Here is a 70,226-nt window from a genome sequence, read left to right on the forward strand (position 1 = left end):
ATTTCCAAACAGACATATTTTAAGGTTAAATGATATTTTCACAGACACTGTTTATTTGCTTCCTGTGTTCCATTTCCCACTGGGATTCATTTCAGCAAAGACAACTGTTATAGAAGTATTTTTGGTCCAGAGCTATTCAAGGAAGTGTTCAGAATCTCTTGAGAGAGTTCGTTCTCAAGAAGCAGGCAGCACAAACTTTATGGGTCTTACAGACACAAAATGGAGTAATGCACCTTCATTTTTGGAATTTACTCACACCCCTCCGCATTGGCTGAGTTGAGCTACTTCACTAATTAATAAACAGATGATCTAGATAGCATTTCATATGTTATAAAGACTTTTACAAACTTTTTTTTTTCAATCTGAACTCTCCAAACACTACATAAAAGAGGTAATTGAGAAGACTAGAGAATTATGACTAATTGAACACTTTCTAGATTCTAGGCAATTTCTTAATATTTATTTTCTCAATTTGTAAACAACCTTTGCTAATAGCTTTCTCTTCATTTTACAGATTGGGAAAATTTAAATTCTAAGAGATAATGAGAATAGACCAAATCCTTGTGATAATTAAGTGCTCAACCTCAAAGGACATAATGTGATGCACAGATGCTGAGTTAAGTGCTTTATACGTTATGTAAATATGAATCAAGTGATATAGGGCTCAGTACTGTATCAAGATAGCAACATGTGGAATTTCAGGAGTGAACTTCATTTATAGTGAAACAAAGAAGCAAAATAAAGTACATGATCTTTTTAATAATCAGAAGTGAATTCACTTTCCACTGCCAGGTGGCTGTGCACCGTGAGCAAGTCATCTTTGTTAATACCTGATTTCCTTATTGTAAAATGTGCATAATTACATCTTCCAAGTATGACTAGATATACACTCTGCCCTTTGGCCTCTATACTTTGTGCTCCCTAACCTCTACTTTACTGACTTATTTCTCTTTGTAAACTGGGAGCTACGTGAGGGCAAGTGCTATATCATAACAAGTATTGGATTCTTGTTCCTTGTGCAGCTCAGACACATAGTAAGCAACTGTCCAAAAATATTTATATAATGTAAGAAAGAATATCTATCTAATTTGTCACAAATGAAAATCTCTCTTATCTTTAGATTTTTAAAAAAATAGAGATAACAGTAATCAAATGTATATAAAAATATGTTAACTACAAATAATAGCAATATTAGGTAATAATTACAAAATACTTTTTGTACATAAAGCTAGTTCTTGAAAGTGCAACCAGAAGACTCCAATAGCAGCAGGTCTTTTCTAGAATATTCCCTTAACATACCTGTAACATCCACTAGCTTCTATTCAATTCAACCCTGACTTACATGTTTAGTCTCTCAACATTATGCATGATGTTAGCTGTGTGTTTACTGTAGGTATTCTTTTTCAGATTGAGAAGAACTCTTCTATCTTTACTTTCAGGAGTTTTTATTGGGAATTGACATTAGATGGTATCCAATGTGTTTTCTACTTTCCTGAAATGATTACATGTTTTTTTGTTTTTTTTTTTTTAGTTTGCTAAGTGTCATATGTTCAATTCTAGTAACTAGATTTGGAATGTTTAATGTACCTAGCATACATGTTTGGGATCAAATGCACTTGGAGTTATGAGGCATTATATTGTCTATACATTGGTGAATTCTATTTCCTAAAATTTTTTTTAAACTTTCATCAATATCCATGAAAAATATTTGCGTATTCTCTTTTTATTCACTATATCTTTTTCTGCTTTTGTTTTAGAATAATTCTGATTTCATAGAGTGAGTTTGGAAATATTCCCTCCACTTCAATTTTCTGAAAGAGTTTGTGTAGAATTAGTATTATATTTGTTTTAATGTTTAGTAGGACACAAAAATAAAATCATGTGTGCTAGGAATTTTTTCTGAGGGAAGGATTGTGACTTTAGGGTCAGTGATATTATCATTTGTTCTTTAATGAGTTTTTATAGTTTGTGTGTCTCAAAAATATGTCTATATCCTCTAAAAATTTATTGACAGAAAATTGTTGGTGATATTATCATACCACTCTTATGATGTATGTAGACTATGTAGTTACATTACCTCTCTGGTCTCTAATATTGGTCATTTATGGTCTTCCTTTGTTTTTTCCTGATCATTGTAGTTAAAGTTATATCATTTATATTTATTTACTTATATACAAAAATCACCTTTTGGCTTGCTTTTATTTATTCACTTTGTATTTTATGTTTTATTGATTTCTGATCTGCTATTTAGTGTTCTTTTTCTTCTTTTAACTTTCATATTCGTTGATGCTTATTTTGTTAGTTTCTTTAGGAGGAAGCTGAGATCATTGACTAGGTATTTCTTCCTTTCTAACACAGTTATAAATCTTTCTCTAAATATTCTTTTAGCCACATCTCCCAAATTTTATTTTTTTAAATTTTTGATTCAGTTCAAAATACTTTCTATTTTTTCTTTTGATTTTCCATTGACCCATGGATATTTTTAAAAGTTTATTTAAATTTCAAATGTTTAGAATATTTACAGGAATACTTTCAGCTTGTTGATTTCCAATTTAGTTCTATTGTGGTCAGAAAACATATTTCATTTAATTTGAATCATTTTACACTTACAAAGACATTTTATAACTGATAAAATAGCATTTCTTGTGTTTCTATATATATAGAATTTCTAGATATACATTTCTATATATATAGAAATTCTACATACATATAGAAATTTCTTATGTGTATTTATATAGATATATACATATATACATATATAGTTTTGGGTTTTTTTTGATTTTTATTTTAGGTTCAGGGATACATGTACAGGTTTATTATATAGGTGAATTTCATGTCACAGGGGATTGGTGTACAGATTATTTCATCACCCACATAATAAGCCTAATACATGATAAGCAGCTTTTTGATCCTCACCCTCCTCCCACCTCCCACCCTTAAGTAGGCCCTTATGTGTGTTCCCTTCTTTGTTTCCATGTGTATTCAATGTTTAGCTCCCATTTATAAGTAAGAGCATGTGGTATTTGGTTTTCTGTTCCTGAGTTAGTTGGCTCAGGATAATGACCTCCAGCTCCATCCATGTTGCTGCAAATGACATGCTTTCATCATTTTTTATGGCTACATAGTATTCCATAGGTGTATATCACATTTTCTTTATCCAGCCTGCCGTTGATGGGCATTTAGGTTGATTCTATGTTTTTTCTTTTGTGAATAGTGCTGTGATGAACATAGATGTGCATGTGTCTTTATGGTAGAATGATTTATGTTCCTTTGGGTATATATCCAATAATCGGATTGCTGTGTCAAATGGTAGTTCTCTTTTAAGTTCTTTGAGAAATCACCAAATTCCTTTCCAAAAGACTGAAATAATTTACATTTCCACCAGCAGTGCACAAGCATTCCCTTTTCTCCGCAACCTCACCAGCGTCTGTTTTTTGTTTTTTTTTTGACTTTTGAATCATAGCTATTCTGACTGATGTGAGATGGTATCTCATTGTGGTTTTGGTTTGCATTTCTCTAATGATTAGTGACATTGAGCATTTTTTTATGTTTGTTGGCCACATGTATGTCCTCTTTTGAAAAATATCTCTTCATGTCCTTTGCTTACTTTTTGATGGGGTTGTTTGTTTTTTTGCTTTCAAACTTGTTTAAGCTCCTTATAGATTCTGGATATTAGACCTTTGTTAGCTGAAGAGTTTGCAAATATTTTCTCCCATTCTGTAGTTTGCCTGTTTACTCTGTTGATAGTTTATTTTGCTGTGCAGAAGCTCTTTGGTTTAATTAGGTCGCATATGTCAATTTTTGTTTTTATTGAAATCACTTTTCACATCTTTGTCAAAAAGTATTTCCTAAGTCTTACATCCAGAATGGTACTTCTTAGGTTATATTTCAGGGTTTGTATAGCTTTTGGTTTTAGATTTAAGTCATTAAAACATCTTGAATTGATTTTTACATATGGTGTAAGGAAGGGATCCAGTTTTAGTCTTCTGCATATGGCTAGACAACTATCTCAAGACCATTTATTGATAGGGAGTCCTTTCCCTATCACTTGTTGTTGTCGATTTTGTCTAAGATCAGATGGTTGTAGGTAGGCAGCATTATTCCTGGGATCTATATTCTGTTCCATTGGTCTGTGTGTCTGTTTTTATACCAATACCATGCTGTTTTGGTTACTGTAGACTTGTAGTATGATTTGAACTCAGGTAATGTGATGCCTCTATGTTTGTTCTTTTTGCTTAGGAATACCTTGGTTATTCAGGCTTCTTTTGTGGGGGAGGGGTTCACATGAATTTTAAAATAGTTTTTCTTCTAATTCTGTGAAGAATGGCATTGGTAGTTTGATAGGAATAGCATGAAACCTGTAAATTTCTTTGGGCAGTACAACCATTTTGGCAATATTGATTCTTCCCAATCATGAACATGAAATGCTTGTCCATTTGTTTATGTCATCTCTGTTCTCATTGAGCAGCGTTTTGTAATTTTCAGAGAGGTCTTTCACCTCCGTGGTTAGCTGTATTGCTAGGTATTTTTTGGTGTGGCTATTGTGAATGAGATTGTGTTCTTGATTTGGCTCTCAGCTTGAATAGTGTGGGTGTATAGAAATGCTACTGATTTTTGTAGATTGATTTTCTATCCTGAAATTTTGCTGAAGTGGTGTACAAGGAGCTTTTGGGCAGAGACTACGTGGTTTTGTAGTTAGAATTATATTATCTGTAAATAGACATAGTCTACTTTCTTTCTTCCTATTTGGATGCCTTTTATTTCTTTATCTTGCCTGATTGCTGTGGCTAGGACTTCCAGTACTGTTCAATAGGAGTGGTGAAAGAGGGCATCCTTATCTTGTTCTGGTGTTATACTTGGAAAGCATTTTTACTCTGCTATCTTTCTTTGGAGTGTCTTATAAAAATAAATTAGATCACACTGATATAGATAGTATTGTTCTAGTCTTCTATATCATTAGTAAGTTCCTCCCACTTACTATATCAATTATTGAGAAAGGAGCATTAAAATTTCTAACTGTAATTGTTGGTTGGTTTATATTTTCTTGCAGTTCTAACAGTTTTTGCTTTATATATTTTGTTTTGAGTAATACAAGCATTTAAATTTGTTGCAGTCACTGGATGTATTGACCCTTTTAATACCATAAAATTATTGCCTTTTTCTTTGGTAGTATTTACTTCTCTGCAAACTAGTTTTTATGATATTAACATCACCTCAACAATTTTCTTTTGATCATCTTATCTTTTTTATTTTTGCAGTTTTAACAGATTTATATATTTATACTGAAAATGTGTTTCTTATAGGCAGTGAATGGTTTGGCCTTGTTTTTAAAAATTCAATGTGACAATCTCTGCCTTTTCACTAGGTGCTTAGATAATTTACGTTTTCTATGATTATTGTTATGGACAAGTTTAAGTCAGTATTCTTGCTATTTGTTTTCCATTTTGTCCCATATATCCTTGTTAATCAAATGAAAAAATTGGGTCTTTTTTTATATTTTCTGCCCGTCATTTTCTTCGGCAAATCCAGTTTCATGTATATTAAGTTTTCCTGAAGTTTTACTATAGCTCACTGCTCATATTGTCATTTTTAAAACTGATTATTCCTTCTAGCCTGCCTTTTAGGTAGTCTGAATTTCTGTGACTTCAATTTCACTAATATTTTCTCCTGCAATATCTAGTCTGCTGTTAAACCTATCCAGTGTATATTTCATCTCAGATATTGTAGTCACCTTCTATAGAAGTTTGATAATAAAATTTAAAAAAGAAGTTTGATTTGGATCATATATATGTACACACACACAGACACACACACACACACACACACACACACAAAACACTCCTTAATTCTACTTAACTGTTTGAACATAAGGAATATAGAGCTAATTATTTTAATGTCTTTATCTGATAATTCTAACATTTGTGTCATGATTAAGTATGTTTTAACTGAGTTTATCTTCTTATAGGTTGAACTTTCTAGATTGATTTTGAGGGAAGCCTGGTAATATTTTATTAGTTTCCAGATATTCTGGGCATTATCTCGATGGGTGATACATATTTTTGTATTCCTACAAATATTCTTTATCTTGGATCTTGGATATAGTCAGTTACCAGAAAGTAGTTTGATTCTGTTTGATCTTAATCATGATATTTCTTATACAATACTACAGCTGTGTTTAGTCTAAGGTTAATATCCCATTGCTTTGGTAAGACTCTGTTGAGTGTTCTGCCCAATATCCATAAATTATGAGATTTTCCTTTCTATCCTATGGGATCAAGTACTATTCCCAGCCTCGAATTCCCAGAGCACTACTCCCATGAATTCTTTCTGTGGTGTTTCTTACAGCCTTAGGCAGTTCTTTTCACATGAATGTTCTGATCAGTGTTGAGCTGAATACATTGAGGAGGATGTTCTTCATATTTCTCAACTATCCTTCCCTCCAGTACACTACTCTGTAAATGCCATTCACCTTGATCTCCAGCACAAGTCATTCTACTTTCATAGCCCCACTTGTTTGTAGGTGGCTAGAGACAGAGACAAAGGTCTGGCAAGTTCCAGTTTGTCTTCAAATGTTTCTACTCTAAGTCCAGGGTTCCTTCTCAAATCCCAGGCCTACTGACTGAGAGGAAACAGCCAAATGTGTTTTTCTAAGCTCAGAGAAGCAATAGCAATGTAAATTTCTACCTTAACCCATGGGAGTTCCACTCCAGAAACTGGATATGTGTAGCTTCCTGCAATCTTCAATTTGTTCATCCATTCCTGGACTGTTTAGTAATATTTGAAACTATTTAATGACCTTTAATTTCCCAAGTATTTCCAACAGTTGTATATTTAATTTTTATATTAACAATTTGTTTTATATAACAAAACAGTTTATTATTCAGCTGCTGTGAGTGGGCCCTAAATGATTGTTATTTTTTAATAGCTCAGAACTGTTTCCAGTGCAACATAATTTAAATATGAGAATCTGGAATTAACTCTCCAATTTTATTATATTTAGAGTCCCTGATGTCCATATTGCCAGTGATAAAGGGACATTGATAGTTCATAGCATATAGAATTCAGTATAGACTTTGGAATTACAGTCAGAACATTATGCTTCATTGTTTAGATATGTGAAGTATGAGAGAATGGTTACATAAATTATCTCCTCTGAAATGACCAAGTGCTTGTAGAAGGCAAGCTTTTGGTTGGCCAAGGATTTTCCATAGAATATTTTAGGCAGAATAAGGTAACAATAATGGAGTTATTAATGGCTTCTTGATTGCAGAATACCTTGGAGTAAGTAAGTGTTTAGCTCAGCTATTTAAATTCCAACTTCACCACCTGATTTAGAGACCAGAGAGTTTCTTGGACTTCCCTGAAGGAAACTTTATCTCTTATAACCACAGGAATCAGTTTTTCTGAACTCAAAACCCAAAGTCTTATTTTTTGGATGAGTGGCAGCTGAATTACAACACAGATTGAATTCACAATCTCATATATCAAAGTGAGGGAATTGTTTGCAAAAATAGTACAAAACCCCGTAAGTCAACATGGACAGATTCTGAAGATACTTTAACGTTAAATTTTCCTAAGCCTCTTTACCAATAGAAATAAGTACTTTTTCTTGTTTTATGAGTTTGATCTCTTCTTGCCTAAAAAACCTCTAATAGCTTCTTCCAAGATGGAAGTCTGGCAGGGAATTGCTAATTCTCCACAGCACCTGCTCCTGTCATCCCTCACTTCTCATTTCTCAATTCTAGATCTACCCCAGAGGGTGAGGTACAAAAGCTGAGAGACACTCACACCAAAAGCAGTACATGATCTTGTCAGTATATATTGAAAGACAAGAAAGATCATATAGGAGAATGAATTCTAAATGTGTTGTGTCAGGAGAAAAGAGTAGAATATTGATCGGGCCAATTTATTGATACAGGTGCACTGAGCAGGATTACTGGATTCCATGTGTTCATTTGAGTACTGGGAGTGACTCTTAGAGTTGGCTTATTTCCTTTCTGGACTGAAACCTAAACCCTAATTTGGTCCACACAAAATAAAATTCAAATGCCAGAACTTTCTTGATTGCTGTATAAAAAGGTATCTAAAGGTTTGGGAAATTAGAAGCAAGAATAGATTTATTATATAAAGGCTGTTTACCCCTACTGTGGCTATAAAGCCAAGGAGGACACAGCGAGCCTACTTCATTAATATGCCTTTCAAAGCTCTTCACAAGGATTGTAGAGAGACATCATGATAAGATTTTAAAAATGTATCTCTATTAATTTATTTTTTTCTTGGAAGTAAACAGGAAGTTTCTAAACCAGATTCAGTCCATTTTTAAATTATGGAATGTTTATCTTGTGTTGGTTCTCCATGCTCAAGTTCTTTCTTGAGGTAATGCTAGGAAGGGGGATATGACATTGCATGTATAGATTGGTTCTATAGGAAAGAAACCTTGAAATTATGAAACTTAGAGTTTACATAGGAACTGCTGCACATCTACCCCACCTTACCTCCAGAGAGAGGAAGAAAGACCTTTGTTCTTTAATGTACTCAAGTCCTTTCTGGAGAGTAGAAGACAGTCCATAGCTCAGAATATAAGTATTTAGCTCTGGAGATTATAAGAAAGTCTTTATTACTTTGGGATGAGAGCACATGGCTATACCAAAAAGGAGACAAATGTCTTCATATCTATTACCCTTACAATGAGAACGACAAATGGTTCTGGGGAAATAAGGAAGCATTCTCTTTCTTCATAACATGCCAACTTTTGTTGCTCAGAAGGACATGACATGCAAAAATATAAAAATATTCATATTGTTTTTGACACATTGATGAGGGAAGCACACATTTTTTAACAGTTTTGTAGTTATTCTCAGCAGGCTAGTTATAACATCAAGGAATGTTTTCTTCAACCCAGGCATTCTAGATTCAATGGAAATTGTAAGATTCAACAGGGGCCAAACGGTGCTCTCAGTAGCCACAGAAGCATGGACATGGTTATTGCAATAGGTAGAAGAAATGATATGATAAGGTAATTAGAACGGCTTGACTAGTAGAGGTCTTTAATATTGACTAGTTGATCATTGCATCCCTAGGTAAAATTTAGTAGACAGCCAATTAAAGTTTTCTTTAATTTGGGTAAGTGGAACAGCTCTAGGCCCAGTGAACAGGTTGCTCATTTTTGCCTCAGGAGAAATGGCTAGAGGTGTGGATCTACACTGATTTGTAATCAGTAGCTAATAGTTCGGCTGAATCTCATGGACTTAGAAAGAATATAATTGGAAAACTGATAATATGAAGTTATGAGAAAGAAATATTTATGTAAACTTTTCTGAATATGAACAAAATGTAAAAATATTTGTGTGCCAATGAATGATCTCAGAAGAATTTTAGTCATCAGCGGACAAGTTGATCCATCTGTGGATATCTGTCAACTTTTTTTCAGCTACACCTGTCCTTACACTTGTCTACAATGGGCTTATGGACAAAATGAAAATGGCAACAGGAGTGGAGGTTATGCATGAGGTCAGCAGCATAGTTTTCCACTCATCAAGGCTGATCTGGCTACAGCCACTGGTGAGTGGGCAACCTGCTAATGACATAGACCAGTATTATTCAGCAGAGGGATCACTCAGGGTGAGGGTAGGTTGTTTATATTCTATCTTGTCCATCCTGGATAAAGCAGTAGATTATTTTCACTGGAATGGTCACTTATTCTGCTCAAAATGCTTTGCCCAAACCATGATCATAGAGAATGTCCTATTTATTATCATGGTGTTCCACTTAGAATTCTTTATGGTCAAGAAATTCATTTTACCAAATATGAAGTGCAATGATGGACTTTTGCTCATAAAATTCATATGTTTTTTAATGTCACCCATCACACGAAAGCTGAGAGAAAAATTGAATGTTCTTTCTGGAGGTTCAATTACAGTGCCAGCTGAGTGACCATGATTTATGGGGCAATGTAATATTCTATAGGATGCCTATGTGCTCCAAACTAGCTAGAAGAATATGGAATTATAGCTCCTCTAGCTAGAACCTATGAGTCTAAAATCAAGGAGAGAAATGGGAGTGGCCTCTTTCACTATTAACTTTAATGATCCATTAGTAAAATTTTTGCCTCTTATCCCCACAACTTTGGCTTCGGGTTTGAAGATCTTTGTTTCTTGAAAGGAAAGTTCTTAACAGGAAACAGCAATAGTCTGTTAAACTGGAAAGTGAAGGTGTCATTTGACCACTTTCCGCTTCTCAGGTCCATGAATCAAACAGGAAAGAATGACATTATTACCTTGTCTGGGGTAATTGATCTTGAGTTTTGTTGCTATGCTCAAGAAGAATAAGGAAGATTATGTCTTAAATGCAGGAAATCTCCTTGGATGTATCTGAATATTTTCAAATCCAGAGATAAAAGTTAATGAAAACTCACATCGCAGTACACATGGGACTGCTAATAGCCTAGACTCTTCAGAAACAAAGGTTTAGATAACTCCACTAGCTGAGAAACCAAAAACAGCTAAGATGTTTGCTAAGAGAAAAGGAAATATGTAATAGTGGAGGTAGAGAGGTTATGACTATTAATACTGCAAACATACGACCAGATGCAGAAAGAAACACTATATTGAGTATTTATTTTTAATTTTAATATGAATACATTTGTTAATATTTTAACAATTTTTTTATTTTCCTATCTGCTAATTGTATATATATTAATAGAAATTAATGTTGTATCTCAGTACTGATGTTACTGGACATAAAATGGTATGTGATCAAGTACAAAAAGCAATAAGTACATCATCGAAACGTGAATAAGATGACACATGAGACTTGATATTGTCTTTGGGGAAATGGTTAGCATAGTTTTGTTTACAGGAAGGATATTTGCATCTTGTTGGGTAGAAGCAAAATTTTGTCAGTATTTTCATTTGAAAGTTACGTCAGTTAACAGAGATATATAAGGACGGAAAGAGGACAAGACTGGGTTGCGGTGGTTTTGTGCTGTGTTAACTTGGCTAAGCTATAATTAACTTTCCTAGGATTTCTCTGGCCACAAGAAAAAAAATCTGTGGTATTTGGGTTGCAGAAATGAAACACCCAGCCTTTGAAATCTGAAGGTTGTCTTTATAATTGTTGAAACCCGGAAGCAATGAAGATGCCTTTTCATAGTTGAATGAATAAACAAACTATGGTACATCCCTACAATGTAATATTATCCAGCAACAAAAGAAAATGAGATATTATATTATAAAAAGATATGAAGGAAACTTAAATTCATACTGTCAAGTGAAATAAACCAGTTTGGAAGGCTTTGTAATTCCAACTACAAGACATTCTGGAAAAGGTAAATCTATAGAGATGGCAAAAGAAAAAAGAAAAAAAAATCTAGTGGTTGCCAGGAAGTTGGGAGAGAGGGATGAGTAGGTGGAACATGGGAGATTTTGAGGGCAGTGAAGCTGTTCTGCGTGACATTGTGATATTGGATACACTGCATTATGCCTTCATCAAATCCACACAACTCTACGGCATAAGGAGTGATTCCCAATGTAAACTATGGAATTTAGTTAATAAAATAATCAATACTGGTTCATTAATTACAGCACTTCTGCCACACTAAGCAAGATGCTAATAAAAACTGTGGCCAGGAAATGAATATATGGAAAGCGTACTTTCTGCTCAATTTTTCTCTAAACCTAAAACTGTTGTAAAAATAATCTATTAATTAAAAACAAATCTGAAGGTTGTAGTTATTTAGAAAAGGTGAAAGACAGAGTGGTCTCCTTCTTTACTTTAGCTCTGCTGGTCAAAGCATCTCCAGGCCCGCCACTGCATGCTTTACTGTGAATTCGCTGAGGTCAGAACCATGAAGATCAGGATCCGTACATCCACTTCTATACCTGCTCATCATGGTTACAATCCGGCAGCTGCATTCTGAAAAGCATGACTGGCTCATCCATGCCAGGGCTAGCTGGGACTCTTTTCTGATCCTTTCTATAATTTTGCCTCCCCAGCTTCACCATCAATTGTATGAAGTCTAATTCCTGATATAAAGTCTCTATCTCATAATACTTACACGGCCTCTGCTTCCCTAATCGAACCTTAACTGAATCACAAATTTTAAAATATCCTCCCTATTCTATTCTAAAGATTATTTAGTGATAAGCAGGGCTATCGTGTTTGTGATTGTAAAGTGAAATTAAAAGACCATTAGGAAAAAAAAGGAGGACATTTCTATTGCTTCATTCTCTGGTCATAGGCCTTCAATATTTGTTTCTCATTTGTGGGTCTATGAATGTAGACTTTATCTGAAATTGCAATGTGTATTTAAAGTGACTTGCTTTTAAGCTTCTTGCAGAATTGGTAACATGCTCCTCTACAAGCTACTTAATTTGTATACCTTATCCAAGCACACGTTTTGCATAATAAATAAACAGTAACTCACTGTCCTGCTTGATAAGTGGCTACACATTGTATATTTTAAGCAAGTAGACCACATCTAATTCAAACTGCTTTTAATAGCTTACATTTTTCTCCCAACAGCTGCTTCATGCAGTAGAGATAACTCTGACCTAAACCACAAGTGTTTGTGTAAAAACTCCAGCACAGGGTATATTATCTGACATAATTACACCTTTGAAAGATGCAAATGTGCAACCTGAAACCCTGAACAATCTGTGAGATGTATTCTAATGTACTAATTCTCTGTGTCTCTTGGCCGTTGTTACAGATACCATTTTATGGTTAATCAGCCTGTAGGGAGTGTGTGTGCGTGTGTGTGTGTGTGTGTGTGTGTTCACGTTGTGATGTTTTGGCTATGGCACTATTTCTGTTAGCTGCTCTTACGAGTATCTCCTAGGAGACAGGCAAAAATACAATTATATGTCTTCCACTCTTCCTGTCCATTCCATTTGAATGAGAAGCTTGTAGTCACTCTAAGAAAAAACTAACAGTAGAATTCTCAAGAGGATGTTTTTTGTAGTGTTTGGCCTAATGGGATTCTCAGCATAACGCAGAAGAATCCTCATTATTTGACTCCAGTTGGCCTCACTAGCCTCATCTTTGTCTATTCTCTTTCTTTGTACCACAGCCTCAGGGCATTCCACACTACTTTTTGTTCTCTGAAACTACCACGTTTTGCTCACCTTCTGGGCTTTGGTTTGTGCGGTTATCGATCTCTAAAATGATTTCTTAAATGCCTAATTTTTTTATCCGTTTAATTTCTATTTATTCCCAATGATGTGCACCCAACTTCCTTTAGGGCTTTTCACATTGAAGTGGCACATGTTAAACACTGGTTACTGATGGACATCTTGGGGTTCCATTTAGAGCTATTTGAAGTTTTAATTTGTGTTCTGTTAACACTTCTATTTTCATGTAGCACCATGCCTTGAGTAGTGATCCTCCAGCAATGTATGTGTGATTTTTCAAACCCACTGAGGGCAGACTGTTCTGGCTTACTCTACTCTTATTTCCTGAACACAGTCTGTTGTTATTCCGTGGTTATCAATTGTTATCAATTCTATCAGTGCATTCTGGTTCAGTGAAAATGACTGACCAGCTTTCTCTTCAAACCTTCCCTAACTCATGGTTTGAGCCTTTGGGATAGAGAGGTCAAGCAACACCATCAGAAAAGAAATGGCCCAATTAGGCATCACAAGCATAAGTTAACTCACTGATGTCTTGTTACTCATCTGGGAGAGATATTATGTCCTCATTTAGAATATATATTTGATTAATGTACAAAATGGTAGGAATTTGTATTTACTAATAAAATAGCAATATCAAGAACTTCTAGAATGTATTCAACACTTAAATAATGTTGATACAGTCTTAAGCACTTGATGTGTATTAACTCATAATCCTCATTAAAAATGTAAGAATTAGTTACTATGACTAATCCCACTTCATGGGGTAGGAAATCAAGGCATAGAATCAGAGTGTGTTTTATTTTAGCAATCAAGAACATAAAACTAAGGCTTTTACTTAAGTTAAAATTTTTTTAAAAAGAGTAATAGAATTCAATTTATATATTTTGTGAGCTCCAAGATAAGACCTTTATATGAGTGATCTCACAATGCAGTTCATTAAGTAAGTAGCTAATTCTTACTGATCTCTCTCCCAAGTGTAGTTTATATGAGACTTCCTGAGAGAGATTCTTCTCTAGTCATTCTCCATTCTTTTTATATCATACCTTTTTATATATGCTTCTTATTTTTCTTAACAACACTTACCAAAATCTGTGCTTAGGTACTTACTTCCATGATTTATTCCATGCTTTCCCTCTATATCCCTGTGCCAGAAAAGTCTTTAAGAACAGAGACCAGATGTTCACCAGTGGACTGGACTCCAGGGCAAGGCTCAGCATCTGTCCCATATGTGCTATTCTTAAATATTTGTTGAAGATATGTATAGAATATACATATATATGTTTACATACCAACTCTGTTAGAATGTACACATTATAATACATTAATATATATTAGAAAATACACATACATTTACATATATATAATTTACATATCTACATATATTTTTATATATATTCCACACATATATTCCAACTCTATTAGAAGCATTTGATATTAATTTAAATGTTTATTTCTGTACAATTTTGAGGACAGGTTGTTGACACGAGATATTGATGGTTGTATTAATTAAGAGTTTTAAATCAGAAAGTTCTTCAATATGGACATATACTTAGAATTTCATGATCAAGCCAATGATATAGTTTTAGAGTATAATAAAAAGATAGTAATTAAATTTTAATCAACATGTGTTTATTGATGACAGACCTGTGTCATACTCTGTACTAAATCCTCAGATGCAAAAACGAATAATATGGGGCCCCTGCCTCCAGTTAATTCATAGTGGGATAAAGGAAAAGTAAAAACTTTGATAAAGGATCCAAGTCACTCTCCATCTATGTCCAAGTCACTCTCCATCTATGTCCAGGTAAGCAAAGAGGTGAAATTAAACAGCACCTTATCTATTGCCTCGTGAAGCAGGATTTTTATTGGCCCCTTAGTCAGACTCCTGACAAGGGAGAGCATTTACTTGGCCCACAGCCCTCAACCCCCAAATGCAGGAGGCAGCACATGAGCAAGCAAGTGCAGGACCCGGTAGGCCACTCTGGGCATCGACACGGGAGCAAACTCCATGCGGAACCCATGGCCACACCAGGCACAAGTGAGAAAATATGGGACCCAGCCAGTAGTTCCAGGCACCAGTGGGAGCAAGCTCCATGGGGTGACATCCAGGTTGTGGGGGGTAGGTTCCTGCGACCCCAAAGCTCAAGAGGGCATGTTACAGTGCTTTTAGCTCTATTGTCCGTGGACAACAGTATGTTATCAGCTCAGATGGGCCCTTTCTTCATCACGTGGGGTGACTGCCCTCTGCTGGTGAGGGTAAAGGGCCAGTGTGACAGCCTTTTTTGCGTACCCATAGAGGTCACATGGACACTTAAAGGATGGTGAAGGTGGAGAATTTTATTAAGCAATGGAAATGGCTCTCAGCAGAGAGGGGAGCTGAAGAGCAGATGGGATGGGCAGGTAGTCTTCTCTGAAGTCTGGCCAGCTCTTCCCTGAACTCAAGCCATCCCTCCGAAGTCAAGCTGCCTTGCTGAAAACAAGCTGCCTTGCTGAAAACAAGCCACCTTGCTCCCCTCTACCGACTGAGCCTGGGGTCTTTATAGGCACAGGATGGGGGATGGGGCAGGCCATAGGTAGTTTTGGAAAAGACAACATTCGATTGGCAAAAAGGCATTATTCAGAAAGAACCAACTTGGAGAGAACTGGTAAACAGGAATAGAAGCTCTCACTTTGGGCTGTGGGTTTCAGGTTTTTCTACTTGACGGTGAGGTTTCACTGGGGACCTGCACCATCTGCCTCCTGCCTCTATCACTTGTATTCCCCATAACCTAAAAGATCAACATGGATCAGATTGGAGAAATCAGCAGGTTTGCTAAGAGGAAGATACAGAAATAATAACAGAGATTGAGATGTTGGCCTTATCAAATCCTGAGATTTCCATCAATTCTGTGAGACTTTTGTACTTTCACAAAGGAACTTCTCAGAGAAGCAATAGATGCAGACATTAAGGCTATAACTCAACAATTGGATGTATCCTCATGATGCATTCTACACAAGAAGAAACAGAACTTCCTTAGAGAACATCATCCTTTTACAAAATCTGAAAAGCTGATCTTCTGTGGCACAGAAGCAATCTCATAGAAAATACGTATTCAGTACTTCTCATTTATTAAGCCATTTAAAGGCCTGAAAATTTCCCTCATTTTAACTCAAAATTCAACAGTTCAGGCATTTTCTATCAGAGCCCTCACTTAATCTGTTTATTTGTTCTTCTATCCGTACATTATCTTTTGTTCATTTAAGACTGTTTATTAAGTATTTTCTCTGTATTAGACACTGGTTAAGGCACTGGGAATACAGAAGTGAATAAAACAGACAATAAACAACACAAAATGAAAATACCTTGCTTCATGGAGCTTACATTCTAGTGGAAATACTTGAGTCCCAGAGTAATAGTGACAGAGTTATCTGTAACATACAAATGAGACATTTGTCCCAAGCACCTCATTGACTTTTGAAAGGCTGAAACAGGAGCATCCAAATGAAAATATCTATACAAAATAATATTTCCTATGCAGCTCAGCTATTAGCGGTGGTCTTATATAAAATTGAAACATGCCCTTTCACATCTCATGGGAATCTCCACTACCATTCCAATATCTAATTTTTTTATCATCAAATGAAGGAATCCTTATTCCTGGATTTATTCAGCACTGATTTTCAGCTTCTACTGAATTCTTTCACACAGCTCACTTCAGGCGACTGCTCTTTCTTGATCACTGTTTGTTGACGTAAATGTGGAACATAGCCCCTTTACCTTCAATTCTACAAAGCACTACTCATTACAACCCATTATGTATAGTAGATTTTTACAAAAATTCAGGGTAATGACCGGTGATTATAGTGCACAAAGCCCAACAAAGCACAAGAAGAGAAAAATTTTACAATTAAATTTTAGCTACACCAAATAGTTTTTGTTTGTTTTGCTTGGAGACAAGGCCCTGCTTTGTCCTCCAGACTCCACAGGCTGGAGTGCAGAGACATAATCACAGCTCACTGCACCTCAACTTCCCAGGCTCAAGCCATCCTCCCATCTCAGCCTCCTGAGTAGCTGGGACCACAGGTGCACACCACCACACCCACGGCTAGTCCTATTCTTAAAGCTTTCAATAACTTTACTGTCCTACCAGTACCTCCCCTAGAAATAAGTAGACCCATGCAGACATATGCCAATACACTGCCTGAGGCATCTGCACACTCATCATTTTCTTCTTAAGTTCTAATTTGTTTCTATTTTGCTTAGCGTTCTCTTTTATGTTGGGCTTTTTTCTTTTCAACCTCACTTACCCTCAGTAGAATGTAAGCTCCAAATGTTCCAGGAGTTTTCAGTCTGATGCGTTCTATGTTAAAGCTCTAAGATTTAGATCAGAGGTCAGCAAAGTGCAGCCTACAGGTGGTATTTGGCCTGTTACCTGTTTTTGCATGAGCTTTGAGCTAAGAGGAGTTTTTATATTTTACATGGCTAAAAAATTATTTCAAAAGAATAATGTTGTAAAGGTAAAAATGTCAACCTCCATGAGTACAGCATGTTTGTTTGTTTTACATTCCATTTTTATGGAATTCTGTGGCTGCTTTTGTGCTATAATGGCAGAATAATAGTGACAGAGAGCTTGTATTTACTGTTTATCCCTTTACAGAAAGCATTGCCAACTCCCAAATTAGAGGGTTTCCTGTTATATAGGCATTAAAATAATATTTTTTAACATTACATCCAAAAAGGACTTATCACTACTAAATTGAGGATTTCACCCTTTATCCATAAATAATCACTTAATACTCACTGAATGTCAGTATCACTGAATGTCAGCATCTTCAGCTAAAACCTAGAGGAAGAGTTCTATCCATCCTGTCAAAATAAAAAAGCCGTGAGACTCAAGTGAGATGTAAATAAAGTTCTTTGAAATCTGACAAACTTGTAAATTTACATGTTAACTGAGGGTGGCAGGAAAAGGGGTAAATTGAGATATTAGACATCTGAAGTGTTACATAGTTGCAGATACCTTTATAACTCATTGAAAATGGCAAGGAATGAATCCCCACAAGTCAACTCCTCTCCAACCTCCAACTTTACAAGTATCATATAATTGTATTGATATAATAGTATAAATAAAAGCAAAGAACAAAGCCCAGGTTTTTATGGAAAAGTGATCCCTAGTCATCTAATGGACTGCCTAAGCATCAAGACAGTGAAGAAGAAAGATGGAAGACTCATGTGCAATGCATTTGAGCTCACCAATAAATTGAACCTCAGTTTTCTCATCTGCTAAACTGATAAATTTTTCCTTTCCCTCATCAAATTGTTTTGTAACTTTGGAGAGAGATTGCAAGCAGTCATGTTCTACATATTTTTCCCATTATCCAGCACACAGTAGGTGCCTGCTGATTAAATAAAGTTTTATGGTTCTGAAAGGAGTTTCAAAATAGAAACTTCTTTCTGCCAAAATATGTATGCCAAAGACAAGTGTTGCTTGAAGCCAGTGCCAAATGTCCTAGACTCTTCTAAAAGGTAAAGTTCAAGAAGTATATGATTAAATTCTACAAAAACAATTCAAAACCTCCAAAACAGATGAAAGTGTCATTGTGAATAACCAACAGTGCACATTTTAATGCTGTTATAATAAACCAGGGTGAGTACATTGCATTCCCATCAGCAGAGCGAGTGGTCAGGAATATTGCACATTAATGTGAGTTACAGTGTCTGGGAGCCATTCTTTCCAAAGGTGTATTAACAATTCTCACTCCATCTCAGGGAGATTGCCATGGAACTCTTCAGTACCTAAAATTCCAGGGTGCTTATTTCAGAAACCTGAAGCCTAGATCAGGTCCATATGATTAAAATAAAGTGGACGAGGAAGGCAAGATTTCAAATAACTAACCCAGCCACCTGCTAAAATGTTGCAAAGATGATCTAGGTTAGTCACGTCCTCTCAGATTTTGGAATGTTTCAGAACAAGTTGGAACTTGGAAACAATAAGGATGAATACAGTTCATTAGGGACAAAGGCTATCTAGAGCTACCTTTCTAAAAATTTTCCTATCTGTCTGCTTCTCTTTGTTTTTTTCTTTGGCTTCATTTGTTAATTCATTCATTTATTTATGCAAAAACATCATTTTCTAAGACTTATATCAGATTCTGAATATTTACTAATAAACAAAATAAACATGGTCATTGTCTTCAAGTTGTACATAGCACATAGGGCCTAACTCTTTGATTTTGAGTTTCTACTAATGACTACCCTTTATTCTGATGTCCACTCTAGCTTTCTAAGGCCTATGTCCACAAGAGGCCAGATGAATTCAAAGAAGGATTCATACTTCCCTTGGGACTCTTTGAACATTTTTTTCATTTGTTTCACTGCAAATTATTTTATTATTTATTTTTTACTGGTTTAGTCCAGAACTGTTCATGACAAACTCTTCTGTGTACTCACACAATTTTAGGTACTGAAGATAGCATATCCTGAAAGAAATACGAATACGATGAGGGAGACTGAAAATAAATAATACTGATAAATAATACAGTCTAAAATGATCTATACAAAATACAATTATCTAGATGTAATTAAATGTTATTTTATGGATAGGATGATTCATCGACTGTCATGTACTGAGGGTGAAGTCACAGAAAATCTCTTTAGAAAAGAGGAATATTAGAAATACTACGTCTTCTCCCACATAGAAAAAGAGGGTCATTGCTGCATTGGGTTCTTTCAAAATTCAAATATTAATCTTTTTTTTCAATTTTTGTTTAATTTTTATTAAAAGTATTTCTTTTCATCTTGAAAAGGGGCTTTTTGCATATTTATTTATTTAATTTTTTATTTCCGTAGGTTTTTGGGGAATGGGTGGTGTTTGGTTACATGAGTAAGTTCTTTAGTGGTGATTTGTGAGATTTTGGTGTGCCCATCACCAGAGCAATACACACTGTACCCAATTTGTTGTCTTGTATCCCTCACCTCCCTCCAGCTATGAGGATGCAAAGCCATATATTAAATGTTTAACCCCAGCACCTCAGAATGCAACTGTATTGGGAAATACATTCCTTAAAGAGGTACTTATGTTAACATGAGGTCACTATGAGGTGGATTAGATAGGATGGGCATAACCTCCCTTAAAGGGGAACAAACTTGCCAAATAGATGGAGAGGAAAAACTGCCCAACAGTGCACAAACCACATCGTGGGATCATCGTTAGAGCATGCTGCAGCAAGGAGGTAGAAGAGCAGAAGGGGAAATCTCCAAATTCACAAAAGTACAGAACCCATGATTAATGTCCTCGGGTTGACCTGTTGCTCACTATAACAGTAAAAAACACACCCTTGAGTGGAGACTTAAGATGCTGATGTGACATGCGATGTATGTACTGGCATGTACATCAATAATAGCACACGTGCATCCAGAGGACCACCCAGAACATGCTTAACAGCAACAACCCTTCCCACCCACTTCATAAATAATTTTGTAAGCTTCCCATAAAGGGAGACTCCCCGGTGTCAATCAGTGCCATCTCACCTTTCAGCAGCCTTCTCTGACAGCTGTCAGAGTGCACTTTCCCTTTGCAGTAAATTCTCTTGCTTACTTTTATTTTGGACTCGCTCTCAAATTGTTTTGTATGGCGAAGTCAAGAACCTGAACCAGCCCACTGGCTACAACTAGGATGAGCCCTAACCCAATATGCCTCAGAAGAAGAGAAAATTTAAACAGACACACACAAAAGCAATCCCACATGAAGCCACAGGCAGCAGAGAGCCAGCTGCAAGCCAAGGAGAGAGGCCTCAGAAGAAACTGAATCCTGAAAATTTGAGACAGGTCTCAGTTAATTTAGAATGTTTATTTTGCCAAGGTTGAGGACATGTGCTCATGACACAGCCTTAGGAGGGCCTGATGACATGTACTCAAGGTGGTCAGAGCACAGCTTTGTTTTATACATTTTAGGGAGACATGAGACACCAATCAACACATGAAAATGAACACTGATTTGGTCCAAAAGGTGGGACAACCCTAAGCAAAAGCAGGACAACTGAAGCAGGATGAGGCTTCCAGATCACAGGTAGGTGAGAGACACATGGTTGTATTCTTTTGAGTTTCTGATTAGCCTTTCCAAAGAAGGCAATCAGATATGCATTCATCTCAGTGAGCAGAGGGATATCTTTGAATAGAATGGGAGGCAGGTTTGCCCTAAACAGTTCCCATCTTGAATTTTCCAGTTAGCTCAGTGATTTTCAGAGCCCAAGATAGTTTCCTTTCACAAAAACAACCCTCATGACAGCTTGATCTTGGATGCCTAAACTTCAGAATTGTGAGACAATATATTTATATTGTGAAAGCTACCCAGTCTGTGATAATTTGTTACAGTGACTCTAGCAAAACACAGGGAAGAACAGAGTGGGGTCTCATCCCCTCCTCTGTGAAGCCTTGTCCTGCCAGGCCCATCTTCATTGCTTTTGCTATAACGTTCCTGAGCTGCTGCTGTTTTTCCCTTATTTTTATTCAGTTAGCACTGACAGTTTTTTCCTGCCATATAAGCCTCACGTTTACCATGTTGACACTGAATTATATTATGAAATTATTTGTGGAGCAGGGAAAAGAAACAGTGTCTCAAGACCCCCCAGAATTCTGGTTTTGCCACTTACTCAGTGACACTAATTGAATCTCTTAACAATTTTGAGTTTCCCTGGCTGTACTGGCACATAGAGATACTGCTCAACTTACTAGATGGTTGTCAGGAATAAATACAAGACTACAAGCCCAAGTGTCCGATAGAGTAAGCACTTAACATATTTATATTCTTGAATATGTTGATTCTGAATATCCTGGGGCAGCTTATTCCAGTTTAATGAAACTGAGTTGTGGAAAAAATATCTATATTGAGTCCAAACCTTGCACAGGTACCTTTTACTCTTGAATGTAAGTTCTGCTCAAAGAGCCAATGCACAATATTTCTCTGTAGAGTCAGAAAGTAAATTAAGTAACTATTTTCTCCTTGGTGCTTTGTTTTCATGTTTTTCTTCCAGTTGTTTAGTGTGATGCTCCACTGATTTTAGAGGGACCAAAGCAATTTAGGAAATCAACACTGAGAAATATGGGAGAGCAGAAACAGCCTAGATTCTTCATAGGGTCGATGCTGAGTCTATGTTTTTAAAAATCTAGAAGGATCTGAGTAGAAAATCAAAGGCTTTGTACAGAACCAGACGAAAAGTGGATGGTCAGACAGAAGAAGGTGAGAGATGGCCAGGGAAACCACAGTGAGAGAAAACCAGGCACAATTATAGAGATGTTTGTATATTAGTCTGTTTTCTTGCTGCTGATAAAGACATATCCAAGACTGGGTAATTTATAAAGAAAAAGAGGTTTAATGGACCCACAGTTCCACCTGGCTGGGAGGCTTCACAATCATGGTGGAAGGCAAAAGCCACATCTTACATGGGGGCAGGCAAAAAAGGAAAATGAGAGCCAAACAAAAGGGGTTTTCCCTTATGTAACCATCAGATCTCCTGAGACTTATTCACTAGCATGAGAACAGTATGGGGGAAACCACCTGCATGATTCAATGACCTCCTACTGGGTTTCTCCCACAACATATAGGAATGATGGGAGCTACAGTTCAAGATGAGATTTGGGTGGGGACATAGAGCAAAACCATATCAGTTTGTCAACATTACCATTGGCTTTTTCTTCACATCCTCTAATAAAAAGCATAACTTTCCATATTCCCAAGGTAATATTTACCCATTTAAAATATTAGATTCAATTAAATAGAATAAATTTTAAAATACCTATAATTTCATCATAGACAAAGTAACACTACCAGCTCGTTGCAGTCTTTTTAGCCTAAATATATAAATTATTGGTTTAATGCCTGAAATGTTATCATATTGTGTAGAGTCATTTGTAGCCTACTGTTTGGTACTTGAAAATTGAAAAAAAAAATTAAACTTCTCCACATGTCCGTGCATACTCAACCTTATGTGAGAAATCAGAATTTATTTATATTTTTGGTTGCTCTGCAAATTGGTAGAATCTTTCTACGAGGTCATTTGTTAATGCAGGAAAAGCTTAAAGTGACTTGGCCCTTTGACACAGTATGGTTTTACTGATGCTTTAATTTGGACTTCTTTGATGAGACTTAAAAAATATATATTTTATGTATTTTGTGGCTATTTCCATTTATTATTAATCAAGTGAAATATTCATATACGTTTTCTCATTTTTTCTCTTATGTATTTAAAATTCCTCACTGAGTTTTTTTACATATTAAAAATACTGATCCATTATCTGTCATGCATTTTGACAATTTGTTCTTTACCTTTTTATTTTGTAATGTTGGATGATAATACATTCAAGTCCTTTCATAGATTGATGGGTTAATCTAGACCCTTCTTATTAGGAAAAAAAGTTGGTTTGCAGCTTATTGAAAATTAAACAAGAGGAAAAAATTGAAGAAAAAAATAAAGGAAGGAAAAAAATGTAAGAAGAAATAAATCCCAGTGTAGATCAGGACCAACCTTATTTTATGCTATCATTTCTTGAAGTTTGGACATAAATGTAGACAGTATTTATCAAAAGACAAGAAAAAGATAAATTCCAAGTCAATTTCTTCTTGAAGCTCCATATGTATTTAAATGGTTTGACTAACCTTTGAATTCACTAAATGAGTTAATTGAATTATGTGGTTTCAACCAATGGAGTTCCTAGTCATTCGTCTCCAGAAGAGTTTGAAAGTATTGAGCCCGTTTACCGGAGGTTAAATGGTGATAGCCTCTGGGATCAATTAGTAGGCCAGCTAATTAGGTGTGATTAATCAGTTCTGAACCATGAATTGTTCTTGTGTAAGTGTTGTCTCTTTAGCTTATGAGCTTTGATGACTAGCTGGGCTGCTTCTGATGGACTGTATACAAAGATAGGCTTTGTCCGTATATAGAAATTATGTCCCGTGAAGGAGATGGAAGAAAATAGCTAGTCTGGAAGCAGCACACCATATCTGTCATTTTCACTTTTTTGCAACATGCCTAACTCCTAGAAATATATTTGGGCAGTCTTGTGTTGAGCATGATAATAATGTTAGTGCTAAAAATAGGGACTTAGTCTATGAATCTGTTTTCACTTAAGAGAAAGTAAGTGTAGATGAAAGATAATAAGCATGGAATCTGAACAGTCGTGGTCCAACTCCTGACTTTATGATTTACCCTTACTCTTAGCCAATAATTTTTATAATACTTCTTTGAGGCTTATCACTCATACCCAAGCTCTATATGTTCCACTAAGCCTTCTTCTAACTCCATTTCCCTAAATAGGGCTAATTTTCAGGTAGTCAAAAACAATCAACTGAAAAATAATTGCCATTGTTTAGGAGTGACTTTGTTTCCTCTAGGGCTTTCTAAGCTATTTTTGCCCTCAGTGACTTAAAATGATGTTGAGGAGACACCATTCAGCCTCAGGAAGAACAATAGAAAATCACCAATCACTGACACTTGGTCTGTAAGACATAAGTTCAAAGCCATCTCCATTAAGTTCCATCCATTTATCTTTGTTTTGTTGTATTTGCTTTGGGTTTTTGGTCATGAACTCTTTACCTAAGCCAATGCCTAGAAGAGTGTTTTTTGATGTTATCTTCTAGAACTTTCATGGTTTCGGGTCTTAAATTCAAGGCTTTGATAAATCTTGAGTTGATTTTTATATAAGATGAGAGATGAGGATCCAGTTTCATTCTTCTACATGTGGAGTGTCAATTATCCTATGCATCCAACAAAGGACTAATATCCAGAATCTACAAGAAATGCAAACAAATCTGCAAGACAAAAACAAATAATCCCGTCAAAAACTAGGCTAAGGACATGAATAGACAATTCTCAAGATATGCAAATGGACAACAAACATTTTAAAAATACTCAATATCACTAATTATCAGAGAAATGCAAATCGAAATGACAATGCAATACCACCTTACTCCTTCAAGAATGGCCATATTTTAAAAATAAAAAAAAATATGTTGGCATGGATGTGGTGAAAAGGGAACACTTTTACACTGTTGGTGGGAATGTAACTAGTACAACTACTATGGAAAACAGTGTGGAGATTCCTTAAAAAACTAAAAGTAGAACTATCATTTGATCCAGAAATCCCACTACTGAGTATCTACTCAGAGGAAAAGAGGTTACTATACGAAATAGACATTTGCACATGCATGTTTTTAACAGCACAATTTGCAATTACAAAAATATGGAACCAGCCTAAATGCTCATCAACCAACGAGTAGACAAAAAAATGTGGTAGGTCTAGGACTGGTGGCTCATGTCTGTAATCCCAGTGCTTTGGGAGGCCGAGGCAGGTGGATCACCTGAGGTCAGGAATTTGAGACCAGCCTGGACAACATGGCGAAACATTTTCTCGACTAAAAGCACAAAAATTAGCAATGCATGGTGGTGCATGCCTGTTGTCCCTGCTACTCAGGAGGCTGAGGCAGGAGAATTGTTTGAACCCGGGAGGCAGAGGTTGCAGTGTGCCGAGATCGTGCCACTGCACTCCAACCTGGGAGCCTGGGTGACAGAGTGAGACTCCACCTCAAAAAGAAAAAAATAAAAAATCATGTGGTACATATATACCATGGAGTACTACTCATCCATAAAAAGAAATAAAATAAGGATGGAGTTGGGGACCACTATTCTATATGAAGTAACTCAGGTATTAAAAAGCAAACATTGCATGTTCTCACTTATCAGTGGGAGCTAAGCTATGAAAACACAAAGGCATAAGAATGATACAATGGACTTCGGGGACTCAGGAGGGAGGGCAGGAGGGGGCTAAGGGGTAAAGGACTACACGTTGGGTGCAGTGTACACTCCTCAGGTTACGGGTGCACCAAAATCTCAGAAATCACTACTAAAGAACTTATCCATGTAACGAAACACCACTTGCTCCCCAAAAACTATTGAAATAAAAATAAAAAATAAATAAAAAAACAAACTCATCACCAATGCAGGAGCTTCTCTGATGATCTCCATTACCTTGCTTCTTCCAAGCAGTAAATTTAGAGACCTGCCTTTGTCTGGTATTTGTCCTTAGCTATGACATTCCTTCATCACCCCCTATATGCACGATCAGTTGCCACGTTCTATTGATTCAATCTTCTAAAATCTCTGGAATCCACTTGTCTCATGTTTACCAGGACCCCACCGCCACCCCCCACCTTACAGATACCATTATACTTATACTCACTCATATTATTGCAACAGCCTGTTTTCTCTGCCTCAATATTTGTGCCCTCACATACATTTTTATCATTTCCCAGTTAGGGGGATTTCTACTAAAATAGATACCAGATGATGTCACTTTTTCCTAAAATCTTTTAGGAGTTACCCATTACACAAAGAGCAGAATCCCATCACCCTAGCAAATCTTCAGTCCTGTCGTGTGATTCAACAAACTTACATTTTCTGCCAATTGACCTTCATAATACACCATTTGTGTAATCTTGTGTCTTGCAGTTCTCCAGTGCATCAGTTCTATGTCCTTATAAAGAATGCCTGCTAGCTTGGGTACTGGTCTTTCAGGACCTTCTTCTATGAAGTTTTCACCAGCTACATTAGGTGTCATTTCTCCCAGTTCCAGTGACATTCAATCATACCTCTATTTTTAGGGCTTATGCACATTTAGGGAATGTGGTTGTCAAATGATGTAAAAAAAAACTTGAGAAAAGGGATCACGTTTTTATTCCTATGTCTCCAACTGAGCACATTATCTGCTTATATTAACTGCTCAGAACAGGCGTATTGAACATGTGAATCAATCAATGAATGAATTTTTTTTCTCCTTTGATTCTCAATTGCGTTTGACTTACTGTTGTCTCACCATGCGATGATGCTTAGGATGCTGATCTCTACATATGCCCATCTTTCTGGTAGAATGGCCAAATTCTAAGGACTTTTGTTTGAATTATTTTTATATTCTTCATAATACATTCACAATATATGACACATAATAGGAACTCTAAAAAATTGTTGAGTAATCCATAGATCCATTGATTTATTTATTTACTTGTTTACTAATGGAATATTTTGAATACCCATTGCTCATTGTTTTAACCCATGTTTCCTAGAAATGGAGCCCATGGCAAAAACTTGCATGTTCACTCTGTATTTGTGAATACAACCCTAGGAAAGTGATAACAAAAAGTGAGCGAGTCAGGGAGGAAGGGAGAATCAATAAAAACGATGTACGTTTCTGAGATGCTCACAGATTCCCCACAAGCACAACTGATGGCAAAGCCTCACAGAACATCTTCAGAGAGTATTATATATGTATGTATATAATATTTGTATTATATATTTGTGTATGTGTGCTTGTGTGTGTATTTACCCCAATGTAAATGTAGGAATTAGGTGTGAGTATAGATTATAAGTGTGTTACCTCAATGAGAATGGGGCACAATATTAGTCCAGGACAAATTCATTGATATGGAGTCACTTAGTAGAGATTCTGGATTTCATATGTTAATTTATGTGGCAGTAAGTGGCTTGAAAACTCACTTGTTCAGAGGCAAAAGCTTCCTTGACATGATGTGAAAGAAGGAATCTATTATCTGCAAGAAATAAAAATGTTCTAGTTGATTTACCATATGCAATCTGAACCCTTACCTCTTAACTATATTCTTTGAGACAACCCAGGAGACATTCTTTTCACTGAGACATAGAAAAACATATTAGAGTGTAGAGCAATTTCATTTTTGAAATGCTCTGCTATGATTTGAATGTTTTTACCTCCTCCAAAATTCATGTTGAAACTTAATCCTCAATGTAACAGTCCTCCACTATTGGGAGGTGTGGCCTCTGGAAGGTGATTGAGCCATGAGAGCCCCACCCTCATGAATGGCATTAGGTGCCCTTACAGGTGAGCTTGACAGAGGGAATTCACCTTTTTTTTTTCTCTGCCCATTCAGTCTCTTCTGAGGTGTAAGAACACAGCACTCTTCCCCTCTGAAGGATGTAGCAACGACATGCCATCTTGGACACAGACCCAGCTCTCACCCAACACCAAATCTGCTTGTGCCTTGATCTTGGACTTATAACCTCCAGAACTGTGAGAAATAAATTTCTGTTCGCTATAAATTACCCCGTCTTAGGCATTCCATTATTGCTCCACAAATGGACTAAGGTGCTTCTCTTCATTGGGTCACATTGACCAGAGGAGATGGTTCCATTAAGATAGATTCATCTAATTTCAGTGGGGATGATGGGATACCAGGCTGGGAAAGATGAGGTGGCGGCACTAAACCCCTAAAACCAAGGTAGGCACAGTTAGTGTAAAACCAGCAGGAAAACACTGGTGAATCACTGTGTCTTTGGTCACTGTTTCCCCATGAATGAAACAGGTAGCCTACTGGAGTATCAGTTTACACTTATAGCGCAAGGCTTTCTAGGTCCGGAAGCCAAAAACCGGACTCAAAGTTGCAACAGTGTAGACTCATAGCCCTTTGCAAGTTTTTAAGCTAAGCTGGTTCAAAGACTTGATCGTATTAAGAAAATATCCCCTAGCAGTTTCACAGTGTGTAATGTTAAATAATCTTCCAAGTCTTTCCTGTAGGGACCTGAAGCCATTTTCTAGAGTGGCTACAATGGGGAAACAACTAAACATGGGTTGAAACTTCACCCTAATTCCTGGGAACCCAAAATGCTAATTTGCCTGACCAAAGTGGATACTTATTGCAATCACACGATAAATTAAATATTAGCTGAAGTTAAAATTACAGGATCTTGGTGACTTTATTATATCAATATATGGTTATATTCCTAATTTCTAAATTAATAATTGGCACAGACATACTTGGAAATCTGTAGAAACCCCATTTTGGCTTTTTTACCTATGGGTAGTGGCCATTACAGTAGGAAGGGGTAAGAAAAAGATTATGTAGCTTTCTCTTTATAGTAATGTTAATTATGGTAATGCATGTTAATCTAGGAGCAATATTTTATTTTCATGGAAATTGCAGAGGATCAAATACCTGAAATATGCAAGGCTATAAAAACATATGATATTCTCACTTAATTTGCCTCTTTGGCCTGTGCAAAGTTGAACGTGTCTTGAAAAAGACTTTAGCACCAATATAGCCAAGTTATAAATCCAATCGCAGCTGATATTACATATGTAGTATGATTGGGAAGCAAATCAAAATAGTCCCTTTCAAAATGCAGCTGTTGGCCTAATGGTTTTTCTCCCTTTGCAATTTTCAAGGAGCGTCAGAAGCAGTCTGATAGTATATACCAGATCTAATAGTATACCTTTCAGAATCTTGTTACAGGACTGGACCAACTCTTCTTTTCTCTGCCTAATAAAGTCTGTTGGAGTTATTGACCATTCTGACATTCCAAGCATCATCATACCTATTCTCCACATCTATGCTACTAAGGATCTGATGAGCAGAATTATATTAAATGCCTTGGTAGTGCTTACAAGAACCAGAGAAACAGAGAGAATTTGAACAAAATTTCAAGGGTCCACTACTTCAGTGAAATTCCTAGAAGTCGAATAGTCAAGAGCATGTAAAGATAGTTCTTCAAAGATAATAGGCAAGTTGCTACGTTTTGTACCATCTACCCCAAAAATGAAAAGAAAAAGGATGCACAAGTATTACTGCACCTTTTTTCTGGATTTTAGAGGCAGCACATATCATATTTAAGGGTGTTTCTGTGGCCAATCTTTAGAGTCACCCATAAACTTACCAGACATCAGTTATAAACAGAATCAAGAGAAGGCTCTGTACCAAGTCTAAGCTTCAGTGCAAGCTTTTCTCCTAACTGGACCTTAAGATCCAGCAAAGCGAATGGTACCCAAAGTGTCTGTGGTTTGGTAGAGGTGGTATATTTAACCTCTCGAAAGAACCGACAGGAAAATCACACAGCAAGCCTCTATGGTTTCTAATAAATCCATGCCATCTTCTATGGATAACTATTTATATTTTGTAAACAGCCCTCGGCTTGCTACTGGGTCATAGGAGAGGCTGAATACTTAATATGGGACATCAGATATGGCCGTGTAAGCTGAGTTTCTTATCATGTTCTTGTTGTTATTTGACTCACCAAACCATAAAGTTGAGTGTATGAAAAAAAAATTATCAAGGGGAAAAAGTGTACAGGAAATTAGGCTTGAGCTGGTCTAAAGGGCACAAGAAAGTTATTTGCACAGATAAAGTCAGCTCCTTCGAAACAGATAACCACAACATTACCTGTTCTCATTTAATTTCTGCTTATATGACCTGGTGTGGAAAAACTCAGACTTGTTTTACTGATGGTTCAGCCCAATATTCTAGCACAAACATGAATAACTGCAGCCCAACAACCCTACTTCAGAGTTTCCCAGTTTGACAACCTCCCCAGGAGACAGAATTTCAAGTGATACATTAGATTATCTATTTTGTCTAGACAGAGATATAACCATAAATATAAATTTGCATGGATTCTTAAGCCGTTGATAACTTGAAATTGCTTGAACACATTGGATCCTATTCATTATGGAGGAGCAGAGATTTGTCTTTTCTGGAACATACATATATTCTGGATATGGATTTGCCTTTACTAGTCATAGTGCTTCTTCTAGAATCACCATATGTGGAACTCTAAGGCTCTCTCATTCATGATTATGACAATCCACACAGCATTACTTCTGATCCACAGAGTCAATTCACAGAAAAGTATGTTACTGGGTTTATGGCCATGGAATTAAGTGGCCATGCTATACACCCCATTATCCAGAAGCACTGGTGGTAAAAGAAGATGGATTTGCTTACTGAAGATTCAATTATCCTGCCAGTTTGAAGATACCATACTAAAAAGATCAAGTTCTATATTACAGGGCATAGTATACTCTTTAAAATAAATTCAATCAGCAGTGTATGGTGATTTCTTTCGTATAGCTAAAATCAATGGAGCTAGAAAAATGGTATATTTTGGGTGGCTTCTCTCTTTATTATACTTGATAACCCCTTCACAGAATTTTTGGTTCCCATCCTGGAAACTTTCAGCTATGATGGTTTGGAGGCCTTAGCTCACAAGGGGAAAAATGTTTCTAACAGGAGATACAAAAACAATCTCAATGAATTGAAAGTTTAGACCTATCTCTGATTATTTGGGGATCTTTGTGTTACTGGACTAATAGGGAAAAATGGGTGTTAGGATGCTGACTGGAGTAGTTGATCCCAATAATAAAGAGGAAACTGGGTAGCTGCTACACAATGGAGACAAGAAGGTTATATCTGGAATCTACAGAATATTCTTGGATTCTCTTAATATTTCCATTGCCAATAGTAGAAGGTAATGGAAAATCGCAAGAACCAAAATAAGGCAAGACCAAAAATCATTCAGGCCTTTCAGAAATAAAGTTTTGAATCATTCTACTAATGAAGAACTTTGACCATCTGAATTCCTGGCTAAGGGTGGTGGGAATATGGAATGAGTACTGGAAAAAAGAAAGCTATCAACTATGACCTCAGAGGCAACTGCAAAAACAATAACTACAAGCAATTTGCACACTTTCTCCTTGACTGTATGTATGTATATATATACACAAACACACATACATATACATATTTTACATATATAATATGTAGAAATATATATAATATATTATATATATTTTATTATATATTTATTATATATATTTATGTATATTTTATATATTATATATAACAATATATAAATATTATATATATTTCTACATATTAACTATTGTTTATATTTCTACATGTTAAATATTTTCTCTTTTTCCCCCTGTAATTTTATACAAATTGTACTAGTCCATTTCCCACCCCTATAAAGAACAGCGTGAGACTGGGTAATTTATGAAGGAAAGAGGTTTAATCGACTCACAGTTCCTCATGGCTCTGAAGGCCTCATGAAACTTGCAATCATGGTGGAAGGCGAAGGGGAAGCAGGTACCTTCTTCACAAGGCAACAGGAGAGAGAGAGAGAGAGAGAGCCCAGGGGAAATTGCCACTTTTAAACCATCAGATCCCATGAGAACTCCCTCATATCATGAGAACATCATGGAGGAAAACAACCCTCATGATTTAACCACCCCTCACCAGGTCCCTCCCTTGACACATGGGGATTACAATTCGAGATAAGATTTGGGTGGGGACACAGCAGCAACCATATCACAAGTTTTCTACAGGTTAAATTTCACATTATTATTTAATACCAGAATATTTATTGGCACTGTGATTAATTCTGAGAAGTAGATAATATAGACAGCAATTAATACAATGACTGTCTGGAATATGTGTTTTCTCATTTGGGGGAGAATGTGTGAGCCTGGACACTTCTATAGAGGTTAGCTGCCTCTTGTAAAGTAAAAACATTGATTTTTTTTTAAATAGAAAGCATGTGTAGAACAGTACTCATGGATGCTGAGTCAACCAAAGGATGGACTCTGAGGTTTATTAATTTACTGATTCTCAGTTCCATACTCCCTCTGCTTCTCCTTGTTTGTGATATCGGAAGTAGACTCTGCAGACTGTATTTTTTCTTGCGTGCCATAGCAGGTTCTAGGGGGACACTTCAGGGCAAGGAAAGGGAGAGCATGTGTTCGAGTCTTCTGTGTAGTGGCAAGGGGATCTAATGCAGGGATCCCGACAGCCTTTGTCATGGTGGTAGGCTGCTCTTGAGATTAGCTGAGGGGTGTCCAGGTCATTTCTTCATTACCACATTGGCAGGAATTCTTGGACCAACACACTATCTCATTTCTTGTCCCCACACCAGTGGGCAATGTGTTTCTGTGGCAGCTGTGCCTCTTGTCGTAGGGCTGAATCTCAGTCTTGCATTTCCCTAGGGCTGAAGGAAAAAGAACCAAGGAAGAACGTTAGAAACTCTCAGTATTATATTTAGTAACCCCTTTATTGTCTCTCAGCTCCAAACCAACTGTGCTTTGCCTTGCTTGTGATCCTGGAACCAGATTCCAAAGACAGCATTTCTCCCTTGCCGTTGCAGACGCTAGAGGGAAACTACAGGACTAGAAGAGGAAGAAAATGTTTCTGTTCTCAATAGTTATGAATTCCTCACACCTTAGAATTTTATTTTTCCTTTTTTTATAGTTAAGTGTGATTAGGAGCTCAATGTGTGTGCCTTTCCCACAATATTCCCAATATTTGTATGTTGAAGTTTGAATCCCCTGTGTGACTGTATTTGGGGTAAGGAATAATTAAGGTTAAATGAGATCATAGGGTGGTACTCTGATCCTTCTAATGGAATATGATTCGTTTCATCATAAGAAGAGACACCAGAGAGCTCCCCTCCAGCCCCTCCACACTCCACCATGCACATACACACCACGAAAAGACCATGGGCAGGGACAGAGGCAGCTGTCTGTAAGCCAAGAAGAGAGCCCTCACCAGAAACTGGATCTGCCAGAATCTTGACCTTGAACCTCTAGCCTCCAGGCTGTAAAAATATATGTATATTTCTGTTGTTAAAGCCACCTAGCCTATGGTATTTTGTTATGCAGCTAGAGAAAACTAATACAAATACCTTTGATCTAACTAAAAGTATTTTTGTTAAATTTTTGTCTGTTAAAATTGCACATGCAGTTTCTATCTTCTGAGTGGATATTGGCAGATACAGGCAAAGGTAGTCGTGGGAAGGATGGAGAGTCAATTTATCTGTGTGTTCTCTTTTTTTTGGGTGGGCTGGTAGGGGTAGTCTGAGTCTTGCTCTCTGTCATTCAGGCTGAAGTGCAGAGGCACCATCTCAGCTCATTGCAACCTCCATCTCCCAGGTTCAAGTGATCCTCCCACCTCAGCCTCCCAAGTAGCTAGGATTACAAGTGTACGCCACCACACCCAGCTAACTTTTGTATTTTTAGATGGGGTTTCACCACGTTGGCCAGGCTGGTCTTGAACTCCTGACCTCAAGTGATCCAACTGCCTCAGCCTCCCAAAGTGCTGGGATAACAGGCATGAGCCACTGTGCTTGGCCTGTGTGTTCTCTTTTATGTTTTTCATTGGTCAAGTTCTTAACACTTGAGGATTAGTTCATGGGAAGTTATATCTCCACATGTCTTTGAAGTATCTCCTATTTCCTACAGAAACCTTTGGGTAAGCAATATTACTCAGACCTAGTATTGATGGGAATAATTAGAATCCTAGTTGTTATATCAGAGCTGTGCCTTTGTATCAGCTGGGATGAGTCACATTTACATTGGGTTGCCTCAATGTTGACTAATCTAGTCCCTGCAGAACTGGTCACCATGGTAGTGGTGGGGGCTTAACAAGAGTCCAAAGAGGACCTTGGGCAGGAGAAGCCAAGGAGATAAACTCTGATTTGGATGAAGGGAATAAAGATATGTGACATAGTGTATCTGAAGCTTTCAGGAAAAAGTGAAAATATTAATACATTTTTCTTCCCATGGTTCACTCTCTCTTGCAACATTTGGTCAGCTATCCCTGTCTGTATGCTTTCTCTCTTTCTTCCTTCCATTGTTGCTAGTACTGTGATATCACATTTTTTTTCCTAGTGAGGTAATCTCGATCTGCTTGAAAGACTATCTAAAATTACGATGGGAAGCCAATATATACAAACTTAAAAGTAGGATGCATGGACCAGATTTGTTCTAGGATTTAACATTTTGTCTTCTTTTATTTACTACCACCCTAAGAAAATAAAATTCTGAGCCTGTCTGTTCAAGGTTGAGATGTTAATCTTGTAGAATAACCCCAACATTCAGGCAGCCTGACTTGATTCTCATCAGGGCAAAGGAGGCTTCTGTTTCATCCAACTCTCCAGAGCTACAGACACCAAATAAAAATATAGGGGTGAGTCCAGAGGTAATAATAATTATGAAAAAACAGAATCATGTGTATGTCTCTTCTGACTTTAACAACAAGGAATTGGAGATTAAAACTCCTAACAAAATAGCTTTAAAAAATAGATATAACAAAGACATACTGTCCCTATGCACAGTGCTAGGGACACCAACATGATGAGATATAGTTCATTTTCTTTGTGCTCAAGAAAGTGATAAACACTGTATACATCAGAATAAAATACATTATTAGAAAAGCATAAAAAGGGATATAATAGCATTTTGTGGAAATGCAGATGCAGAATATATCATCTGTTGTAGACAATTGCTATTTTTTTTGCCTACCCAGTCTCCGTTTTCTCTTCTGGTGATATCGCTCCGATTTCCTTTTGAAAACTCATACTCCCTTCATTCTCAATCCACATGTGTTCATTGCCCTTATCCAAGCTCCTGTGTGGTTATGTGATCCAAGTTGAGCCAATGAGAGTTCATAATAAGATTTGTCTGAGCTTCGGAAAAGAGAAACACTCTCTTTTTCTCCTCTCTCCTTTTTTCTTTTTCTTTTTGTTTTTGTTTTACTTCTTGTAGTGAAGAAAGTTCTAAGGACTACTGAAACTGCTGATAACCAGTTTTTTCACCATATGGAAAGATCCTATCTATACAATGTGGCTTCTACATTGGCAAGACAAGGACCTAGTTGGAGAAAGAGAAACAGAGACCATGTCTTTGCAGCCCCTTAGATCTAGCCATGACTGAAGTTATATTTAACTTGGAAATCCTCAGTTGTGTGAGCTAACAGTGACACTTTTTTGTTTATTCCAATTTCTGTTTGGTGTATTTGTAACATTTCAATAAAAATACTATAATCAATATATAATTCAAACAATAAAACCATTATCTTTAATTCTACCTGTGTATCAGAGTTAGCTGGAAAATAAAATAGTAATGATAATTATTATAATAAAATACACATATCTGGATCTTATTCATGCAGACTGACTCTGCAGTTCCAATGTGCAACACACTTTCTCTCAGTCTCATGCCTAAGCTTCAACATGTCTTGTGTATTTCTTTTCTCTCCGTTGTTCTTCTGCCTTCAGTATAAGAACAGGTACATGATAGCCTTTGGGAGAGATTAGACATCTGGAACAGAGCTAAGTCAGCCTGGTTATCTCAGTTGAGACTTTAGACATTTGAGAAAGACCAACCAAGATAAGAAAAGCTGCCTACTTAACCTGCAGCTAACCAAAGATGGATGAGTAAGTTCTGCCAAGCCCAACTTAGATCTATCAAACCACCATGCTAACCCATACATTTTTAAGCAAAAATAAATAACTATTATTTCAAGCCAGTAGGTTCTGGGGTATTTTGTTATGCAGCAATAGCTAACTGATACACTCAAACACATTTCCACAACTTGCATAAGTTATATATCTCAGACTCATACCCTAGTTCTATGGTACCAGAGCCAATGAGCTTTTCCAACTTACTATTACCTTGGTTCTTCCCTGCTGAGCCTTTTATTCATGAATTTTTAAGGACATAATCTTTCTGTGAAGTATAGAACTCTGAGGTTTATTTTCTTTTTCAATGGAGATTATCTAATTTCCTTTCAAAGTCTCTTCTTAACCTCATCAGCACTTGTCATCTGTGCTTACCATATCAAGTGGTTCTGCATTACTTGTGCAATTCCACTATGCAGGCCAGAGATGAGCATCCCTGAAATAAATATGCTGCCAAGAGAGTTTATCTGTCAAGAGAGGTTTGCTCCAAGTTTCTGAAATACAAAGAGACATCCTGATTTAAAAACAACAGATATGCTACATGGGTATGCTTAGGAAACTCTTGGTTGACTCAGAGAGCTATTTATGCCATATACTATTTTTTTGTAACTATTTATAATTTAGAGGGAAAATTGGGAGGAAGGGAAAGGATTTAAAAGTTTTTGAGCTCTTCTATTGAACCAAAATATGTACATGAACTATTTTATTGTCACAAAACCTTATGAAATATGAAGTATGTATTATTCATACATCCTAAAGTTAAAAAAAATTTAGTTTAGTAGAAGTTAAATATTGTATTAGCGTTCTCCAGACAAACATAACCAACAGGAGATAGATGATAGACAAATAGATAGATAGATAGATAGATAGATAGATAGATAGATAGATAGATAGAGATAATTTAATTTATAATGGCTCACACAATTATGTAGGCTGAGAAGTCCCACAGTGTGCCTCCTATAAGGTGGGGAACCAGGAAAGCTAGTAGCATGGCTTAGTCTAAGTCTGAAGGCCTGAAAACCAGGTAATGTAACTTTCAGTTAGAAGCCAGAGGCCTGCGAACCCAGAGGGCCATTGGTGCACATCCCAGAGTCCAAAGACTGGAGAACTTGAAGTACATCTGCTGTCTAAGGGCAGGAGAAGATAGATTTCCCAGCTCCAGAAAAGAGAGCAAATTTACCTTTCTGCCCTTTTGATCTATCCAGGCCTCCAATGGATTGGTTGATGCCTGCCCATATTAGATAAAGGTGAATCTCCCTCAGTCCACTGATTGAAGTCCCAATCTTTTCCAGCAACTCCTTTCCAGACATACCCTGAAATAATGTTTGCCCAGCTGTCTGGGTATCTCTTAGTCTAGTCAAATTGACAACTACAATTAATCATCATAAATATCATATAAAATACTCAGCTTGTACATAAATAAAGCTGGGATTTGAAGCACAGCCCTTCACATTGCATGGAAGTATAAAATCCAAATTTGGTATGATTAAGACTAACAGAACAAGTAACTCACACTTCTAACTAGTTTTATAACCTTCAAACAAGCTGAGGTAGCCATTTATTTTTTATTTTTATTTTTTATTTTACTTTAAGTTCTGGGATACATGTGCTGAATGTGCAGGTTTGTTACATAGGATATAACCATTTTTCTCATCTGTTAAGTGAAGAAGGAACTGGCCCAATTTATTTTAGGCTCAAAACTGCTTTATCCAATACTGTCAACAATAACTTTAAAAGAGATATATTCACAGTCCCCAGGGATGCAAATTCAAATTTCATATAATTTATTTTCATTTTAAAAAACTATAAAATTTAATCCTCTTTACTTTTTCCTATGATATTTCATCACCCACCATTGTTTGAAACAAAGTGGAATAGTTGTTCAGCATTTCCAGAACAGATGTAATCAGAAGGAAAAAAGCTAGTACTGAGGCACCACAACTCTCTACAAACACGTTTTTTATCTGGAATGTGATCCATGTGTCCCTGAAGGGTGGGGATTACCTGATATCTACTAAAAGGCAAGCAACTAATCTTAAAGGTGATTTTCAGAAATCTTTGTTCTGGTATAGTGAAATATTTTCTCAGGCTTTATCATTACTTAATATTGCAAAATGTCATTGTGTATGAGAAGAAATTACAAAATCCCTTGTATTCATTCTTAGCTAGATGCCCATCGATTATTTTTCATTATTTAATCAGTGGCTTTCCTGCTTGACTTTCTATACGCTTTGCACTGCATTTGGAGAATGGACTTCAACATTTAGATTTAGACCGAAGTCTCCCCTTACCCAAGGCTGTGACGTTGGGCAAACTGTTTCCTATCTAGTGGTGTAGTGCTAGTAATAAGGCCTACTGAAAGGTGTTGCAGCCAAAGAGGTAAATAAACATAAAAGGCTTGGCATACAGCAGATCGTACATGCTCAACTGAGTCTGCTCGATTGCTCATTTTTGGGAGAGAGAGTCAAGTGAAAGTGAGTTTAGATCCAAATTACATCTTCTACTTCCTATGGCAAACTCAGCAACTCATTTCTCTGTTTTGATATAATGTCTTCATTTGCAAGATGGGTTGTTAAATTCTCTACAGTTATTCTGAGAATTAGAAACCATACATATACATACTGAGTTTTAGAACTTGGATGGCCCAAAGGATGTGATGAAATTAAAAAAAAAAAGGTACCTCTTATAATTAGATCCTCTAGTGTAGCAATACCTTCATTTCTGAGTCTTGAGGCTAAAAACCTAGATTTTCCTACAGAGAAACTTCACTGGAATCAGTGCAGCATTCACTTTTGAATATTACAACAAAGCAGCACATAGGGCTGACTTCATTGCACTAGCCTTCAAAACAATTAGGCATAATGGTAAATCAGGGTAAACTACATTTCTGAATTTATCTACAGTGTAATGAATAACATCTGCATCTGCAGGGGAACAATTTACAGTGTTTTGCGAAACACAACACGGTAGTGATTAGATTCTCTTCCATCCCTTATGTAATATTTCTTTATTATTTGGTAAATCTTTCTTTTTTAGAGTCATGCCGGCAGTAGTAGGAGCCTTTGCTGTCCTACTGTCTAAGTACTTCGTTTCATAAAGGAAGACTCTTAGGAGTAGAGCACTATGTTACCGACCCGAGGTTTCCCAGGTAGAATGGAGCAAAATTGGGCCCAGAATGTGGGAAGTATGGCTGATTAACATCCCTCTCATTATATCATACACTTCAGTGAAAACTGGACTCTCAAGTTTGGAGGGGATCTAAAAACATATCTCGTGCTTTCCTCTTTTCAGTTCATGAATCTTCTCTGGATTACCAACAAAAGTGGCCATTAAGCCTTTTCTTGACTATCTTCAGTGAGCCAAAATGTACTACCTCTGGGAGCTAGACTTCCAGTATTAACAGAAAATGAACGTGTATTGGTAACAGAACTTTATCAGAAACAGAAACAAATAAATCTGGGCTCCTCAGAATTCCAGAATCCACTTCAGATGTTCAGACTCCTAACCGTTGTTATATAAAGATTTGATAAGGAAGCCTAAAGGCAAATAGTTTTAGTAAAGCAACACTTTTACATTAGTGAAAGCCATGAAAAGTTTTATTAAAAAATTGAAAACCCAAACACATAAATGTATATTAAATTTAAACTAAAGATTTTTTTTTTATTTTAGTTTAAGCATATTAAAATGCCTTTGGTAGAGTTTGGTTTGCTATTTGAATTATTAGGTTCATCATATTTCAATTAGAGTAATTTAGAATCTAATATATACCTGGCACTCTGCTATTGGCTTTATAAATGGCATCTCATTTACAATATTTATCTCTTCCAAAAATGGAAAAAAAAAGTCACTTTTTAATCGTCCTCGTATCTGGGATGATGTGAACCAGTGGTCTCAAACTTGAGCATGCATCAGAATCACTGGGAGAATTGTTAAAACAGATTGCTGGGCACCACTCCCAGAGTTTCTGTTTCAGTGGGATGTGGGTGGAGTCAGGGAATTTGCATTTCTAGTAAGTTCCCAGGTGATGCTGATGCTTTTGGTCCAGAGTCCCAAGTTTCAAAACTGCCACTGTAAGCCATAAGCTTTCAATACAAAAAAGAGTAATAAAAGTTCATCTAATTCAGTTTACCAGCTAGGTAATGTTGAGCAAATTAATTTTGCAGAAGCTCACTTTTATTATTTTGCAAAATAAAAATAATATTTCAGTTTGAAATTGTTTTTGATGATTACCATAGAGAAATGTCATTTTTAAGACAACTATTATTATTATTTTTTTGCTTTCCTTCTCCTCTTCTGAAATCAGAAATTACATGTGTATGCCATTGAACACAGATGATGTAAAGACTTTTTTGTTAATATCTTAACGGTGTGAAGCACTGGGAAAAACAAGTACTTAGAATCAGATTTAGGTTCAAAAACTGTTTCTAGCTTTATTACTTTGGCTGCATTAAATACCGTCTATTAGCTGCAATAACCCTCATCCCCCACCCACGAATTAGGGATAATTTGGCACTTCTGCTAACTTCAGCTAAAAGAGCCTTTCCACCTGAATGCCTGAGAGGCATCTCAAGCTCAATGGAAACTAACCTCATTACCTTCCTCCTAAAGTCTTGATTTTAGTAGGTTGCAACAAAATACATCCAGATATTTAATCGAGAAATTTTGAGGTGACAATTGGTTCTTCTACCTCAGCCATATTTATCCAGTTGAACATTTGCAATTTCCTTCTAAATGTTTCTCAAACAATTCACATTCTTTTCAAGTCTTTGTTCAGCTATTGACCATCTCTCACTGAGTCCATTGCAAGAGCCACTGAAGTTGAGAGTTGTCATTGTCTGAGACAATCCAACACATAAATCCCTCTTTTGTGTTTAGAAAATCCTCCTATTCTTAACCAGTAAGCTCCAGGTAAGCTCTTTCCCATCTTGCCTTACTGATGGGTCCCAGGATCTACTAATTAGGTGCTCCCAACTTGATCAGAAGCTAGGAACACCAAGAAGCAAGAACCCTGCCAGACTGATTCCGGTGATGAAAGTAGTAGCAGTGGTCTCAAACATTTCCTAGAGGAATGGTTATCTGTGGTTCTAGTGGAAGATTCTATGCTCAGTATCTAAGATGGTACAGAACCCAGTTCTGCCATGACAGTGATGAAATCTCTGTGTTTTCCTGGGATTGATGGGGCTCCAAGGATATGAGATTCTCAGTTTTAAATCTAGAGACAGTCATGGCAAACTAGGATAGAGTCTGGAGGTATATGGGTACTTTGTTCCTGACTGCTGACACTCAAGCCTAAGTCTCTGAACCTTCCAGAAATGTATTAGATACTTTAGGATCCTTTAATAAGTATATTTTCTGCTTACATTTACCAAATAGTTCATTGTTTGCAATTAAGAATGTGGACCAGTGTCACTTCCTACTTTGACCCCGACCTTCAGATAAAGTTCTTTCTGTATGCTTCTGTCAGAACAGTCTCTATAGCACCCACAATTGTCCAGGTGGGCCCTAAATCCAAGAGATAACCACCCCTCACTTACTGACTCGCACCCACATCTCACAGCATTGCCCTGGTGGAGATGTGCAGATGCAGCTTGCCTTTCCAGCTTCATCTCTCATGAGCAGGGACTATCCTTCCATTGTGTGAGTCTTGTCTTGTTGATTGAGTCTTTGAAGGATTTTCTATTAAAGGGTGGAAGTTGTTGCAAGCAGATGTTTTTTGCATGAGTTGATTTATAGATTTTTTTTCTTGAATTGTACCAGTTATGCTTGGATGCGTATTAAACTTTGAAAAATTTATAGCACAGCAATTTTAAAAGCAGGATTTCTTATTTTTACACCTGGACTCCCACTCCTTGCAGCACAGCAAGGATTTGTGGTATCATAGCAACAAATAAATAAATAATTATCTAAAACAATGCTTGTTCATACTTAGGATTTTTAAAAGTAGGTTCATTTAGCAGCTCATTCCTTAGGAGTGTATTCCTCTGCTGAAGACACACAATGGAAGGAAAAAAAAAAGGAAAGAATAAAGCCTGTTTGAAAACAGGAAAACTTGAGATTTTTAAATAAGTAAAGACAAAGGAATAATGATCCCTGGGTTCCAAATGATTCTTCAATTATAAAACATGCCACTGGCTTTGAAAACTGCAGCTGAGGGTTATTGTGCCACAGTTATACCTCAGGGTTTTGAGTGCTTTGATATCATTATCATTTGAAACATGGTGACTTTGTATTCACACATACAGTGCATAAATTTCTAAGTTCAGGCTACACAAATTAACAAATAGAAACATTTTTGGAAACAACAGGTTTTCCTTTGTGATTTGATCCCCAAGTTAATGGGTTTGCTTTGTGGCTTCTTGGTTATCAATTGGCTAATCAATACATTACTTGCTAACTAGATGATCATGTTATATCTCTGTTGTACGTGCTTAGAGAGTTTGTGACAAGTTGAAAAATTGTTGATCAGAATCATTTTTCTTTAGAGAAGCCTATGGTTATTCTTATATAAAGTGCAGTATTATGGAAGAAAACTATATTTTAAAGTCAAATAGAATCTGATTCAATTGTAGATTAATGACCCAGAGGGGGTATGTCTTTAGATAACTTCTTTAGTTTCTATGAGTTTATTTTTTCCATCTGTAGCTTGTTGATTATGAGGAAGATTCATAAAGCTATCCATTTTAGGTTAAGTTTGCACAGTGGTATAGAACCTAGTATGCATGCAATAACTATTTTTCCCACACCCTGAGAGGTAAGGAATGAGTCAATGACTAAGAGATTTTATTGAGCAGCTATTATTTCCATTTGATTTCTTTGTTCATCTCTTTATTCAATCATCTGATGTAATCAATTGGTTACAGAGTCCAAAGATGAGTAAATGCCAAAAGGAGAACACAGTCCAATGGAAGAATCAGACAATTACAATGTTTTGGGATAAGGTGTGTAATGTGCTAGTAGAGCATGATATGAGACTGCTTAGGTCCCTCAAGAAGCCAAATAACTCAATGGTCAAGGGCCAGTTAAATGTAGTTTTTGGAAAAAGAGGAGAGAAGAGAAGTGAGAGAATGGAAGTTTGCAAAAGAAGAGAACCTTGTACCCAGCCAGGACAAGTGGCATGAATGTGTAAGGAGGCCAAAAGAAAGTGTAAATGAGAGAGAATTGAGAAGAAACAAGATGAAAGAGACGGTTTAGAAAAGTTTAATATACATTAAATGTATAATGTATATTATAATGTGAGACTCTTATAACTAATGCTTTCTGGTTTTGGCCCAGGACCCTTATTTTCTTTCAGGAACAATTACCCATTTCTTTAGAAAACATTTTCTCATAGAGTTTCCATATGTGGTCTAAATGAGAGCTGATATTTTCTTAATAATATTACAGTTACTATAGTTGTGATTGGTTTAGGTTGCAAGATTGCATGTTTCCTAAATTTGGCAAGTTAATACCCTTAAGAAATAGTATAGTGAGATGGTTAGGAACAAGCAATGTGGTTAGTAATACAAGCGTCCAGTTGTCAGAAATGCAAGCAAATTGTTTAACCTTTATGTCTTGATTTCCTTATTGGTCAAATGGGGAAAATAGTATCTATCTTCTAAATTTGCAGGAAAGAGACATTAAATGAATAAACACAGACAAGGACTGACCCTAACAGTGCCTATCACTGCCACCACCATCACTCAACCTCCAGAAGCCTGAGAACCAGACCATCTGTTGTCTCCATTCCTAGTAAAGCCCCCTAGCATTCCCACCAACATAAGCCACTGAAGAACTCTGAAAATGATTAAAGCTGAAGAAATAATACAAAGACTAGACTACTGCATCACCCCAAAGCCAAAGACAAAGCACCCAACTCAACTGACGTTATAAATGCATCTATGTGGGAACACATGGACACATAGAGGGAAACAACAGACACTAGGACATACTGTAGGGTGGAGCATGGAAGGAGGGAGAGGACTAGGAAAACTAGCTAATAGGTACTAGGCTTAATAACTGGGAGATGAAATAATCTGTAAAATAAACCCCTGTGACACAAATTTATCTGTATAAACCTACACATGAATCCCTGAACTGAAATAAAAGTTAAATAAAAATAAATAGACATACTCATAAGAAAAAAGCACATGTCTATAGAAACAAGTCTTTCCCTATGAAAGCTATCCCACAAAATTGGAAGAAGTGACTGTTACACAAGATCACAGATATCAACATAGGGACACAAGAAACATGAAAAAGCAAGAAAACATGATACTTCCAAAAGAACACAATAATTCTCTAGCAATAGACCTTGGAGAAGACAAAAGTCTATAAAATGCCAGAAAATGAATTCAAAATAGTGATTTTAAGGAAACTCAATGAGATACTAGAGAACATAGATTTACAGTATTTAAAAGTTCAGAAAAATAAATCATAATTTGAATGAAAAAAGAAAGAGATAGATACTATAAAAAAAGGACAAAGGAGAGATCTTACAACTGAAGAATTCAATAAAAGAAATACACCATATACTTGTGATCGCTAATATTAGGTGTCAACTTGATTGGATTGGAAGATGCCTAAGTAGCTGGTAAATTGGTTCTGGGTGTGTCTGTGAGGGTATTGCCAGAGGGACTGACACTTGAGTCAGTGAATTAGGAGAAAAAGACCCACCCTCAATGTGGGTGGGCACCATCCAACTGGCTGCCAGCATGGCCAGAAGAAAGCAGGAAGAAGGTGGGATAAGCTGGCTTGCTGAGTCTTTTGGCTTTTGTCTTTCTCCCATGCTGGATGCTTCCTTCCATTCATCCTGTCCACTCTTCCTACATCAGACTCCAGGTTCTTTGGCCTTTGGACTCTTAGACTTAAACTAGTGGTTTGCTGGGAGGCTCTCAGGCCTCCAGCCACAAACCAAAGGCTATACTGTCAGCATCCCTGCCTTTGAGGCTTTTGGACTTGGATTGAGCCACTACTGCCTTCTTTCCTCTTCAGCTTGTAGACAGCTTATTGCGGGACTTTGTCTTCTGGTTGTATGAGCCAAATGTCTCTTTTAAACTCCCTTTCATATTATATACATATGTTCTATTAGGTCTGTCCCTCTAGAGAAGCCTGACTAATGCAATGATCATCAAGAACTTCAACAACAGACTACATGAAGCAGAAGAAAGAATTTCTGAACTTCAGACTAGGCCTTTAAAAATAACCCAGTCAGACCAAAAAAAAAAAAAAAAAAAAAATGGGAAACAGTGTTTGTGATCTATAGGATACCCTTAAGCAAATAATATTTACATTTTGAGACGTCCAGAAGAAAAAGAGATGGAAAAGGGTACACAAAACATATTTAATAAAATGATAGCTGAAAACTTCCAAGTCCTGGGAGAGATATAAACATTCTCATACAGGAAGCTAAAAAAGCCTCAAATAGATTCAATCTAAAAAGATCTCTCTCCAAGGGACAATATAATTAATCTGTCCAAAGTCAAATACAAAAAGAGAATTCTAAAAACAGCAAGAAAAAAGTGTCAAATAACGTATAAGGGATTTCCCATCATAATAACAGCAAATTTCTCATCACAAACCTTACAGGCTGGGAGGGACTGGAATAATATATTCGAAAGGCTAAAAGAAAAAATAAAAAACTACAATCCATGAATACAGTATTCACAAAGCTATCCTTCATAATTGAAGGAGGAATAATATTTTTCCAGAGAAGCAAACACTAAGAGGATTCATTACCACTAGATTAGCCCCACAAGAAATGCTTAAGGAAGTCTTATATCTGGAAGCAAGGGATGACATTAACAATCATAAAAACATATAAAAGCATAAAACTCATTGGTAGAGCAGATACACAAGTGAGAATGAAAAAGAAACAAAGGGTTATCTCCATAGGAAAACACCAAACTGCAAAGATAAACAATAAAGAGAAGAAAGGAACAAAGGATATACAAAACAATCCGAGAAAGATTAGCAAAAGAGCAACAGTAACTCTTTACCTATCAATAACAACCTTGAATTTAAATAGTTTAAATTCTCCAATTAAAACATGTAGACTGGCTGAATGGATTTTAAAGAAAGAAAACAGGACCTAGCTATATGCTGCCTATAAGAAACTCACGTCACCTGTTAAGATAACATAGACTGAAAATGAATAGATACAAAAAGATATTCCACACAAATGGAAATGAAAAGCACGCAGGAGGAGCTATATAAGACAAAATAAACTTTAAGTGAAAAAATAAAAAAAGAGACCAAAAAGGTCTTTATATAACGATAAAGGAATAAATTCAGCAGGGGTATATAACAATTGTAATTATAGATAGGTAGATAGATAAGTAGGTAGATGGATAGATAGATAGATAGATTGGTCTAACACTGGAACACCCAGATTTATAAAGCAAATATTATTAGAACTAAAGTGAATAAATAGAGCCCAATAAAATAACAGTTTGAGGCTTAAGTACCCCACTCACAGCATTGGACAAAACATCTAGAAAGAAAAATCAACAAAGAAACATTGGGCTTAAACTGTACTATAGACAAAATGGACCTAACAGATATCTACAGAATATTTCATCCATAACGCATATACACATTCTGCAAAATACACATTCTTCTCATCAGCACATGGAACATTATCTAGGACAGACTATATGTTAGGCCACAAAACAAGTCTCAACAAATTCAAAAATCTCAAAATCATATCAAGCGTCTTCTCAGGCCACACGAGAATAAAATTAAAAATCAATAACAGGAGGAATTTTGAAACCTGTACTAATACATAAAAATTAAACAATGTGTTCCAGAATCACCAATGGGTCTATAAATAAATTCAGAAGAAAATTAAAAAAAAATTCTAGAAACAAATAAAAATGGAAACACAACATACCAAAACTTATGAGATACAGCAAAAGCAGTAATGAAAGTTTTAACAATAAATGCCTATATCCAAAAAGGAGAAAGATTTCAAATAAAAAACCTAACATTGTAGCTAAATGAATTAGGAAAGCAGGAACAAGCCAAAATTAAGATAATAGAAGGAAAGAATAATAAAGATCAGAAGAAAACTAAACCGGAAAGAGACAAAATTAGCAATATATAAATATCAACAAAACAAAAAGTTATTTTTTGAAAAGATAAACAAAATCAACAAACCTTTAGCTAGACTATGAAAAAAAAGTCATAAATAAATAAAAAAGTACACATTAGAACTGATAATACAGAAATACAAAGGATCATTAGAGAATATTGTGAATGTTGGTGTGTTAATTATACAGCAACAAACTGGAAAACCCAGAAGAAATAGATAAATTCCTGGGCACATATAACCCACCAAGATTGAGCCAGCAAGAAATAGAAAAGCTAAATAGACCAATGATGTATAACAAGATTGAATCAATAATAAAGTCCCCCAACAAAGAAAACCTCAGAATCCGATGGCTGTACTGGTGGATTCTATCAAACTTTTATAGGGGAACTAATACCATTTTTTTTTTCTCAAGTGATAATAAAAAATTGAAGGGAAAGAAATTATTTCTTTGAGACCATTCAATGAACACATTCTGTGAGGCCAGCATTACTCTGAAACCAAAACCAGACAAGGATGCAACAAGAAGTAAAACTACAGGCCAATGTCTCAAATAAGCTTAGATGCAAAAGTCCTTAAAATACCAGCAAAGCAAATATGTTCCACCAGAACATAAAAATATAATGAACCAGGATCAAGTGAGATTTATTCCAGGGTTGTAAGAATGGCTCAACATATGCAAGTCAATAAATGCAATATACCACATGAACAGAGTGAAAGACAAATATATATATATATATATATATATATATATATATATATATATATGATCATCTCAATAGACACAGAAAAAGCATTTAGTAAAATTCAACACCCCTTCATGATAAAATCTCTCAATAAATTAGTACTAGTAAGAATATATGTAAACAATAAATGCAATATATGACAAATCCACAGCTCACATTATATTGAATGGGGAAAAGCAAAAAGATTTTTCTCTAAGATCTAACGAGACAGGAATGTCCATTTCACCACTTTTATTCCACATAGTACTGGAAGTCCTAGCCAGAGCAAGGAGGGAAGAGAAAGAAACAAAGGGCATCCGAATTGAAAAAAAAAAAAAAAAGTAATTGTTTTTCTTCGTAGATGATATGGTCGTATGAAAATAAAAACCTAAAGACCTCCAAAAAGTGTCTTAGAACTGGTAAGCAAATTTAGTCAAGTTGCAGGATATGAAATCAACATACAAAAATCAGTAGCATTTCTGTATGCAAATAATAAACTAGCTGAAAAAGAAATTTTAAATATAAGCCCATTTATGACAGCTACAAAAATATACCTGGGAAAAAATTTAACCAAGGAGATGAAATATCTCTATAATAAAACTACAAAATGCTGGTGAAATAAATTGTAAAGAATACACAAAAAAATAGAAAGCCATCCCATGAGTTGGAAGAATTTCTATTGTGAAAGTTGCCATATTACCCAAAGCAATGTACAGATTTATTTCTATCTTTAACAAATTACCAATGCCATTCTTCACAGAAATAGAAAAAAAAATCTCAAAATGCATACATAACTACAAAAGACCTGAATAGTTAAAGTAATCCAGAGTAGAAAGATAAAAGCTGAAGGCATCATACCATCTGACTTCAAAATATACTACAAAGATATAGTAACCAAAGCAGCATGATATTGGGGTAAAAACAGAAACATAGAGCAATGGAGCAAAACAGAGAACACAGAAATAAATCTGTGTATATATAGTCTACTGATTTTTCATAAACAAGCCAGTAAATATATACTGGGGAAAGAATAACCTCTTCAGTGGTCCTGGGATTAGTGGATATCCCTATGCAGAAAAATGAAACTACATCCCTTTTCTTGTCATATACAAAAACCAACTTATGACAAATTAAAGACTTAAATGAAAGACCTAAAACTACAAAACTATTGGAAGAAAAATCCAAAAAATCCTTCAAAACATTGGTCTAGACAAAGATATTATTGGGCAAGATTTAAAAGCACAGGCAACAGAAATAGAAATAGACAAGTGGAACTGTATCAAACTAAAATGATTCTGTATAGCAAAAGAAACAATAAATAGAATGAAGAGACAACCTGTAGAATGGAAGAGAATATCTGAAACTATTCATTCAACGAGGAACTAATATCCACAATATACAATGAACTCAACCCAACAGTAACAAAACAAATAATTCAATTAAAAAACAGTCTGGGTGCAGTGGCTCATGTCTATAATCCTAGCACTTTGGAATGCCGAGGCGGGTAGATCACTTGAGGTCAGGAATTTGAGACCAGCTTGTCCAGCATGGTGAAAACCTGTCTATACTAAAAATGCAAAAACTAGCCGGGTGTGGTGGCAGGCACTTGTAATCCCAGCTTCTCGGAGGCTGAGACAGGAGAATCCCTTGAACTTGGTGGGTAGAGTTTGCAGTGCGCTGAGATTGCACCACTGCACTCCAGCCTGGGAGACAGAGCAAGACTCCATCTAAAAAAACAAAATTGAAAAAATGATTTAAATAGACATTTCTTAAAAGAAAAGATAAAAATGTCCAACAGGCATATGAACAAATACTCATTATGGCTAATCATCAGGAAAACAAAAATCAAAACCACAGTGAGATGTTATCTCACAGCTGAGTGAGGTGGTTCACACCTATAATCCCAGGAATTTGGGAGGCGGAGGCAGGAGGATTGCTTAAGGCCAGGATTTGAGATCAACTTTGACAACATAGTGAGACGCTTATCTCTGCAAAATAAAATATTAAATAATTAGCCAGTTGTAGTGGTGCTCACTTGTAGTCCCAGCTACTCAGGAGGCTGGACTGAAAGGATTGCTTTTGAGCCCAAGATTTTGAAGTTACGGTAAACTATGATCATGCCATTGCACTCCATCTTGGGAGACAGAGCAAGACCTTGTCGCAAAAAAATAAAAATAAAAAGACAGGAAGAAAATTAAAAGATATCTCACCCCAGTTAGAATGGCTACTATCATAAAACAGAAAAGAACAAATTCTGCAGAGGATGCAGAGATTAAAAATTTCATACATTGATACACTGATAGTGGGATTATACATTAGTACAGCATTTATGGAAAACACTTTAAAGCTTTCTCAAAAATTAAAAATAGAACTACCATATAATCCAGCAATCCCACAATCCCACTACCGAGCCTTTATCCAAAGGAAACAAAATAGTATATTCAATAGATGTATGTACCCCCATGTTTATTGCACCATTATTCACAAGAGTAAAGATATGAAATCAACCTAAATGTCCATCAACAGGTGAATGGATAAAGAAATGTTATATGTACACACAGTGAATACTATTCAGCCATTTAAAAAACAAAACACTGTTATTCATGGCAACATAGATAAACCTAGAGGACGCTGTGTTAAGTTAAATAAGTCAGGCACAGAAAGATAAACAGCACATGTTTTCACTTATACGTGGGAGCCAAAAATAGTTGAGGTCATGGAAGTATACAGCAAAATTGTGGTCATTAGAGGGGAGGAGAGGGAGACATTGGTTAATGAACAATTACAGATAGAAGAACTAATTTCTGATGTTCAATAGCACTGTAGCATGGATATCGTTAACAATGATTCATTGTACATTTAAAAAATATTAGAATAGAAGATTTTGAATGTTCCCAATACAAATAAAAGATAAACATTTGAGGTGATGGATATGCTATTTACCCTGATTTGATCATTACACATTGCACACATGTATCAGAACTTCACTCTGAATCCCATAAATATGTACAAGTATTATGTGTCAACTAAAAAGAAAAAGAAGAAAATAAGTAAACATAGGTTAAAAAATGTAAAACAGTGCCAAGCACTTACATAATGCTATATAAGTTTGCTATTATTTCCTGGAATGTTTGTTACTGTAAAAAAGGGAAAAGGTAAACAAATCCTTCTCTCTGTTCCTAGAGATACAGTCCAGGTGTTGCTGGAGATCTGGTCTACTTTTCATGAGAAGGAAGCAAGTCTTTACTAAGACAGACCACAGGATGAACAGAGAAAGTATTCGAACTACTCGATAGATAGAAGTAGAGTCGAAAGTTATCTAGCCTCCTTTTCTCACCCCTAAGATTCCTGGACCACACTATTTTCCATTATTTGATGTCTAATTATTCAATAATTATTTTTGTTTAGTGAGCTACTCAATAGTCCTTACAATAAATACCCTTAATTTTTTTGACTAAGGGAGATTTATTTAAAGAAATAAAGTGTGATACCCAATGTGGTGCTAATACAGACGGTGTTACACAGATAATGAAGAGGAGATGGAGTTACATCACTGAGCATATGGCATAATCACAATCATGATTTAGAAAATTTACTCTGGAAGCAGGGAGGCAGAAAGGCAAGACAAAAAGCTACTGCAGGGGTCAGTGAGATGTGGGGCGAGGGTCTGACCTGCAACCATGAGAGGAGGCCAGAAAGGCAGGGACATGTTGTAGGTAGAGCTGATGAAATACGACAAATATTTGGAAGATGTTTGGGAGAATTTAGTAGAAATCCATCATTTATGAATGTTCTAAATCATGTGAACCCCTTTCCATGTTTTGGTAGGACACTATGTTAATGGAAACTCATGCATATCTGAGCTATGTTCTTGATTTTCAGGTTTTCTTGAAGTGATCAGGGAACTATGAAACACAAAGACCGAGTTCTAATATGTACAAGTTTCAGTTAATATAATGTTATGGAAAGTAAGAACTGCCTGTGTACATGTGCATACTGCATTCCTAAATTTCATGCTACTAGTGTGCAGGTATGAGATGTTGGTTGTTCCAGCTTGATCTTCTCTAGGAGTCTTTGATTTGGAAATAAGCTTTTTGAAAATATAGATTAAGCATAGGGCATTGATTCTTTTGACACAGTAGCATATCTAATATACTGCAGAGGGTCTCTAGAATTAGAGGTAGTGCATAGCATTGCTCAATTTTCTACTAGAGCAGAGAAATTCTCTATTGGGGGTTTAGCAAAAATAGTACCCTTACAATACCAGATTGTGGGGGGGCATTGTTTCTCAAAGCCCTGGTTATATATATATATATTCATAAGTCCATCCTAGATATTCTGTGAACTACCAAATATTCCTTAGCAGCATGTATCACAGGTGCAGGGACAGGAAGGAACAGTCTGCCCCAGATTCAGGAAATAAGCAGATACAATATTTAAAGAGAATTTAAAATCAATAATGAAATTAACCAAAAGTTAGTCTTGTTTTTATTATCATCACATGTCATCAATTCCAAACAATCTCAGTGTTAAAATACTCCTCCTCCCTGGAAAAAGTATTCCCTACAGACATCCCCCGACCCTGTTATGTTAGTGTCCCTTAATAAATTCCTTCCATATAAAATTGCTAGAGTACATTCTGTTACCTGTAGCTTAGAACTTTGGCCAATAGAGAGGAAGAGGTGTTAACAAGTCTTAGTTGTCAAGTCTAAGCAGCAGGAAAAGAGATTATGACATTAGCTAGTTGGGTGAAACTGGTTTGGAAGAATGATTATGAGTAGTTTTAGACAATTACGTTTAAGGTAATTGTGACCTATGCAGAGAAATAAATGAAAATTAGGAGAAAGAACAATGCTGAACCATTGCTATGAAAATGCAGTAGTAGATTAATCATTTTACCAGTGTTGCAGTTGTAATGCAAATGTGCTTAATACATGCTGGACGTTGTACTACTGGTATCTTTATACTTTGACATATTTATATTAAATACATATTTAATCAAATATCAATATTTATTACATGATATAGGTGTACTTTTAATTCCTTTCGTTAATGTTTTCTTGTGTTTCTCACTTTTTCCCTATTTAGGAAAACTGAAGGAATAGAAAGAGATTGAGAATCCTTGCACAAGACTACTTAGCAAGAACAGGCTAATGCCAGATTTTAAGCAAGGTCTGATTGACTCTAAAACCTATGCCTATAGGGAGACAGACTGTGGACAAGATTTCTAAGCAAATGTTGGGTATTGAAATAAGGTGGGAAAATGTGAAATATAATAGCAAACTAGGCTGTAAGTATTGACTTAAGAAGATATAGATGAAGAAGGTAAGTTTGGAAGAGTGAAGGTCACCCCTCTTTGAAGTAAGATTCATTCCTTTATTCAACATTTACTGAAAAATATGCCAATCTAATGCCAGTCCCTGGAGTTGTGGAGGTGACAAACTATAGTTCTGCTCTTAGGAAGACCATGGTCTATGGGTGGACACAGACTCTCAGAGAGAACCCATTACAATGCTTCAGTGAGTGTTATGAAAGTACAAGTTCCCAAGGGCTACAAGAACCTCAGAGGAGGGCTAGCTCCAGGCTTTCTGCAGGATGCTCTCAAGGAGTCTTATTGGCCAGGAAGAATTAGCCCTCCCAGAAGCTTGAGAAGCACTGATGCTCAAGGATCATGACCAAAGGCATGGAAGGAGAAGGTAGCAGAGGGTGGGCAATGGGAACAGAAAGCTACTTGGTGTTCCTGGACCATTAAATGCAAAACCACAGATACTCAGGAAAATTAATGCTTGAAACAAAGGAAGCTTTGGTTCTATTTTATACTGGCTATTTTGGAGCTAAGTGATGAGAACACATGGACACATAGAGGGGAACAACACACACTGGGGCCTATTGGAGGGTGGAGGGTGAGAAGAAGGAGAGGATCAGGAAAAATAACTAATGGATACTAGGCAGCATACCTTGGTGATGAAACAGTCTGTACAATAAACCGCCATGACACAAGTTTACCTATATAACAAATCTGCTCATGTACCCCTGAACTTAAATAAAAGTTAAATTAAAAAAAAAAGCAAGGAAGGGAAACTACTGTTTATGGAAAACCTATTGTACACCTGCCAGAAACAACTTCCCCAGTCTGGTTTAAGTAATAAGAACAGTTGACACTTTCTGAGCACTTAGTATTTCCAATTTTGTATTGAGACTTTTCCTGTGTTGCATTAGCATTATATCAGTGTATTGTCTTAACCCAGAATATTTCTGAGGTATAATCTGCAGTGGCTGAATTTTATTCCATTGAATTAATGGATGTTTGCTAGTATAACAACTATTTATTAAGTGCTTATCACATGCCAAGTACCATTCTAAGTAATTCATGTAAATTTGCTTCCTTAATATTCATAAAAATGCATATGATCTAGGCTTTCCATCATTCTCCTTTTACAGATGAGGAGGCTTTGACACAGAAGTTAAGTCACTTGCCTGTGTCACTTGGCTAAACATTGTCTGAGCCTTCTTTCAGGGCGAGGAATGTGGCTGAGAATCTGATCTCTTTACCTCAGCTCTCAGCCTTACGTGAGCTCCTTTTACTCCCCTGGAACAAGTGGCCTACACCTACCTGTATCCATAACTTCCATGGTGTCTTAGCCTGATTTTGTGTTGCTAGAAAGATTAGTACTGACTAATTATAAATAAGAGAGGTTTATTTTGCTCACGGTCCTGCAGGTTGTACAAGAAGCATGGCACTGCCATCTGCTTCTGGTGAGGGCCTCAGGTTTCTATTACTCAATGCCAGAGAGCAAACAGGAGCAGCTGTGTGAAGAGATTATATGGCAAGGGAGAGGAAGTGAGAGAGGAGAAGAAGGAGGTACCTTTTGAACAACCAGTCATTGCAAGAACTAAGAGTGCAAACTCACTCCTGTGAGAATAGCACCAAGCCACTCATGAGGGATCCACTCCCATGATCCAAACATCTCCCACCGGATCCTCCCTCCAACACTGGGCGGCAAGGGGCTGATTTCAATATAATCGAATTTGATAGGGCCAAACAAACCATATTCAAACCACAACACACACTGTGAGCTCATGCGTTCAGGGGCTCAGTGTTTCTATGGAACTCCTGGTACCCAGCTCCAGGCCTAACACAAAGTAAGTATTCAATAGGAGTTTGCATAAAGATTGCCATGATAAAAAATCACCATACCAAAAATGCACATCTGAAAGTGACTCCACAAGTTGCTGAGCCCCACAATATGATGAAAGAGTCCTTTTGCACCCCTTGGTAAAGAATGCCTGCACTTTTGTGGCTCAGAGTAATAGAAAGTCCCAGGGAAACTTTATGAACTTCACTTGTAGAATCATTCTCAATTTGGAATTCACTCCCTTTTTTGCTTCTATATTTAGTCCTCTGCTTTTGGCTGCAGAAACTTGATAAAACTCATTTTCAAGTGGCCCTCCAGTCCAGCTTTGTTTTTAGCTCTTTATTTTCCTCTTTAACAATGTAAACATGAATGTTTTCTCTTTTAATACTAACCGCAACCATTTGAGACTATTTTTATACTTGAGGATACTGAAGCATAAAATGTATAATTAATTTGCTCAAAGCCTCACAGCTATTGGTATGTGGCAATGGAAAGTATAGAATTCCACTCAAAAGATCAGCATTTTACCAGGGATAAAACATATATTAATGACCTCAGAACCACCTGGGCATTTGTTGAAATGCACCAGTGGTGAGTCCACTCCAGATGTGCTAACTTTGGTTTTCAGTATCTTTGGCTTTGAGGTCTGGAAATTACATTTTTAGCAAGCTCTTTCAATGGTTCTCATGCGTCCTAAAATTGGTAAGGATTTCTTTGATCAAGTCGCTGAAATGACATCTAGGAACTCTGACTCTCCCTTATTGACCATAACATGTAATTTTCCTCCTTTTATTCCTTAGATCAAATTATGTGCCTCTCAAATCCTAAAGTGCAAGATAATGTGTCTGGATATCTGTTAAACTACAGATTCTGATGCAGGAGGTCTCCAGTGGGACACGAGCTCCCAGGAAGTGGTTCACTCTGGCAGACCCAGGTGCTGCTCAGATCCCCCTTCAAGAAAAGACTCACTACCCATTGCTGAAGAATGTGGCCACCTGGTAGCCACCAGCATTAGCTTCATCAAAGTCCACCTCAACTCCAAATGAAGTTGTAGCACTCCCATTCAGTGAGGGAGCATGGTGTTGGGACAAGGGTCTGGCTATTTCTAATCACAGTAAGATTCCAGGGTGCAGAATCCTTTTTCCGTGGACTCCCATTGGGTTGGCAGAGATTTTGCTGTATGTGCTGTGAAGGTCTCGCCGACCTTCTCAGCCCCTCTCTTTTTCTTGCATAGGTGTTACTCTTTTTTCACTCTGAAATTTATGTTTGCACTTGCCTTCTGGAGAACCTAGAAGGCACATCTATCACCCAAACTTTGAGTAACAAGGAGCCTACATCTTGGTTTCCAAACTTTGAAGCAGCCAAAGGCAGTTGTTCCATCCCTAGTGGACTGATCTTATCTCTGAAATCAGGGAACAGACTAAGATGAGCTTAAAACAGAGAAAAGGAGGAGGCCTGATTCATCACTCTTCTTAACTGTCATGGTTTATTTGGACCCAGCGCTGACCTAGGTTTGTTCCCTGATTCCTGAAAGCTAACCTCTTTTCTGCCCTTTGCAGGGGATTCATATAAGCAATGACAGTTTTTTACAAATAAAATCTCACCACAAAATAAATAATCACAATAGATTTATATAAAGCAGTTTGGGCTAAAGTTGGGGATGGGCACAGAGCTGAGCCTGCTGTCCACCTCCAATCATGAAGTTTGTCCTCAGGGCCTTAGGCTCAGTGTGTGCCATTTGAAAAACAATTCTTTTCCCATGCTGGCTCTCAGTATAACAGGCTGGAATAATTTTTTCACAGCTTCCTAATAGATACCTTACTTGAAAATGCTATTTAAGTCAAAACCACCAGTTTCCTCTCAATGAATTAAAAGGTAATGCAGTTTTAATTTTAAGTCCAATTATATCTTTTGAGATGAACGGTACAGGGCTAATCCCTGCTTAGGGCCAAAAGGGAGTGATAAATCATTTACTTACATGATCAGATTGCTTCCATGCTCCTCTGGGCCGCTCAGAAAACAGGAATGAGTCATTAATACCAGCCTCTTCGGTGAAAAATGAAATGGAAGGGAAAGTCATGGTAGATGTTGCCTGTATCAGTCAGGATATTTAAGTTATACTGTGATTAAATAAAATGTCAGTGAATTATGCCAGCACCACCGTTATTCTTATTCATGCCTCATGTCAATCCAGCTCATTGAGAGATCCTGCCTCCTGCAGTTATTCAAGTACCCACTGACACAGACTCCAATTTGATACACACTTGGAGGTCATGGCCATGAAGGGAGGCAGATGTGGTGAATATGGTAGAAAGCTTCCATTGATAATTTATAGGTCTCTACCAGTCACGTGGAGAAGACAAACTTTCAGAGGTAGGAAAGAGCAATCTAATACTGTATTCCTAGAGAGAGAACTGGAAAAATACATCAAATAAAAATCACCAATGGTTCCAATGGCTATTGCACTGTCTTTTAGCCTCCGCACATGATTTCCAAGTAAGGATGAGGCTGAGAGCAGAAGTAACATGTATTACTAAGCATCAAGTTTGGGTAGGCACTTTGAGATATAAAACCCTCAACGTTTTGGGATAGGTAAAATTTCCTATTTTACATCTTCTATGGCCCAGAGAAGTACAAGGCTTTTCCTAAGATGAAAGAGCTAGTACATGAAATCAGGATCCTCATCCAGAAATGTCTGACCCCGAAGCCCACATTTGTTTCACTATTCAATGCTGCATACTGCATATGGAGATGTTCACCCTACATTGAATAAATCACAGTCCTTGAGGCTGGAGTGCCGTGAAATTGAACCTAGAGAGAAAGGGAAAAAGGGAATAATCAGGCATAATGAATTTAAAATTTTTTTCCAAAGAATAGATTAATCTAAAGTAGCTTAAGTGTGCATATCTGCAATAATAATGAACAATTATTGCCTTTGTACTGTCTAAGCTAACAAAATGTATTTTATAGCTACCCAAGAAATAGTACATGCAAAACACATTTTGTTAGCTTAGACACATAGTAATTACCTCTTTGTAACAGAGTTAATTATCTCTGTAACCCCATGAGATAAATTCAAATTTTAGTTCTGCTGCATACTAGTGCTATGATCTGGACATATTTATTAAAGTCTTTGAACTTTAATTCCCCTAGTCATTCAATGGAAATATTCATACTTTCTACATACTTTACTTGGAAAATAAAATGAAAATGAAAATGAAAATGGGATGTTATACCTAAACGACATTAAACACACTAGGTGCTAAGTAAAGATAGGCAGGGATCAGGTGAGCAAGTAAACAGCACAGGCTTTGGGGTAAGATACAGCTTAAATTCAAATCTCGGCCCTTTGTATTTGGCTGCTTGGGTAAATGGCTTAACTCCTGTGGCTTTCCTGAGTTAGTGCAGTCTGTTGTAAAATGGGGATAGTAATTTCTGTCTGAAGGGATGTTGTGGGTAATGCATAAGGTACCATAAGTGAAATTTTCTAGGGAATAATGATACTCAGCAAATGGTGCTGCCTTGTAATTCCCTTGCCAATCACAGACTCATAATGTGAATGTGTCCACCAAAGCTCATGCATTGGAAACTTAATCCACAATTGAACAGTGTCAGGAGGTGGGGACCCTGATGAAATGTTTGAGTCTTGACAGCGTCACCCTCCTGAATGCATTAATGCTGCTATTAAAAGGGCTTATGGGGGTTGGCTTCTCTCTCTTCTGCCAAGTGGGAACACGGCTTTTTGTCTCTGTCTTGCCCTTCCACCTTCCCTCACACACCTTCCGGTATGTGAGGGCACAGTAAGAAGGCACTTGTCAGAAGATAGCACCTCGATCTTGGACTTCTCATTCTTCAGAACTATAATAAATAAATTTTTCCTTGTAAATTGCCCAGTCTGCAGTGTTCTGTTACAGCAGCACAAGACAGACACAATGATTTTGAGAGAATATTCTCCCAAGTCCTCTGGAAGTCTTTTTTTCTTTTCTTTTGCTTCCTTCCTCCCTTCCTTCTTTCCTTCCTTCCTGTTTCTCTCTCTCTCTCTCTCTTTCTTGAAGGAATTTTGCTCTTGTCAACCAGGCTGGAGTGCAGTGATGCAATCTCCGCTCAATGCAACCTCAGCCTCCTGGGTTCAAGTGATTCTCCTGCCTCAGCCTCCCAAGTAGCTGGAATTGCTGGCGCCCACCACTATGCCACGCTAATTTTTGTATTTTTAGTAGAGACGGGGTTTCACCATGCTGGCCAGGCTGGTCTCAAATGCCTGACCTCAGGTGATCCACCTGCCTCAGCTTCTCAAAGTGCTGGGATTACAGGCGTTAGCCACCACGCCCAGCCCTCTGAAAATCTTTATGAGTGTTCTTGCCTTACAATGGAAAATCCCTTTGTGTTCACCCAGTTGCTTATGGCCTGCATGCTCAACTTTTTCTTGCCTGGGTAAAGCCTGATCCTACTTGGCAAAGTGTATTTCCCTAAATTTTGTTTTCTAAGTTCCACAACCACTTATTTGAGAAAATCCATTCCTGAGGTGCTTCAGTATTTTGGCTCATCTCTTTTTTTATTGTGAGACATTACACTAAATCACTTCTGGGTGTCGGGTGAGAGACTCCTAGGAGTTGTTTATCATCTTGTCCTCTTTGTGAGGAGAAACATGAGAGACAGAGTGCACCTCTGCTTCAGGGTCCTTTGAAACTTCAGCTTTCTAAAAAGTGCTTCCCTGATAGGTAGAAAGATGAAGAGGAGCAGGAAAGGCCACAGTCTAGGGCAGTGGAGGAAGGGGAGGAGAGCAGTGGGCAAGTTCTTGGTCAATCCCAGTGCCTGGGATGCAGGCTGATTGCTCCAGAAGAGACAGCACAGGTATAGGTAGGCATCAGGGAACACCACAGTGAAGGGAGAAACCTGCAGAAAGTGGAAGTAGAGCTATGAGGACCAAAGGAGAGACTCATTCTCATGGAAAATAACTTCTAGAGATCAAAGTGATCATGAAGTGTGAGTGACTGTTGTCTTGAAAGAATTTACCAGGGAAAAACACGTTCCTATACTACCCAAGGCAGTGATGCCAATAGAACAGTATTCAGAAAAGAAGGGAGAACATAACTTCCAGGGGCCATTCCAGTTAGGGAGGTCAGTGCTTACTTGATTTCTATTATGATTTACCTGACCTTACCCACAACAGCAGCTCTTCTTTCTGGTGGATCAATGGTGGTATCCGTGATTTGTGCCAGTTCAGTATTCAGACACTGATAAACATCTGTACCAATACACTGACCTTGTTTTGATGGACACTTTTGGTGGAAATAACAAATCCATATGTCAATATGTGACCTCACTCAGGTTAGATTTCTACTATAACCCCAATATAATAATTTATTGTATTTTTGAACTTAAGACCTTTGAAAGTTTTACCGTATTTGCCTTACCTGTGACTTCCATATAACGTTCACACGCAGAATTTATGTATGTCAATCCTTTTTCCTACATGCATTTTTCACTGAAATATAAATACACAAGGGCGTGAACCCTGTCCATTTTATTCACCATCACTTTACAGCACCTACATTCCACTGGCACACAGTTGATGCTCCATTGTTTTGTTGTGGTTATTAACTGATTAAATAAATGAATGAATATTGAATGAATGAGCAAAGTAACATAAGAAGACGATAGGCCTGGAAGAGAAATACACTAGCATTTTTTTTTTTTAATTTGTAAAACTTTGAAGACTAGCAGCCCATTGTGTACCATCAAAGCCCTTCATGATAAAATCTGGTTTAGGGCATGATACTAGGGAGTGATATCCAGGGCTGCCTTCAACTCTCAGCTTCTGAATTCCATAGTGATACCTCCTTTGAGTCACTGTGTTTGACTCTCTCACTCACTATGATAATGCTCCATCACCCCACCTCTGTGATTGCCCGGCTCCTCTTTCCTGAGAGTGTGAAGATCAGCCACACAGAAGGCCAAGGCAGCCTCTGAGTACTGTCAGCAGCAGGATCAAGATGGTGTTTAAGTAGGAGGATGAGTCATTAGCACCAAAGTAGTTGAGACTCTGTGGTAATAAAATTGCAAGTGATTTTTTTTCTTTTCCTCTAGATTCTGTTTTTGTTTTTCCCCCATGAAATGAAACAAGACAATTGCCATGCATCCCCAAGTGATTTGAAAGGCCAGGATAGAGGTGCCTTTTCAGCGTGATACATAATTCTATATCAAATTACCAAGAGGTGGAGAGAATTGCAGTTAAGCCAGAATCTAATGGACATGGGGTATGATTTATGTAGAGATGGAGTAATAGACAAGGATTTTAAAATTTGATGGAGAGCTGAGGAAATTCAATAAAAACTGGGTCTACAGAGGCATGTTTTACTGTGTGTGAATGTTTTCATAAACGCCTCTGAAGAGATAATACTATACAGGTGAGCTTAATAAAAAAGGACTTTCCTTTTCATTCCTGCCAATCTGGCCCTTTCACAAACTCCAGTGAGAGAGACATATGGGCTTGTTGGGACTTTTCTTCCTTAGTTATCTAGTTTCCTTTTTCAACCTTCTAATCTTGCTCCTCGCCTTTCAGCTTTTATTGAATTTTTGCAAGAGGAAAGAATTTGGCTAGAAAGGATTTTACTAGAAAGAGCAAGTTAACCTGAATTGCTGACAAATGCAAGGCACTCAAATGCCTAACGAGTCACCTGCAGCTAAAGGTGCAGCATCCTAATGAGTACAGGTATCACTGGGGAGACGAGAAAAAGAGGGAGAGGAAAAAAAATGCATGTATCAGAAAAGGCAATTACCCTGGAAAAAGTTTTACATATGGGTTCTTGGAAAATGTACTGGCACTGGAGCCTAGAGTACCTGGTTTTAAATCCTGACTCAGCTTCTTACAATCTCTATGACCTCTAACATATTTCTTAATTCCTATGAATTTTAATTTCTTCCTTTTGAAACAGGAGATGATTTTTCTCCCCAGGATGAATGGAGAAATAAATATGATGTATGCAAACTACTATATCCACAGCCTTGGCACCACAGTTCTTCATAAACTCAAATTCCCATTCTGCCTTCCAGAGCCATAAAGAAAGGAAGGAGAAAGTGGAAGAGGCAGATTCTTTGCTGTTGGACAAGAAGTGAACCATTAATGTGTAAGCGAACTGAACACCTACTGGAATTACACACTCAAACGATTCCCTTTTCATCCATGTGTCTTTTAGTCCAGAAGGCACAACCCAGGAGAAGGGTTCTGATTATCTTCCCTTTGGCATCACCCTGAGGCTATGCTGGGGAATGAGAGGAAGCCCTAGGTCAGGGAGAAGGAAGAGGAAAAGCTCAGGATGACTGGAGGTTCCACTTGAGAAGCTGCACAGATGGTAAGATGCCTTTAAATGACTGCAGACCCAAGGGGAGGAGGAGTGTTTGCTGGAAAGATGATGAGCCTCAGATTAATCTGCTTGAACACCCACACTGCTTAATTTACGTTGTTGGTGCATGAGCTTTATCTGGTATATTTTCTTCACTGTCAAAGTGAATCCTTACTGCAGCAAAAGAGCAGAGGTAACTTGTTAATAAAAGCAGTTTCTCAGCTGGCATGTGGTTGGCCCATGCTTCAATATCAGTCCGTGTGTCCCTCTATTATTATTATTATTTATTTATTTTTTTTTTTTGAGACGGAGTCCCCCTCTGTTGGCAGGCTGGAGTGCAGTGCCATGATCTTGGCTCACTGCAAGCTCTGCCTCCTGGGTTTAAGCGATTCTCCTGCCTCAGCCTCCCGAGTAGCTGGGACTACAGGCACGCAACACCACGCCCAGCTAATTTTTGCATTTTTAGTAGAGACGGATTTCACCATGTTGGCCAGGATGGTTTCGATCTCCTGACCTCGTGATCCACCTGCCTTGGCCTCCCAAAGTGCTGGGATTACAGGCATGAACCACCATGCCCGGCCTGTGTGTCCCTCATTTACATTCCCTTATTTATTCAGTTGATCATCTATTTGTCCTCCAAGTTGGAATGGGAAGATCATCCATCTCACTTGAGTTTACTTCCTTTATTTCACTCCAGAATCAGTCCATTGCCATTTGGTGTGAACTAGTGGAGCGGTACCAGAGGAAGTGAGGAAGGAGGCTTGTCTGTGTGATTAGGCTATCAGTGTTTGCTAATTGGCACTCATCAAAGTTAGGCTCCTGCCCTCCTGCAGATACCAGAAGATAGGGTGTGCTCTCTCCTTGCATGATTACATTTCAAAGAGATGACTTCCACTCCTTAAGAAAGATGTTACTGGATAGTACAACTGGAAGTAGGTTGGAAGATTTACATCTCAAAGGGAGCAGATAACAAATTTATAATTGAAAATTTTCTGAACTAAATGCTTTAAGAAAGAGGAGATTAGGAGGCTAGGGCCAGGTAAAAAAAATGAAAGGCTGTCTAAAATATAGTCAAGTTGTGTTGAACTTCAAGTCCATCTTAATTACTCCCTCACCAACTGAGGACTGCACACAATTTATATGTGGGAGTCCTGCATCTTCCCCTCTCACTGACTCAGAACAGGGGTCTGGAGCACTAATGAATAGAAATGAAAATTCAGGTACACATGCCAAAACCAATGGCTAAAATTACTCTATTTTTCCCTTAGTGGAATATTATCCCTCCTGAAGATATATAATGTTTTGTCATCTTTTCTATTCACTTAGAGATCTCTTAGTTCCTAACCCAGCCTCTCCCTGCTTCACTCAATAAAGGATTCTGATTCCCACTTTCAGGTATAGCCTGGGCTCCACTACTAGAATACAACAAGGAAATATCCTCCGTGTTGTATTCTAGTAGTGGAGCCCAGGCTATACCTGAAAGTGGGAATCAGAAGGATAAATCAGTGAGAATAAAAGGATACACACACACACACACACACACACACACAGAGAGAGAGAGATCCTTTTATTTGGGAGACTAATTAGAAGGTGGCATTCTACCATGATTAAGAACGCAGGGAGTAAGTGAAGCAAGTTTTAAGTGGAAAATTTAGAGGGAGGTTGAAATTTTAATAAAATGGATTTGAAGTTTATATGGTAAATTTTTACTTCATCTCTCTGCCCAGATAAATACAATGTTACACTAAAATTCACAACCTAAATATAGGTGATAAAATCTAGGTAAGGTCCTGTTCCCTCCACCGTGCTCTTAACATTATTTCTTCCACATTGCTATTATTAATGACACAATATCACACTTTCTATTCTCTAATTATTACTCCTGGATAAAACCTACTAACCCACCCAGTCTTTTTCTTAAGAAAGAGTCTTCATCTTCCGTGGATGTTCAAACAGTGATCAATAAAGGGAAAGTGTGCTGTGAATGAGGTGGACCCTTGGATTTCTGAAGACATTAATTGTCTTAATCGTGTCCAGTTTCCTTGCCAACAAATCAAGAGAGGTTTAATTTGTCTTTATGAAGTTTTCATTTATCATTGTACTATCTATATTTGATGTTTCTAATTATCCAACTGATGTATTATTTAGATCCCTTCTGAGACTAGTCAAATTCACTGGAATTTTCTCTTTATTTTATTACAAATAAGAACATGTATCAGCCAGAAAAAAATTATACTGTTCCATGTTACACAAGAATATTGTTCATTATTTACTTTAAAAGAGAAGCTGCTCAGGGAAAAAGAGAGAAACTCTTTAGTAAATTAGGTTTTAGTTCATTTTCTCAGCAAAAATATATAATAAGTATATTATAAACAATTATACAATATATTATATATGATAGTTATATAATATACATTATACAATATATTACTTATATAATATGATGTATTATATAATATATAACTAATATATGTAATAGTCTTGTATAATCATTTATGTTATATAATGTAATATATAATATATAGTATATATGTAATAATATAATATAGTAAATATAATAAAACGTATTATATATAAGTTAGATATAATCATTTATCATCTTATATGTAATACAATATATTATATATAAAATTAAATATTTCTTATATGTATTTAATTATATATTAATATATTATATATTATATTTTAATCATATCACATATACAATTATGTATAATAATAAAAGATGTTTTATGTATTACATATGTATTTATATATGAATATAAAAATATATATTTAAAATATTGGGGCTACAGTAGTAAGGCTCAGTTTTTATCCTCAATGAAATTATTATTAATAAGTAATGAAAGTTTTACTGTGATTTATTAACCTATCCACTTTTCTATCAGTTTAAAAATGACAACGATTTATATGGTGCCTAATATTGGCTATGGGCTAAGGTTTAGGTGCTATTTAATAGACTAATTATTGGCAGCTAGTAATGCCTGATCTCACCTATGATTGGTTGCTTTATTCTCAGTTCTTTATCCCTCCTAGTATCCTGGCTTCTTGCCATGCGACTTTGCAGTTACTCTTACTAAAGTCCATCTCATTTATGGACTTGCATGGGATTTTTGTCAAATGTCCCAAGACTAGGTCTTAACCCCATTCACAAGGGAGGAGGCCTCATGTCCTAATCATCTCCTGAAGGCCCCACCTCTTCATAACTTCACATTGGCCACCCTTGAGGAGCTAGAGGGGCTCCTTTTAAACTACAGCACACAAGGTGGTAAAATTATACAGTGATGTGAAATCCGCATCCCTTATAACCTCCAAGGTGTTGCCAGAAATCTATCAGAACTGGTCATGGGACAAAACTATGCTATGATCTACAATGAGTCTGAAAAATACATAAAGAAATCTTGCCTATCATGCTTTACTTGATTCAAAATAAAAATTCTATTTTTTAAATAAGTGTTCCACAAATGTCCATGCTTCTAACTCTTTAAAGATGATCAATACTAACTGTAAACACCGAGGGAGAATGGTGTTCGTGCTTCATGTGGTGTTATTGAAGATGATTGAGTGGAGGTGGCTTGGACAAAGGAGAGCTTTCTGTTGAGAGTCGGCTTTCTTCTGATGTTTTTGATGTGTTTATTTATCCACATAAATGTCATATATTGTACTTATAAATCTGCAAATCTTGGGATTTTCTGCCTGCAGCGAGATGCACATTATCTTCATGAGCTAAATATTTCTTAAGTTTCTCATCTGGGTCTAAAAGCAACCAACGGTTAAAAACAATGCAAATGGCTATCAATTGTGTCTTTCTGAGTTATTCTCAGACACAGACATGAATGTCCTCTGCCTCTGGTTTCAGGCTGCCGGCTTTTTGAAACAATCCTAAGTAAGGAAAACAGTCTAAGTCAAGTGCAGGCTCTAGTTGAAGTCTAATGGTCTTAGTACTGGCATTCAGTTACCCAGCATGACTCTAGGCCATCTGTGTGTCCACTCACCGGGCCTGCTCCACTCCTGCAAAAGCTTCTACCTGTGTGTCTCGGTTGGCACTTGACAGTGGATACTTAACCACCTTTGAAAGAGGCAAAGCCTGGGGCAGAAAGTGAGGCTGCAAGAAAACACCTTGAGAGTTGAAAGAGTTTACGTTCAGGGCTCTGTTTGGAGGGGACAGGTGGAATTCAGGTATCAGCAGGAGAGACGTTCAAGGGAAGACTGTGGAAGGAAAGTGAAGTGAACCTCAGCCAGTAATGAGATAGAGAAATGTGTTCTTGCCTATTCTCTGAGCATGGTCTTCTGTCTGCAACTGTATTCTGAGTGAAGCCCCATCCACTACAGTTGTCAGGCAGCATATGCCATAGTATTCAGAAGAGTCTGGAGCTACATGGCCTGAGTTCAAGCCCTCCTTCATGGTCTGCAACTACTTGGTGTTTCCATTTGTCTAAACCTGGAGTTCAGTGGCAGGAAGTCCACCTTCCTGCATAAATAAGAGCATTTTTCATCATCAGATTTACTAGCAATAGAGGTATATTTGAGCCTTCACAATCTTACTTTTTTTTTTTTTGATAACAGGGTCTCATTCTGTCATCAAGGCTGGAGTACAGTGGCACAGTCATAGCTCAGCCTTCTGAGTATCTGGGACTACAGGTACATTCCATCATGCCCAGCTAACTTATTTATTTATTTTATAATATTTTTTGTAGAGATAGGGTCTCACTTAGTTGCCCAGGATAGTCTCGAACTCCTGACTTCAATAAATGCTCCCACCTTGGCCTCCCAAATTGCTGGGACTACAGGTGTGCCTTTTTTGATATAAGTCTATTGGCCAGTCTATTTTGATTTTGTAAAACATAGAGAAGAGTTCTAGTTAGTAATATGCTTGTATCTTTCAAGAAAAAATTGCCTTCCTCATAGTGTTATTATAAATCTTAATTGTATATCTCTTTAATATATCCTGACACATAGAAACAATAAATAAATGGAAGCTGTTTCTCTTGATGTTTTACTCTCAGTTTTGATATTTTATCAAATTCTTTCTGTTATTCTCATCTCTATGGATACATCAGGGAAAACAGAAGCATGAGTCATTCCCATAAACTTAACTCCAGGTAGGCAAGAGATCTACTCAGGAAAGTGTTTTCTTGAATGTAAGACTTGTGAATTCTTAGAAAAGTATCATGAAAAAGACCAGCCTTTGGGGTTAGGAAGATTCATATTTGACGTCAGTTCTGACATTTTTCAGCTCTAAGAACTTTGCGAAACTATCCAGTAAGAATGGTAGCTGATACTTCCTAAGAAGCTATAACTGCCAAACACTGATCTAACTGGTTTACTTGTATAAGTAATTAACTTTCATAAGGCCCCTTTCAGATTAATGCTATTTTTGTTTCCATTTCTTAGACAATGAAAACAATCCAGAAAAAAATGATGCTAACTCACTGTGCTCTGAAGTAGCTCAGCTCCAAGGACTGTGACTTTAACTTCTAAGTAACACCCCCTCTCCACTTCAGTTTTCTTCCTGTGCAGTGGGAGTAATTCCCGCTATTCAAGCTTCATTTGTGAGGATTAAATGCACAAACTTTTGTAAAAGCCCTAGCACACTGATTGCCACACTCTAATTCCATTTAAATAATAACTTTTATCGTTAGGTTTCTTGGTTGCAAGCAATACAAAGCAACTCTTGCTAACTAAAGTTAAAAAAAAAAGGAATTTACTAAAAGGATTTTTGGTAGCTGAAATAATTAGAAGAAGGCTGAAAACCAGGCTACTCAAAAAAGCAAGACCTAGAAGAAATCTTTTGTTATACATAACAGCCAGAGAATACATGCCCCCATACCTGTTTTTTTAGGAAGCTCACGTACATACCATCATTACCTTTTCTCCGACATATAGCCACTGTTAGACAGTGTTTCTTCAAAGTGTAAGTAACAAGACTGAATCAGTAATACAGTCTCCCAAAAAAGAGAAGACTAGAACTGCATAACTTCACTGCTGATTTCTACTCAAGTTTTAAATAAGAAATAATACCAATTCATTTCAAACCATACCAAAAAATGAACATGGAAGGAATACTTTCTAACTCATTTTACAAGGCCAACATAACCCTGATAATACCAAAACCAGGGAAGGAAAAAAGAGAAAAGGAAACTACAGGCCAATATCCTTGATGAAAATGGATGCAAAATTCCTCAATAAAATATTACTGAACTGTCTAACAACACATCAAAAAATAAAGAACACCACCATGGTCAAGTGGAATTGATTCCAGGAACACAAGAATAGTTCAACATACACCAATAAATGTGATATATCACCTCAACAGAACAAAGGACAAAAATCATGTGATTATTTCAGTAGATACAGAAAAAGTATTTGACAAAATACTTTCAAAAACTCTCAATATCATAAAGGGATGTTGAATTTTGTCAAATGCTTTTCTGTATCTATGGAAATGATCATATGATTTTTGGAAAGTACCACAATATTTGCAAGCTATACATAATTTTGGAAAGTACCACAATATTTACAAGCTATATATAATTTTGGAGAGTACCACAATATTTGCAAACTATACATAATTTTGGAAAGTACCACAATATTTGCAAGCTATACATAATTTTGCAAGGAAAGTACCACGACACAATAAAGGCCATATATGACAAACCCAAAACTAAAATCATACTGCATGGGGAAAAACTGAAAGCTCTTTATCTAAAAACTGAAACAAAACAAATATGCTCACTTTCTCGACTTCTGTTCAGCATAGCTCTGGAAGTTCTAGCCAGAGCAATTAGTCTAAATAAAGGGCATAGAAATTGAATAGAAGGAAGTAAAATTGTACTTGTTTGAAAACAGTATGATCTTATATATGGAAAAACCTAAAGACTCTACCAAAAACCTCTTAGAACTGAAAAACTAATTCAGGAAAGTTGCAGGATACAAAATCAGCATACAGTATCTTATTATTTTTGTAGCTGTTAAAATAAAATTATTTTTATAATTTTGTTTCAGATAGTTCACCATTAACATGTAGAAACAATAATGCTTTCTGTATACTAATTTTTTGTACTGTAACTTTACTAAGTTAGTTTATTAGTTCTGAGAGATTTTGGTATTTAGGTTTTTCTAAATATAAGATCATGTTGTCTGCAAACAGGGACAATTTTACTTCCTCCTTTCCAATTTGTATTCTCTTTATTTTTGTCTCTCTTGTCTAATTGATCTGGCTAGGACTTCCAGTGCAATGTTGAGTAGAAATAGTGAAAGTGGACATCCTTGTCTTGTTACGGATCTAAGAGGGAAAGCTTTCAGCATACCCTCATTCAGTGTGTTAGCTGTGGGTTTGTCATATATGGACTTTATTGTTGAGGTACTTTTCTTTTACACCTAATTTGTTGAGAGGTGTTTTATGAAAGAATGTTTAATTTAATTTTGTCATATGCTTTTTATGCACTTACTGAAATGATCATTTAATATTTGCAATTTATTCAACTGAGGTGATGAATCACATTTATTGGTTTGCTTATGTTGAACCATCTTTGCATCCCTAAGATGAATCCCGCTTGATCGCAATGAATAATCTTTTAAATGTGCTGCTGAATTTGGTTTCTTTGTATTTTGTTGAGAATTTTTGCATCTATACTCATCAAGTTTATTTGTCCTTTCTTTTTCTTTTTTTGTTTGTTTTATCCTTGCCTGGTTTTTATATAATGGTAATGGTGGCCCAGAAAATGAATTTTGAACTATTGCCTTTTTAAACATTTTCT

General features: G+C 36.7%; 1 long non-coding RNA gene across 1 annotated transcript; it reads right to left on the reverse strand.

The window, feature by feature from the left end:
• Positions 1-31,976: 31,976 nt before the first annotated feature.
• On the reverse strand, positions 31,977-57,996 carry LOC129524007 (uncharacterized). The gene is made up of 3 exons (XR_008667663.2): positions 57,102-57,996; positions 36,573-36,691; positions 31,977-32,948 (listed from the first exon to the last, which is right to left on the reverse strand). It is a non-coding gene; the product is annotated as an uncharacterized lncRNA (long non-coding RNA).
• Positions 57,997-70,226: the final 12,230 nt, after the last annotated feature.

Source organism: Gorilla gorilla, chromosome 7, assembly GCF_029281585.2.
Source record: "Gorilla gorilla gorilla isolate KB3781 chromosome 7, NHGRI_mGorGor1-v2.1_pri, whole genome shotgun sequence".
Classification (NCBI taxonomy): Eukaryota; Metazoa; Chordata; class Mammalia; order Primates; family Hominidae; genus Gorilla; species Gorilla gorilla.